Below are 72,089 nucleotides of genomic sequence, written 5' to 3'. Positions count from 1 at the left end.
TTAAAAATCAGCACGCATCTGTAAAATGAGAGCTGGGAGCTCGTATACTGTAATCTGATTCATAATTCATGGATGTAGTTCTCTCTATGCTCCGGAGATAGGAGACACCTGTAAACATATAAATATATTTTATGATTAGAATGAAATGTATATGAAATTATTTATGTCACTCTAATGCATGTTTTATTTTAACAGCAAGCTTGATTAAATCAGAACACTGACCTGGATATTAGTTTTTTACACATATATTGAATGTGATTGCTCCTTTGAACTATTCATTTATTCTTTAATTGCATATTTTAATTATAAAGTATATTTGTGATAAATCTTTCATTTTTCTGAGTTGATCATTGATCATGAAAATATTAGCAATTTGGGGTGAAATACACCCTGGGCATTTCTTTTTGAGATTTACCCAGATACTGTGTTAGGAAGCCCATTGTGTTGATATTGACAGGACGATCTATCCATATATGTTTTATCCGTAACAGTGCATCCTATTGACCGGAAAACAGTTAGAGTAAATTATTTTCCCCAGAAATCGATTTGTGTGTCATCGTATTGGTGCGATACACATCTGAAAGGTCAAAAAGTCCTTAAGTTCATTGGACAGAGGAAAACCATTAACTGTTAACTGATGCTCACAAAAACAGCAGATAATGAGATTGATTAACTTCACGGGAGAGCTCAGGTGCTCACAATTGCCTGAAACCAGAGTAGCAAGCAGAATTTATTAAATGAACACTTGAAAAGCACAAGCTATGTAAGAAATGACATGGAGAACAATAACAGCCGGGAATGTCAAGGTACTTTCTGTAACGGCTTTTCAAGGAAATAAAGCAGGTCAGAGGGTGACAGCCCAGACGAAGACCGCTGGAACACTGAGAAACTTTCAGCAAGATGCTTTTCATGATGAGAAAGGACAGGAGTGTGAGGTGAGGTTAAACAAAATCTGCGAAGGCATATCAAACGGATATCAAACGTCTCTACACACCTTTTTTTCAGTCTCGCCAAATGACAGAAAAGGGACCAGAACTGAAATGAACTATTACCTGCTCTGTTGGACTCAGTGTGGCTTTCAACAGCTCGCTGCTCCTGTAGGGGGGTCCCGTTTTTGCCTGTCAGGAACTCTGAATAATGGCTATTTTCACTCTTTCACATTCAGTCGGTTTTCCTGCTTACATTTCTAGAAACTCTTTTATTCTTTTCATTCATTTGTTTAATAAAAGAGTGATTCAAAAACTGGCTTCTTGTTGCATTAAAAGTTTGTGAAATTGTGCCTTCCATTATAGAAGTTATCTCGAGAGAGTTTAAAAAGGGCAAAATAACTGTTATTTTACAAGATGTGAATCGAAACCAAGTCAAAACGTATTTCAACAAATAAATGAGGATTGTGCACACAGACTCTAAGGCCTGAAAAACATGTACTGTAAAGGGCTTCACACATGCATGATTTCTCATGAGCACACACTATGAAGCCAGACGATAAAATTCTGTGTCCATTAATATGCTCATAGACAGCAGAGAAACAGCTATGTGGCTAAATAAACACTGCAATAAAGTATTGTCCCAGAAACAGTCTGAAATTGTGGGAACTGTTAAATGTAATAATTACGCAATCCTCTGTCCTTTACCTACAAGCAGTCATACCTGGGACACAATGAATGAGTCTATCAAACCGAGTGGCTATTATGAAGTGCAATATTGCTGAAAAGAGACGGCTAAGATTTTGTTTAATGCAAAAAAAAATATTATTAATAATATATAAAGAAAAAAGTATACACAAACACATACACACATAAAGAAAATCAATTCAAAAGCTGAATGGTTAAAAATGGCTGTAGAAAATTGCTGACTCTATTAGACAACATGCATCAAGGGTTAATAATTTGTATTAAAAAAAAATTAAGAAGTAAAAGTCTTGCCACAGGCAATGAATATGAAAATCTCACTAAAGATTGATTTATGTTTAAAACAAGACAAATCAATTTGTCAGTGGGAATAAATCTTGCATTAAGCAAGATGGACAAAAGCAGTATTTATGAAGTCTTAGTTTTTATCTTTCCATAAAGAGCTACTTTCTTTTCTTTCTGGGTTATCTATGGAGGATATATGTTGGTCAGACACAAACTGGGCCAAAACTTTGAAGGCAACATATTTACATTATGATGCATAAAAATGCTGTTCAAGTAGTGAGCTCACTAGAGTTTGGAAAAAGGCTGTAGAGACTTGTTAACATTATCACACACACATGAAAAGCAGACCTTGGAAGGACACAGCGAGAGAGCAAAGGAACCCAGGAGTGTTTTTTTTATGTGAAAGCTCTTTGGAATACTCCCAGATAACCGAAGCACTCACATACAAACCCAGAAAGAGATGTGTCTTCATCTTAAAGAGCTCATAATCTCTGGCTCACTGTGGCATCAGTGTGTACAAGTGCCAGAGATGCACAGCTTTAAGATTAAAAGTCTAAAGAAGCCAGTGGAAGATCTGTACGCTTTAGAGAGAGCATCTGAGATAGCACAGCATCTGTCAAAGCTTCAACATATCTCCAGGGTGCTACAAAAGATTATATATATATATATATATATATATATATATATATATTTTTAGCATATTGTGATAAAGTTCATTATTTGCCATAATGTAATGAAAAAAAATAAACTTTCATATATTTTAGATTCATTGCACACCAACTGAAATATTTCAGGTCTTTTATTGTTTTAATACTGATGATTTTGGCATACAGCTCATGAAAACCCCAAATTCCTATCTCAAAAAATTAGCATATCATGAAAAGGTTCTCTAAACGAGCTATTAACCTAATCATCTGAATCAACTAATTTACTCTAAACACCTGCAAAAGATTCCTGAGACTTTTAAAAAAAAGAGCCACCGTGCACAGGCGTGTGCAGGAAATGGGCTACAGAGAAGCAGCACTGGACTGTTGCTCATTGGTCCAAAGTACTTTTTTCGGATGAAAGCAAATTTTGCATGTCATTCGGAAATCAAGGTACCAGAGTCTGGAGGAAGACTGGGGAGAAGGAAATGCCAAAATGCCTGAAGTCCAGTGTCAAGTACCCACAGTCAGTGATGGTCTGGGGTGCCATGTCAGCTGCTGGTGTTGGTCCACTGTGTTTTATCAAGGAAAGGGTCAATGCAGCTAGCTATCAGGAGATTTTGGAGCACTTCATGCTTCCATCTGCTGAAAAGCTTTATGGAGATGAAGATTTCGTTTTTCAGCACGACCTGGCACCTGCTCACAGTGCCAAAACCACTGGTAAATGGTTTACTGACCATGGTATTACTGTGCTCAATTGGCCTGCCAACTCTCCTGACCTGAACCCCATAGAGAATCTGTGGGATATTGTGAAGAGAAAGTTGAGAGACGCAAGACCCAACACTCTGGATGAGTTTAAGGCCGCTATCGAAGCATCCTGGGCCTCCAGATCACCTCAGCAGTGCCACAGGCTGATTGCCTCCATGCCACGCCGCATTAAAGCAGTCATTTCTGCAAAAGGATTCCCGACCAAGTATTGAGTGCATAACTGAACATCATTATTTGAAGGTTGACTTTTTTTGTATTAAAAACACTTTTCTTTTATTGGTCAGATGAAATATGCTAATTTTTTGAGATAGGAATTTTGGGTTTTCATGAGCTGTATGCCAAAATCATCAGTATTAAAACAATAAAAGACCTGAAATATTTCAGTTGGTGTGCAATGAATCTAAAATATATGAAAGTTGAATTTTTATCATTACATTATGGAAAATAATGAACTTTTATATGCTAATTTTTTTAGAAGGACCTGTATATATTCAGAGACTGAATCTTTTATGGGCACAGTGCAATCTCCTCTTGCTGAGAGCAGTTCATGTGCTGGGCAGACTGGACCAAGGAGCAGACATGCTGTCCAGGGACAAATGATCTGGTCTGTCTTCCAGGAGGCATAGGTAGACCTCTTTGCCTAAGAAGACAACTTTCACTGCCCAATTTTCTTTTCAAAGCAGCGAGATGCCCTGGCCCAAAAATGACCCAGCGCCTGCTTGTATGCCTTTTTCCCGGTTGCCCTGCTCCCTCAAGTCAATAAAGTCAGATGCATGGAAGTCAGATGCTCCTTGTGGCGCCACTCTGGAGGAATCATATATGGTTGAATCAAGTTGATTCAGCTGCTATCGGCAGCCCCTAAGTCGATACCACTGAGGACGGACCTCCTCTCACAAGTGAGAGGAATGATTTGGCATCCCTGGCCTGAGATATGGAGCCTTCATGTTGGGCCACTTGATGGGAACCTTTACAGCTCTGATGGAAACTCAGAGACTGAATCCGGCTTGTCCTCATACTGTGCCGACCTGCGACCCTCCCTTTGAGCCGCTCCAGTTGGCCAACTTGCGGCACCTGTCGCTCACGTCCACCCTCCTTTTGGCATTAGCATCAGTCAAGTGAGTAGGTGACCTGCAAGTACTGTCAATCAGTGATTCATGCCTTAACTTTGGGCCTAACAACTGTAAAGTCATCCACAAACCAAGGTTTGCCTAAAGTACTCTCAACCCCATTTAGAGCACAGGTAGTTACCCCTTCTCACTCTTCCTAATTCAGAAGATGAGCAGGGTCCCAATCCATTCTGTCCAGTTTTGGCTCTTAGAGTGTACATTGAGCGTTCTGGCCCATTTTGGCACTCAGTGCAACTATTTCTATGCTTTGGAGTTCACTCTAAAGGACTGCCAGTTACAAAGCAAATAGTTGATGCCATAGCCCTGCCTTATGCCTCAGAAGGCTAACAGTGTCCTATCCAGGTGAGAGCCCACTCCACCAGAGCGATGGCCTCATCCTGGGCATGGTACAGTGGGATATCTGTTGGTGATATCTGTGTGGCCGGCGAGTCATTGTAATCAACCTTTACTAGGTTTTGCAACTTAGACATCCCTACCCTCCAGGCACAGTTTTTGTCTGAGATTCTGAGATTTTTCAGATTTTGTCTTAAATCACCTCTGTGAATGGAAAGGGTTCTGCTATGCAGTCCCCAGCTGGGTGGTTCAGGTCTCATAGTTAGCTCATGCTTTTTAAAAGCCACCATTACGGGCACTCTGGGGCTTGCATTTGCTTATAGCAGAGCTTTACTGGATGTATTCCCCAATGAATGTGCAACGGCTCTGGTTACTAACGTAAGTTCAATTCCCTGAGATAAGGGAATGAGCATTATGTAAGCTTCCATGCTATTAGACTGGTAGCAAATCGATGGCTATCACTGTCAGTCAGAAAATTCAAAAAGCATCACGTACACAGCAAGTATTTAGCTCCTCAGTGAGTCAATGTTTAAATGAATCAGTGCGTCCCTCATTAAAACAGTTACATGTTTGGTTACTGAATGAATCAGTGTGTTTGAATGAATCAGTTTATTGATCAGAATTATTGATTCAATGATCCACTCATAAAGGCTTGTTTCGGTACTAAATGATTCAAGGTTTTTGAAAGAATCGATCGAATTAATGATTCAATGTTTCATAAAGAAAGTCATTTATTGCCACCTGTAAAAATGAAAAATCCCACTTAACAATTAATCAAATTTGTACAACAACTGTTGTATAAAACAAAATAAACACACATTTCAATGTTTATGGACATTTTTGTTCACTCTTGTCCAACAAACAGTTGCCACTTGATGTTCAATATGAAATGTGTGTCCTGAAGCCAAACCAATTGAGAACCGCTGTCAGAGAGCACTCAACATCTGCCTTTGAAAACAACCCTCACTCTAAACAGTCAAAAAAAATAGTTTTGGTTTTGAGGATAAACCATCTGTGGATATTTATAATTGAATGAGAGGTGAAAATTGGTATGGAGGTGAGAAGGATCAAAGAGAGTTGTGTACCGCTGGTGCATGATTGCGTGCGTACTTTAGTCAATAGCACTTTACGAGTGAAAGTGATTCGATGAGGCACAGAGGTAATGCAATGCAAAGCCCTTTTCCTGAGAAGATGGACAGATGACTGAAAGAGTAAAGCATGCTGCTTTCATGCGGTAAGAGCTGTAGCGCAGAGGAAAAATGTATGCGCAATGGGGTGTATTTAATAGAGAAAGTGGTGCAGATGGATGATATTCAAGGGTTGACTTTGAGAGCGCTGTATGGACTCAATGCCAAAGTATAAGATGACAGGAAAAAAGCTCAGGCTGTACATTTTCTGTGTGCTATGTGTAAGAGCAGGAGTGTATTGAAATCAAGAATCTAAAAGCTTTCAAGTCATTTCAAATTGATGTTTGCTACCAATTTTAAGATACTTATGTAATGTCATCCATTGCTAAGAGGAATAGGATATTTGACGAGAAAAAAAATGTAAGGTGGGACTGAATTTTATCCACTGGGAATTGGATGGATTGTTAAACTGGATATGAAGTTCCAAAATTAGACAGACCAGAATGAAAGTTTGCTAAAAGCAATGGTTAAACAGCTCTTTGGCTCTTGGTCAAAGCTATAGCAAGGTCTTGGGACCAACTTACAAAACATATTTTATTTTGAGAAATTCAATAAATAAAGGGTTGGATTTAAATGGATTTTTTTTTTGTTGTTGTTGTTGAATTAATCATTTTGCCAATGCTTGCTAATCATTTATATTTAAAAATACTTACATGGTACCTCGCACTCTTTCATCTTTGACAAATATCAAATACTGAGGAGGTGGGGGGTGGTAATTTATAATATTAGATTAATTTCTAATTATTAGGGTGGTTACAGCCCTGCTATTGGTTAACTTTATCCAATGGCCTATGCAGGGTACATTTAAACAACAATGTACTACAAAAGGAAATTATTTATTTTTGTGTTTTTGAAAAGATTTCTATTAAGAATGACACTGTTGTCAGTCATTTCTCACAGATCTACGAAAGCATGCTGTATTATTCATGCCAGGCCAGTTGGCAATGTCCTTTTGTACAGAAACACTACATATATGCGCATAGACCGAACACATAATATGCATGAAGTCACCTTTTTCCCAAATGTAAATCTTTAAATGTTTACATGGTATAATTTTCAGAAACGTACAAACCCATTAAACACATGTAAAAAGGTTGAAAATAGTTCAAGTAAATGCTTTTAAATTACAGCAGCAGAAAGGTGGGATCTAGTTAATTAGGTTGATATTATTGAATTTGAACCAATAAATGTGCACAAAACTCTACATAAATAAATAAATAAATAAATAAATAAATAAATAAATAAATAAATAAATAAATATAACATGCTCATGCTCAACTAGTTTTCTGCAAAAAATGGGGGGCCTAAAATTCACTGCAATTCCTGTGAATTAATCCCAGTGCAGCATATGAGAGAAAGGGCCCCATTTAGAACAAGCACATTTTGAAGATTAGATGAGCACACAGTTGAACTTTCTCTCCAGTCAGAGCAAATGTTCCAGCTGTGACTTCGGGATTGTGCTTTGATCCGGGACATCCAGTATTAAGGAAGGATAATGTCTTTGGAGAGAAACTCTCTGCTTGTTACCACTGCTTTATTCTTTTGTTTGACCTCTTTGGACAAAAGAGTACAGGAAAAAGATTCATTTAACAGAAAAATGAAGAAAAGAAACAGACATTGTTTTTTAAAGCTATATAAATCCAAATTAACTTAACCAAATTAATTAACTTCCATTCAACATTACAAAAAACATGACAACTACTGTTTGCCCACCAGAGGGGTGTCTTAAAAATGAAATAAAAGGGTTGTTGCTTTTTCATCTCGGTGTTTACACTCAGTCCAGCAAGTCTTCCTCGTTGAAACGGTTTTACGTTGGTGAGTCTCTGGGGTCTGTCATTTCAAAAACACGGCTACTAATTAGTGGCTTCACAGACTTTGTAAGTCTTTATAACTCAACGTACTGAAAGCTAGGGTTGGGCGATATAGCTCAAAAGATTACACTTCAATAGTTGTCAGCTTTTTTGTATTTGGTACTATATATATTATTATATATTTATGTTTATTTATGCATTTGCTTCTTGCCAAGTATATTCAAAATGCTTCATATGTGATACTTAAATTAAAACTAGTATAAATCTAGTTTAAAATAAGGCATGTTGTTCTGAAGTGTAATAGTTTGGGGTCATAAGATTTTTTAATGTTGTCGAAAGAAGTCTCATATGCTTACCAAGGGTGCATTTATTTGATCAAGAATACAGTAAAAATAGTAATATTGTGAAATATTAATACCATTGGAATGTATTATTTTCTCTATTAATATATTCTAAAAAGCAATTTAGTATAGTATACTAAATTAGTTGTCCTTTTTTTAAATAGAAATAGCTAAGTGACGAGTTTTGTGTTACTAATGTAATTCCTGTAATTATGCTTATAAAATAGTTTTTAATTGTATTTTAATGTTTATTGTCAGACATCATGCATTGTTTATGCCCTTTTTAAATTATTTTTTGTGCTAATCAAGATTATACTGCTTTAAAAAAAATGTGTGAATTTAGCAAACACAGACTATATCCACATTGACTTTATCCATTAAAGGTAAATACAGTTTATACAGAAAGTTAAACACAATGACTCACAATAACTCCCTGTCTGTTTTTCTTTCTAGATTGAGACTCGCTTGCAGTTACAGAAGGGCAGCTTATCTTAACACGTTCCCAAGCTTTGGGAAAACTAACTGAAATTTTGATTGAGTTTTAATGTTGTGTTCATATCCAAAAGATGCAGGTGACAGTATTCCAGTCTGTCTCTCGCTTCTCTCTTATGTTTCCCTCTATCTGTTTACTCAGGGGGTAAAGCTAAAATAATAGAGAGGCTTTTGTAAATAAACTAGCCGTGTTTTCCTTTTGATATTCATTTCAGCTCTGATGGAAACTCTCTGTTGATGCGGCCAACAGAGGATTCACATTTTCACTCTGTGTTTGGATGAAAATGACTAGAAGCTGTGTGAACCTCAGTGTTCACCTGTCAGCAACATGACTGATGAGTCAAGTTGACAATGGTGTTTTGATTAGGTTTTTGATTTAGAGTGAAATTAATGAATGACAAAACACTGACTATATTGTGTAAAATTATTTTTTGTCAAAAGAGTCATAATAACATGCTGAATTCCATCTAAAACTATACTGTAAAGACAAGAAAATACCACTTCAGTCTTTCCAATTCAAAATTTCATGGTTAATTCAATGTGTTGTTTGGTGTTTGTTTGTAATTGCACTCGAAAAATGCTGGGTTGTTCAAACTAAACTTTGAGTCAAATATGGACTAACCCAAACGATGGGTTAAATTGTTTATAAATATTTTAACCCAAAAGTAGGGTTAGTCCATTTTTGACCCAAAGTTGGGATGAAACAACCAGGCATTTTTTGAAACTTTCTAGCAAGTTTTGAGTGAGAAAAAACAACAACAAAAAAGTACATTGAGAAAAAAAAAAAAAAAAAAAAAAAAAAGATTTAGAAACAATTTTTACTAAGAAAATAAATGTGGACCCACACTCAATTTAACATGAATTTTTGAAGACTGAAATATTATTGTCTTGTAATTGTAAGACTTAGTTCAGTAAATTATATTTTTTTGACAATTATTATTTTTATTTTATTAATTATTATTTTGTAGTGTATTGTAAACAAAACGAATGCTCATTTCAAATGTAAATTTTCATACACTGAAAAAAATTGGTGTAGAAATACTTCACAAATTAGAAATTACTGGTAAATTTCTCAAATAATTAAAAAGAAACAGTAAGTAAACATTGAGTTAAATGTAGAAAGACAGAAATTGTGTGTGTGTGTGTGTGTGTGTGTGTGTGTATATACAGTATATATATATATATATATATATATATATATGAATATTACTGAAATTTCATGTCAGCCTAAAATAATGTAACTTCTGATCGTTTGGACATAGCATTTTAGCATTTCAGCATATGATTGGGTCACTTGCAACAGCAGTAAACGTTTACAGCATTAACACTTTGTAACATTTGTAACAGTGTAATTTACTCACCCTCAGGTTCTTCCAAACCTGTATGAGTTTTTCTACCGCTAAACACAATTAAAGAATTTTGAAGAATATTGACAGCCAAACATTTGCTGGTAGCCATTGACTTTATACTAAATAAATAAAAATGTTTCCATATTATGGAAATCAGGGGTGAGCAGAAACTGTTTGGTTACCAACATTCTTCGAAATATTCTTCTTTTGTGTTCATACATTTATACAGGTTAGGAACTTGAAGGTGAGCAAATGATGACAGAATGTTCCATTTTTGGGTGAACTGTGCTCATCTGTGAGAAGGAAGAGTCAGGCTTAGTGCAGACAACACAACTGTATTATTTCAACCCTAGTTGAGGACATGATCTTCGCTTGACTCTGAGCTACAGTGTTTGCCCTTTGACTTTTCATCTTTTTCTCAGATACAGATCACACTGTGTTGCTTCTAATGAGACTCTGGAAACCCAAATTTTATTCCATCTCTCTCTGTTCTGCAAACTTATGTAAAACTTAGTGTTTGCACTTTTATTTTAAAGGACTGAACAGGTGAAGAAAAACTATAGGAGTTTTAAAGTGAATAGGTTTGAAAGAAACTGGAATTTACTAAAGGAGATAGAGAGATGCCTTGTGTTTTACTCTTCAAATCAGTCACACTTTGTTCTTTAAATAATTCCTTACCATCTATTTTATTTTATTTTTTTCCTTCATGTTAAAATCAATTATCTTTTGTCACTACCGCTGAGCTATTTTCAGAGTTGAGCTGAGCATGAAGTGAACTTTTAATGTACGCTGCTCATTAAACAAGTTTCTGCGTGATTGTCTTAAGCATGTCGCTATTATATCTTCTCAAATTGGGTTGGCTGACTCAAAATCTCTCCATCTGGAAGAGTGATAAAATAAGTCTTTTGAAGAATTTTGTCTTGATGTAGTGCATTCATCTTTCAGAGAATAATTCATTTATAATCAGTTTTTGCTGATAACTCTCTCAGTTTAATGATATTAACGATTGAGCGGGACTTTTTAAGTGAGATTTCAGCCACTATGGTTACATGTGGAGCCGATACAGACCGGCCCTTCTGCAGACGTCAGATCGATAAATCTCGATGTATTTCTTGATGTCGATCAATAGAGTTGCCCTCAGCAAAATACTGTCTCACATCTACCTCGAGTCACCTAAAGGTTGGGAGAAATCCATACTGCCTCGCTGTCAACAACACTGATGTTATTTTTATAATGGTTGAGAGCAGCTGAAAGCGTACGCGGTGAACGCTGCACTTTTACGTCAGCCATCAGCTCCTGTCTGAAAATGTGAAACTGTGTAATTGGATTCATGCCTCGTTTTAACCTTGTGCATGTGCTGTTTCCTCTTAATCAATAGTTTTAACCATTGCACCTTTGGACAGTGTTTTGCAGTGCAGCAAAAAAATCAATAAATCAATAAATTATCACAGGGCAGCAGTGTTTGAAGTTAACCATGGTAAAAAAAAAAAAAGATATTTGGCAATTTTAATCTCACAAATGTCCCAGATGTGCGGGCAAATAATGCCTCTGTTAGCTAACATTTGATGCACTTCATAATATTCTATTCTAGTCCTGTCTAAATGTTTAATGCATCTGTGGAGACCGCAGTGACCTGTAGCTGTCAGATATGTCTCAGAGCTGAGCGTTGTTGAACTTGTGGCTAATATGAAATGCTTTTTGATGAAAAAGATCTAAAATCAGCTCTGAAAACACTGGAACAATTCAAAATAACTGCTGAACCTTACATATGGACAATGTTGATTTAATTCTACAGATAACAGTGAGATTCCGGATCTTGACTTCTCGGGATGACCCTGCATGTGTCTTCATGTGTTTATATGCCTAAAAAGATCTGTGACCCAACTTCTTCCACAGCAAACTGGGTGTTAAAAGAGTTGACAGCGAGCCTTAACACACAGGCCTTGTTATTTTAGACACTGACCCTTATCTCTCCAGCACCCACGTTTCAACATGGCACTAAACACATATTACTCTTCACCTTTGATTAAATGTTATTTTACATCACCTGAGTGCAGTGCCCCAAGTAATGAGATATATCTGTTTCTCCTCTCACATAATGTACAGACCAGAATATCACAGAAACTTGAAAGTGGGCTCTTTGACTTGGACTAGTAAGGTAAAAGTGTTACATGTGCAACCACAACTCGCATTTTCTTTAAAAAATTTGGTTTGAAATACTTGAAAGTGTCCCATATTGGATGGTCTTCTCCAGTTTTTAATGCTCATGTAGCATTTCTGAACGGTCTGGTTATGTGTGGCTGTGACTGACAGTTTTGGAGATCGTAAGGCTCTTGACAGAACTCCCATCTGCCTCTTCCATCCAAAATCCATCAGAAAGAAGTTCACTATAAGAGGCCTTAAGGAGAGAGGAAACCTAATCAAAAACTCCAGGGGCATCAGGAGAAGGTTCTGTGGTAACAAAAAAGCCAAGTTTAATTCAGTCCAGTTAATTGAATCGACAAGCCCTCCGACACTTTTTGCTGCTCAGGCGTTGTGCGGCATTGGCTCTAAAGGACCCTTCTTTCTGCACACGTTTCCTTTCAAGTGCTTCTCAGGGATGAAATCAATTTCGTTCAGAGGTCACATTTGAGTGCCCTTCTGTAACATACACAGAGCTCTTTAGTAAAGGGTCACCATTGACATTTTTAGCGCATGTAATGCCAATGCTTGGTTAGGGATGACATGAACAGTGAAAATGAAAAGGTGTCATTAATCACGTTCACTTATGGGGCTGCCATGTGGCCTGCTGTGATGGATTCAGACCTGACAATGCAAAAATAAAAAAAAACTCTGCCACACCTGATTTATGTTTAAAAACAAACAGTGGCAATATATATATACATATTCATAACATTTTTGTTGTTGTATTATTGTAAATTATATATATATATATATATATATATATATATATATATATATATATATATAAGATATATATTTAGTACCTTTGGTTTAAGTTTTATGATTCACTAGTTTGATTAATCAAACACATATCATTCTTCTACTAAAGTTTAAATTAGAGATTAATCATCTGTCTAAACTCTGATTTACAAGACAAAGAATGGTCACAAAAAATAAAAAGTACATTTAAATGATTACAATGTTGCTAGAGTTCATGAATATTTGATATATTGCCCAGCAAGTCCATATTACAAATCCCTTCTCTTTGTTTCTATTAGCACGGAAGAATAAGACTATGATCTTATTCTGTCAATGTGAAGTGCTTTGCCTGCTTCCCCTTAATCTAAATTAACATACTTACTGCCCAATTGTACAGCTCGAAAACAAATGATGAAGCCAGACAGGAGGAGAAAGAAAGAGAGAAGGTAGCACTCAGAGAAATCGATATCTTGATATATTGTTCAGTGGCAGATAATGAGATTTTCATGACATGTTGGCGGAGTTATTGAATTTGGTGAGATGGCAACATGCTTTTGATGACTGTCGATCCATCCAGGATAACTTTAAAGATCAAACAAATTGTTGGCCATTTAACCTTCTCACCTTCCCAGTCGATGTTTCAAGAATGTCGCATCAAATTAGCTCGCAGAATTCACCCATTCGTCCACGTGACTCTTATTGACGCAGAAGATCAGACTGGTCGAGTCAAGAAGGTGCAGCAACAGTAGATTTTGATTATGGTGCTGGCGACTCAAGAGAGACCCAAGAGAGCGCATGCTCATTAGAGACTCTAACATTTGTAAATAACGTTACAAATTATATTTTACAGATCAGTCAGCAGATCTAATTAAATTTTAATAGGCCTACTAACCTAAATAGTAATCTGTCTAATTCCTGTGCCACTAGTGTTACCTTTTAATACCTCAAACAAGCACAGCGCGGGAACAAATGACTCTTATGAACCGGTCAAAAGGATTCGAAAACGAAATTTGCTCTCACTCGTCATAGTTTTGAAGCAGACTCACTCGGCTCACTTACTGATTCCCTTATTGAACCGCTGTCCGATTCGAAATGAATAGGGAACTGTTAGTAAGTGATACTGGTTCGATTTGTGTTGTAATACAGAGTATTTTAACAATAATAGAAATATTTCACAAAAAAAAATACTATTGTTCATTTGTAAGGTACATGTAATTCAAGCTGCTGGCAAAGAATCATCTGAATGAAACGATTCACTAAAATGAATCACAAATTTACTGATTCATTTCAGGCCCTGTAGATATGCCCAATGAGTCCATTTTTTATAAATTTATTATTATTATTCATTTTTTTTTTTTTTTTTTTGTAGAAAACTAGATAATTCTGATCATGAGTATGTTTTATTTATTTACTGTATATTTACTGGTTCAAGTTCTATATTATCATCCTAATTAAGGCCTATAAAATAAATGATAATCTAAATTATAAATAAATCACGAATAATATCTATTTATGAAAATGTGTATATTTTTAGAAATGCATTATATTTATATAATATAATTTTTATTGTTTTGTAGAATTAAGTCCAATTGAAATTTATGGATCGATTGCTTGAGATTAGTGAATGAAATATCTGGAATCAGAATCAATTCTATATTCGACACAAAATGTATTTATCTGTTCTTATTTATTTATTTATTTTGGCTGTTTTATCCAACAGTTCATTTTTTAAAAATAAACTGTAATAAGTATACTGTAAGTTCCTTTGGATAAAAGCATCAGCTAAAATGCTAAATTAGCAAATGGCACAACTCATTATGTCTTTACAACAGGAAGGTCTATCTTGTGTTAGGTCACCACTTCCCTTTTGCCATTCTAGTCACACAGTTTGCTAAAGCACATCACTTCAACTAAACGCAGCATTTTTAACTCACTTAATCTCAAAGGCTCGATGTCGAGTGAGGGCACACAGGTCAAAGCACACACTCGGCCACTCCATGAGCTTTAATTGACTGTCACTGGAGACAGCAGCCCACTATATAGAAACCCACTGCAGTCGTCATAGTGATCGTTCAGGACAAATTAGGAGGCTGTTTGAGAAGTCTCTTTACCTATTTCCCACAGAGAGAAACATCTTGAAGCGCTAGGATAAAAGACCTCAGCGACTCTCCACAGCTTCCACATCCCTCTGAGATGAATCAATACATCACTAAAATAGACTGCTGGCCTAATGTGTTTAACTGGCTCTGCCCCTCCCTCCGGCATTGGTGCAGTCCAGGTTACTGCACTGGCAGCAGCCAACTGAGGGAAATAGGGGAATACAAGATTAATAAGAAACCTATCTTTTTGGCACAGGATACATCCATCAGACTATTTAAAATCAGGTCAAATGAAATGATGGGAGCCTAATGTCATCCTGTGTATCGATGTGTATCATTTATCTGTGTGCACAAAGAGAGGGTTGTTTTTTGCTTCTAACAGCAAAATTTACTGCACAAAGATGGGTTTGAAGGAATTTAACAGACTAATTCTTATCAACTCTCAAGTAGGAAAAATAAACACTTTCAGCTTTTACTCTCAAAAGCAATTAAACTATTGTGACAAGAAAACAGACAGCAATAGAAGAATTCACGTCAAATTAGATAAATGCCTCAGGTGCATTAAAGAACAGTAATTTTTTAATCTTAATTACTCCAAAGTTTTGACCAGTAGGCTACTGTAATTATAACTGTAGACTTTTTTTATACTTATAATTTCATAAAATCCAGTTTTTATTCATAAAATACAGAATTCATGACATCTGTAAGTTTGATTATACTGTATTTAAAAACTGTAATAATTTAGTGAATGTTTAATGCCAACAAATGTATTTAAAATGGAGTGTAAAATGTTTTAAAACACGCACTGTTTAAAAAGTTGGGGTTGATAAGATATTTATTATTTTTATTATTATTGTATTTTTTTTATTTTTATTTTGGTTGTGAAATAAGTATCTTATGCTAACCAAGAGTGCATTTATTTGATCAAAAATATAGTAAAAATGTAATAATATTTTGGGTGCTTAGTATTTTTGTGGAAACTGTGATCTGTCACTACGATTTAAAGGTGTAGAGTAAGTAAAAGAAAGAAATTTATACTTTTAATTTAGAAATGATGCATTAAACTGATCAAAGGTGAGATTAAATATTTGTGATGATCATGGAAAAATAAAATTACAATTTTCACAAAAGATATGAAGCCGCACAAGGGCTTTCAACAATGAAAATAATAAATGTTTCTTGAGCAGCAAATCTTGATATTAGAATGATTTCTGACGGATCATGTGACACTGAAGACTGGAGGAATGATGCTGAAAATTCAGCTTTAATCAAAGGGGAAAAAATACATTTTAAATTATATTCAGAAAAGTTATTTTACATTCTAATAATATTTTACAATATTAATATTTTTGCTTTATTTTTAATCAAATAAATGCAGCCTTGTTGAGCATAAGAGACTCTTACACACCCCAACCTTTTGAACAGTAGTGTATTTTGTAAAACTCTCGCTCCGTTTTAAAGCTAATGCAACACGTTCAGTTGTGCTCGCTCGTTTGTTTTCTGGTATTCTTGTCTTCAGTAATGAGAAGCACCTGTTATCTGACCTCTGTCTTCAGTGCCCATTACGGTGGTCTGCTTCAGCTCTCCCACCCACTGAGAAAACAGCACACACCCTGTTCATTAGCTCATCCTTCCCAGCACAGCTGATTGGAGGACAATGAGACGTGAGAAATAAACAGCCTACGTGACCTTCCGGTACATGAAGCAACAGTCTAATGAAAGCACAGCGAGACCTCAATCAGCCCAGAGACTGTTTGTTCAGATAAGAGGTTATAAGAGGTGAAATGTTGACAGTAAAAATTTACTTATTTTATGGATCTGAATATAAATTTCTGGTCAAAACAAAGGTTTCAGCATATATCAATTAAATTCTAACTTCGTCAATGTTCATTTATCTTGCAGTTCCTTTTGAAGGATGTTGACTCATTCTTTCCACACCTTATGTTCTTCTTCTTCTTCTTTCTTTTTCTTTTCTTCTTTCCCTATTTTAAAGAGGATTTGATGTTCAGACCACAATTGACATCTCAGACAGACCTAGTTCTTCTAACACTGATGATATTAAAGAATTCATATCTATGAGAAGAGAGAAAAAAATATCATTATGAATTGCAACTTTTCATCTTGCAGTGTAACATATTTCACTCATATAAAATTTATTTCAACATCTTATTTTTTATTTTATCCTATATATATATATATATATATATATATATATATATATATATATATATATATATATATATATATATATATATATATATATATATATATATATAGCTTTATATTACTCAAAGAATCTTGAGGGAAAAAAATTATTGATGATTCCACAAAAATATTAAGCAGCAAAAGCACAGATAATAATAAGAATTTAATTAATAAATGCATTGTGGTTTAAGCAAATTAATAAATTTATTGTATTTTAATTTGATTTTTGTTGTTTTCCTGCTGCACAATTAATAAACTGCTCTTGCATGCTATCGCTGTGTCTGGTGCTTATCAGTTTCTAACCACACAGTTTTTCCATATTTGACCACTGCTTACGTCTGATTCTGGATTTGCGGATGGGATTACAGAAATAAACACTTCACTGCATGCTGTGTTCAATGCATAACATTTAGACTCTTTCAAACATGCTCATATACATGCAAACATGAGTGAATGAAGACATAAACATGTAGCTAAGTGTAAACATATACATCAACAAACTCCTCGTGACATGTAATGGCATGAGTGGGTTCATGAGTAATACCTGCTGCTGTTCTCCAGTGCCTGGTTTATGGACAGGGTGGAAAAATCTGTGTGGTTCCAACTGGAGACCTGTCATCGGAATGACAGATCAGCTCTGGAGCGACAAAGCACACGGAAAATGTATTCATAAACACATGCATTTGGACAGCAAATAAGTCATTTCCGCTGACCAGTTTGCAAATAAATGCACATTTCAGCTGACAAATGCCTTGTTTTTATTCTAGACACTCTTCTGCTGCTGCTGTCTGTCAGAAATCACATTTTGTTTTCAAACATCATATGCATTAATTGATTACAGCACCATGCATCATATTTGCCAAATAAAATCCAATACTTTTATCTAAAAATCCAAAAATGTTTTGTTCTAGCACGCCACATTTTCTCATAAAAAATATGATGCATTTCATGGCATTTTGTCTTTCGATATCGATTTCTAAGAAGAAGAAGTCTTGTATTATCCCATAATCAGTATAAAACTGATTTCTGATTCCAGGTTAGAACTATTCTAAGGTTAGAATTATGGCCAGTGACAGTGCTTATTTTGCAAAGTTATTTGACATTAAATACTTGGCAGATTGTAAGTTGAATTGAATTGCCTCTCTCAAACACATTGTTTTCTACAAAGTCCCTCCTTCTGACAAGCACAGTCTGCTCTGATTGGCCAACTGACCCAGTGCAGTAGCTTATTCAGAAGCACCAGATTGTTGTACCAAAGTCAGAATTACATCCTCTCCTATAGGTTCATGAAACGGCCAAATAAAGTGCTTTTGCTTTCACCTAGAAACACACAGCATCTTCCTGACATGACTTCAACACTAACTGTGTTACTGAAACCATGCCTTCTTTCTTTGCGTGAACATTTGGGTGGCATTACACAAATATTTCCAGTGACGTAAATATATGGGGGCGTGTTTGAACGAGTCATTTTACGGGGCTCTTGGAGTCTTAACTTTGATAAAGAATATCTCTTTGGATTGAGACTAGTCTTTGCAACTGTACAGATCTTTTTCATGCACCAAGAGCTTGTAACACTCCAAAGAAAAAACATTTATTAATGCCTGTGATAAAGTTCGTATGGCAGAGAAGGAAGGAGACCAGGGTCGGCGTACTGAGGCTCGTGGGAACTTTATTACGCTAAATCAAAATGAACGAAACACACAGTCGCGCCACATGCGCATAAATCATAACATTGATACTTTCAGGCTCTCGCTTTCTGTCGGTCGTTTCTCCCACGAGTCCTCAGGTCTCTCACTTTCCTCTGGTTCCCAGCCGGCTTAAATACTGCTTCCCCACGCCAATCACTGCAATGAGAAGCAGGTGTCACTTGTTTCTCACTTAACTCACTTACCACCGCTGATCTCCTCACTCTCTCTCCCGTCGCAGACCTCGCTGAACCACACCTCCCCTGCCACATACCCCCACCGCCCGACTCAGGCCGGGGAGCCATCCGGCCTGCAGCCCCCCCCCCCCCCCCATTCCTGGAGAGGAAGTCGGCCACAGCCATCTGCGCCCCCGGCCTGTGAATCACCTTGAACTTAAATGGCTGTAAAGCTAGATACCAACGGGTGATTCGCGCGTTGGTATCCTTCATGCGGTGGAGCCACTGGAGGGGCGCGTGGTCCGAGCAGAGGGTGAACTCCCGGCCCAGGAGGTAGTAACGAAGGGTGAGGACCGCCCACCTGATGGCCAAACACTCCTTTTCTATGGTGCTGTACTTAGCCTCTCTCTTAGAGAGCTTCCGGCTAATGTACAGCACCGGGCGATCCTCCCCCCCCACCTCCTGGGACAGGACCGCGCCCAGCCCCCTGTCCGACGCGTCAGTCTGCAACAAAAAGGGGAGAGAAAAGTTAGGAGAGTGCAGGAGCGGTCCACCACACAGGGCAGCCTTGACTCGGGTAAAGGCCTGTTGGCACCGCTCCGTCCATTGGACCGTATCTGGTACCTCCTTTTTAGTGAGGTCAGTCAGGGGGGTAGTGAGGTCCGAATAACCAGGAATAAATCTCCTATAATATCCCGCCAGCCCCAGGAACTGCCTCACCTCCTTTTTGGTCTTGGGTCTGGGGCAAGTCGCAATTGCTGCCGTCTTGTCAATTTGGGGACGCACTTGCCCGTGACCCAAGTGGAAGCCCAGATACCTTACCTCCACCCGCCCAACCGCGCACTTCTTCGGGTTGGCCGTTAGCCCCGCCCGTCTCAGCGCCTCGAGGACAGCCCTCACATGCTCCATATGCCGCCGCCAGTCGCCACTATAAATGATAATATCATCCAGGTAGGCGGCGGCATATGCAGCATGCGGGCGCAGCACCCGATCCATGAGACGCTGGAACGTAGCGGGGGCCCCGAACAAGCCGAACGGAAGCGTCACAAATTGGTGTAAACCAAACGGCGTGGTGAAGGCTGTTTTTTCTCTAGACATGGGAGATAAGGGGATCTGCCAATATCCTTTTGTCAAGTCCAATGTCGAATAAAAGCGAGCCGTACCTAACCGATCGAGCAACTCGTCAATCCGTGGCATTGGATAAGCATCAAATTTTGACACTGCGTTCACCCTGCGATAGTCCACACAAAATCGCACCGAGCCGTCCGTTTTGGGGACCAAAACAATCGGGCTCGCCCAATCACTGTGGGACTCCTCGATTACTCCTAACCCCAGCATCGCCTCTAATTCTGTCTGAACCACCTTTTTCTTGTGTTCAGGTAATCTATATGGCCGGCTGCGAACCACCACGCCCGGCTCCGTCTCAATATGGTGCTGAATCAGATTAGTACGACCAGGTAGAGGCGAAAACACGTCTGCAAATTCGGACTGTAACTGTCCAATGTCAGTGAGCTGCGAGGGCGAGAGGTGATCCCCTCCCGGGGCCAGGGCGAGGGATTTTTCTTTAATGATCGCCTCTGGCCCGAGATCCTCCTCTCCGCTCACTGCCGTCGCTAGCAACACTGACTCCTCTTCGCTCCATTTTTTAAGGAGGTTGAGGTGATAAATTTGCCTGCAGTCGCCTCTATCTGTTCGTACTACTTCATAATTGAGATCGCCTATTCGCTGTGTGACCTCAAAGGGCCCTTGCCACTTTGATAATAATTTGGAGCTGGAGGTTGGCAGTAATACGAGCACTCTATCTCCCGGTGCAAATTCTCGGAGCTTAGCTCCCCTGTTATACAGCTGGCTTTGTCTGCCCTGGGCCTGAAGCAAATTCTCCATTGAGAGCCGCCCCAGTGTATGGAGTTTTGCTCTCAGGTCCATGACATACTGAATTTCATTTTTGCTATCCGAATGTCCGTCCTCCCAAGTTTCTTTTAGGACGTCCAGCACCCCGCGGGGCTGGCGTCCGTAAAGAAGCTCAAAGGGGGAAAACCCCGTGGAGGCTTGGGGGACCTCGCGCACAGCGAATAAGAGGGGCTCTAGCCATCTATCCCAATTTTTCGCGTCTTCTTGTACGAATTTACGAATCATCGTTTTCAAAGTGCGATTAAATCGTTCGACCAGTCCGTCTGTTTGTGGGTGATAGACGCTGGTCCGTACCGCTTTAATGCCCAATAATTCGTATAATTTGCGTAACGTGCGTGACATAAACGGGGTGCCTTGGTCCGTGAGAATCTCTTTTGGGATTCCCATGCGGGAGATTAAACGAAACAGGGCGTCCGCCACACTCTTCGCCGAGATATTGCGGAGCGCCACTGCTTCGGGATATCGTGTTGCATAATCCACTATGACTAACGCAAAACGATGTCCCCGTGCGGATCGTTCTAATGGCCCGATGAGGTCCATACCAATTCGTTCGAAGGGGACCTGCACTAGAGGTAGAGGGCGCAACGGCGCTTTTGGGGTGGCCGGTGGGTTCACCAACTGACATTCCCGACACGACGCGCACCATCTGCGGACGTTCTCGTGAATGCCCGGCCAAAAAAATCGGGTCATTAGACGATTTAGCGTGGCTGTCATACCCAAATGCCCCGCCATTGGATTGCAATGTGCCGCCTGGAAAAGCATTTCCCGACGGCTCTTAGGTACTAATAATTGGGCCGTATCTTCCTTTGTCTGAGCGTCATGGGTCACTCGATACAACCGGTCCTTAATAACGGCAAAATACGGATAAGAGAGCGCGCGGTCAGGAAGGAGGACCTGCCCATCGATGGAACGGACCTGCTCGAACGCATGTTTAAGGGTTTCATCCTGGGACTGCTCCAGGGGAAAGTCATCGCGGCTGGAAAGGTTTAGCCTCACCAACTCGCTCGGTTCCCCTGAAGCTTCCCCACTGGGTCCGGGTACAGACTCTCCCACCTGGGCGCACGCCCCGCTAACCGGGCCTCTCTTTTCCCCAGAGGCATCCACTGTTAAACACCCCAATAATTGTTCAAAAGCTGGCCAATTGGTACCCAAGATTAGTGGATGCCGGAGGCGCGGACTAACGGCCACCTCCACATAATGCTTTTGTCCCCTAAATTTGATGCCTATGGTTTTTATGGGGTATTCCACTATATCCCCGTGCACACACCTCACCTTAACCACGCGGCCCGTATCCAATGCCCCGGATTGTATCAGGCTTTGATGGATGGAGGTCTGGTTACAACCTGAATCCACCAAAGCCTGATAGGTACCCCCTTTAATACTCACGGGTATTTGGTACAACCCGGCTTGATCGGGGGCAGCCTGCGGGTCGTCCGGGATCCGGACCCACGTCCCCACTTCCATAACCGGGCACCGGTCCACAAAATGGCCCGGATCCCCGCAACGCCAGCAGGCCGGCCCAGGCCCCCCCGCCACCCTAGTGGTTGGAAGTGGGTCAGGTGATTGACGTGGGGAAGCAGCTGGTCGCTCAGCCAGACCCTCCCCGTGCGGCGGCCCCATTCCCCTGGCCGGACCCCGTGACATGGCGGCCGGCTCCGTCCCTGCTCTCCAACGGGGGGCGGCCCTCGGTGGCCCCGTGTACCGAGACCTGGGTAAAGGGACAGGCTTTGGAGGAAGAGGAGAGAGAGAGGGGGGGGAAGAGAGAGAGAGAGAGACAGATGGAAGGGGTTCGCCGACCCCGGAACACGCCGCCAGCTGATCCTCCGCCAGTTGGATGGCCAGATCCAGCGACGCCGGCCGGTGGCACTGGACCCACTGAGCAGTCCTCTTCGGGAGTCGTGAGATGAACTGCTCCAGCACCACGGTGTTGATAATGGTCTCGGCGTCGCTTCCTCCGGCCAACAGCCATTTGCGGCAGGAGTCCCGGAGCTGCTGGGCTAAGACAAAGGGCCGGCCCACTTCGGTCAGTTCTAGCGACCGGAAGCGTTGACGGTGCTGCTCGGGGCTGAGGCCGACCCTTTGGAGCACTGCTCTTTTTAAGTCTGCGTATACCAGGAGGTTCTGGACGGGCAGTTGTTGAGCAGCCTTCTGGGCCTCCCCTGACAGCAGCGGAATTATCCGGACCGGCCAGCTGTCCTCCGGCCACCCACACGCCTCGGCCGTCCTCTCAAACAGATCGAGGAACGCTTCCGGATCATCTGTTGGCCCCATCTTCGTAAGAGGCATGTGGGCAGCAGGGCTGGAACTGGGGGAGGCCGACCTCGTCCGAACCTCCCGGTCCAGCATGCTCTGGAACAGCTCGCGGTCCTCCCGCTGGACCTGCATCATTGCCTGAAACCGATGTTCGTGGTCGGCTCGCAGCTCCAGCAGGGCTTGATGTTGTTCCCGATGCAGGCCCGCGAGCGATGTAATGAGCTCCGCAAACGGCGTTCCCGATGTTCCTGACGGGGTTTGCATGGCGGCGTCGTTCTCCTTCCTTCCCGGGTTTTCGGCACCAGTGTGATAATAAAACCTTCATATTCATCCGGAAGAAGGAGGCGGGAACCGGCGGACAATCAAAAACATTTTAATAACAAAATAAACACAAAACAGCGCACCAGCCCCTCACGGACGACTGGTGCGCATAAAATAAAAACCAAAACACAACTAAAAGCCCAGGCCTGGTCCTCTCTCGTCCTTCACTGTCGTCGCTCCAGTTTTATATCCTTCCATCTCCTCCATGGGCCTCGAGACCGGTGGGACGAACAGGTGTAGTTCATCTCCAATCACTCCCCCGGCCTCGCTCCCATGTCCCTCGGCCCCGCCCCACTCGTCACAATGCCTTATCTAAGTTTTATCTAGTTACTTTTATCTTTCATGTTACACAAGACATGGGTTTGACTGTATTTGAGTCCAAAATGTCAGAATCCGTGTCTAGTTCAAGTACAAGTCCACCAGAGTCCAAATACTCCAACCGTATTTTGTATAAGTATATATTGGAGGTATAAGGCAGGACAAAAAATGTGGAGTAAAAATATTCTATGGTGTGTGTGTGTGTGTGTGTCCCCTAGGCAAAATCTTGCATTTACATTTGGCAGACACTTTTATTCAAAGCAGCTTGCAGTGCATTCAGGCTATACACATTTTTATTTTTTTATCAGTATGTGTGTTCCCTGGGAATTGAACCTACAACCTTATGTACTGCTAACACAATACTCTACCACTGAGCCACAGGAACACATGAGTATGAGTGTTAAAACCCCAGCAGCTATTTCCCACAGTGCATTGAGAGTGAAAAGTGAGAGTGTGGTAAAAAAGACAACAGTGTGTTTTAAAAATGTAATAGCTTGTATCCGTCACAACGGGCACTTTCATACACTGCCTCTGCAAGCCCGTCTCTGATAGGAATCAATGAAGCGGGTCACGGGCCGCATCTCTTGTGTCTGCTCTGAGAAAACAGACCCAGTGAAGGGTGAGAACTATAAAAGGCATTATTTTCAGAGAGCAAGGGTCCATGGCTGCAGGAACTAGCTGTCCTGGGAGAACGATGACCGAGTTAATTCGCACTTTCTCCGGTTATGAAGGCATCAGGATGGGAGACAAAGAAACGTCTAATCATTTTGAACCTCCAGATCTGTTATTGTTGTGATTGTAGTGTATTTCTGGTATTTTTATATTATCATAAGTGCTTCAGAAAACATCAGCAGGGTTCCCAATCTAAAAATTCCATTCAAAATCCCCACAGAGAGATTGATTTGTAATGATAATGTATGAACCTTTCAAGACAAACTCACCATGACTTCTAAAGAAAAAAAAATGGCAGTGTTCTGAAACCATACGACTTCAGACAAAAAAATAAATAATAATAAAATCAATTAATTGTTGAAATTGACAGGGAACCGAGATCCACAAGTTTTTGAAGTGTCAATTTGACCATCAGAGAACCATGAACATGCAACAGTGTTGTAAAATATTCATATTTTAAAATCCCAGTGGGAATTTTCAGTAAATATTGTACATCTAATTGGCTCAGGTGACAAAAAAATGTTTGGGAAGCCCTGGCTTGAATGATATAATAAATAGGCAAAATATTAACACATTTGATTTTAAAGACATTTTATATTGAATATACCCATTGCAAATAACGCCCTACTGAATTCAAACCTATCTGCACAGTACTGACTCTGTTCTGCTCGCCTGATGTCCCTTAAAATGAGGATGTCCGGCGGGTGCACTCAAGTCAGCGCTAATGGTTTCCTGTCTGCGCTCAGTGACCACGTGTGGATTCTCTTTCTTTCTGTAGGGGAAATTCCTCTGCTTTCCATGCCTTCATTTGCATGCTGCCGCTTCATGCAGTCTTCAGTGCTTTCATCTTCCCTTCCTCCAGAACCCTCATGAACCCTGTCAAGCTATAAGCAGCTAATTAGAAAAGCTAAAATGGCAATTGCATTCTTGTCATTTAGCGGATACTTTACCAGTAACCAAAGCAAATCTTTCAAAACAGTTTCCATGAAAACAAACTGAATATTGTTGCAATTTACAACCAAAACTATAACAACATAGGATAGCATTGGGGGACTGCAGGGTTTGGACTTTGATTGGCTGGATTTCAGGAGCATAGTGAGAGTGCTGTAATCAGGGCCTGGAAATCAGTCTCAGGTCATCAGACACCCCATAGCATTTTTGATGAAGATCTCCTCCTCTTCATCTGTGTGACCCTGTCAATACTCCTGCCGCATCAAAGACAGAGACAAGGATTGAGCCGCCGGGTGCCTGGAAACAACTAAAAACCTGCACACGCATATACTGTATACACAAAGAAATGTCTAGAAAGAAATGCCTTTTGTCACTGATAATTTGCCATTTGGCATTGATATATTAATAGTTTTTTAAAAACGTAAACCAAATGAGAAATTTAGAAGTTAGAAACTGAAATATAACAAACTGAAATTTAAGTACTAAAATTACTAAAACAAACCAACATAACAGAAACATATGTAAATCCTAACATAACACAACATTTAAGTACTAACTTATGTCTCTCTGTGTTAATCGTGTGTAAAAACTAAAAACTAATTTTTTTTTTTTTTAAATTCACTGTTCGGTAAATAAAAACTGACAAAAAATATTATGTTTCTTCTCTGAATCAAATAATTATTGAAACTGAACACATGACTCTATATAGACACTCAAAATTATCTTTGGATCATCTCAAATCATGCTGGAGGACATGATTATTGGGATTTGATCATGTAATCATCTCATGTCATTTTTTAATTCTTCACAAAAAAAACTAAACATAAAATTCATCCTAATTTTTCAGCTTAGAAATGTTGTTCTTTATGCAAACTGTAATTTCTCCTTGATTTTGGCGTGAAATAACCAGGACATTTCTCTACAGTTTTCATGAGATTCAGCCACACACACATGCTCTCGCTGTCTGACATGAATGAAACTGTCTGTCAAAGTGTGACAGATATGAATGTTCTTGTTTGAGAGTAATTTTACAGAAAGTGAGAGAGAACATATAAGAGTAAAGATGTGTTTTGTGTGAGCTCAGCTCTGGGCCAGTCTGAGAATATGTGTTGATACTCACACACACACACACACACACAGAGCATGTTCAGTAGGCCTTATAATCCAGTTTCAGCTCCACACAGCACACTAGACTCCAAAAGCAAAGCAGCAGTCAGCCTCCAGCGGAGATTTGTCTGTCTAATCATGCACAAACACGTACACAAAGCACACAAATACACTTAAACACAACCGGGGCTCACAGATAACGCCATTTTGCAGGCAACTCTTGAGCCACGCCGGAAACACAAAACACTTTCCCAAACCATGCCACAGACTTTAGACATGCTAATATTTCATTACACGCATAATGTTGTCAGGAAAGGTAAAGCAACACTGCTAGAGAAGAAATCTGTATCATACACCATCATTACAGCAACAAACACACATGTATAATAACTCTTACATTATTGCTCAAAGCAAGCTGTCATGGTTAAAGGTTTACAACTAATGCTTTAACAAACGCTTGTAGCAATCTTGAATTTTAAGAACATAGCTGACGGCAACAGAGGCGGAAGGAGTTTGGTGAATCTGGTGCTATTTAAATTACTGACCTCTTTATAATTTGATTAAAAGAATTTGGAATTTATATGTATGTATTTCTAATTAGAATTTTGAAAAATCTGCATATTAGAATGATTTCTGAAGGATCTTGTGACACTGAAGCGTAATGATGCTGGAAATTCAGCTTTGCATCACAGGAATAAATTTCTTACAAAATATTTTAAATAAAAATAAATGCTGCCTTGGTGAGCATAAAAACAACAACAACTTATTTTAAAAACAACAACAAAACATTTCATTATACTGTACCGAATACCAGTATTGATAAAGTAATGAATCAAATACTAAATCTGTTCACTCTAATTAAAAATGAAAAACTTTAACATTAAGCATGTTCATGTTTTAAATTTTGCTACCAACTTTTCAGCTCCCACAAATATGAAAATTTAACCTTTCTAAAAAAAAATAATAATTCTGGTTATAAAAATCTCTTTGAAGACATGTTATGAAAAATATGCAGATATTTCCACTGGATTTCTTACTTGCTGTATGTCATTACTAAATTACTGAATCACTTAGGGTTAGGGTTAGAAAGTGAATGAGAACCATAAATCATAGATATCTGGCTAGATTTAGCTGGATTTACGCGCGTGTGTGTGTGTGTGTGTGTGTGTGTCTGAGAGAGAGTGCTGAACCTCTCCGGTTGGCCTCACCAGTTGTATTTGTGTGTAAGTGTATAAGTGTGTCTTTTCACCTGATGTGAATGAATACTGAAATAAGCAAATGAATCAAGGCTGAACGCGTGTGCTGGGCTAGAGAGGCTGTTTTAATGAGTGTGCAGACTGAACACTAATGAGCTGACTCTAATGAGGGGATCTAATGAGCGAGTTGCCGCTGTAGCAGGTACCCGGCGTGTGGTGTGTGCTGTTTTGCAGGACACGTGCCTCTCTGAACTAGACGGGCGATCAGGAACATAAGTCTGTGCTTACTATGCTAGGGAAAAATTACACTTTAAAATATATAAATATATAGATAGCAGTTATTTGAAATTGTAATAATGTTTCAAAATATACGTTTTTACTGTATTTTATTTCAAACTATTCTGAAATAAATGTTTCAAAAATATTCCAAATATTTGATCAAATAAATCTATCTAATAATGAAATGAATGTATAAATATATAATATAAATTAATTTTATTATTATTAATTTGTGTTTATTATATAATGTTTAAAAATATAACGGTGCTACGATATTAAAATAGAATTTTGTTGCAGCTCGTATGATTTGGACATGACTAGGTATAAAAAAATTAATTTGGTTCTTATTCAATTAGAAATAAAAGTGTCAGAATTCCCTCTTTAATATATATTTTAATTTTTGCATAATGCAACATTAATAGCTCCTAATTATTAGTAAAACGTTTCAATACAATGTAAAAAGAAAGAAAAATAAATGCTATGAAAGCCATTTTATACTATATAGCTGTTTAATAGACTAACAACAACTGTAGAGCTAACTTTTAGTTCTTCTTGTCCTTTATTTACACACTTTTTTATCAATTATCACTAATCTTAATGTGTGTAACTGCAGTCCAGACAAATCTAATCCACTGGAATGGGTCCATCCTCACCCTCATCTAACTGTGTAGTGCTCATATTTCTGAATTCTTCCTCAAGGCAGGCCAGAGCCAGGAAATCCTCCTCATCCTCATCAGAGTCCTGGAGGTCGAGCTGCTCCACCGACTGGACCTCCATGATCTCCTGAGCGGCACGAGACAGCGGCCGGTTTGAGGGGTCTGGACGATGAGTAGAGAGGGGAGAACATCTGCTTATGGTGCCTAAAAAAGAATAATAATAGCTGCATGAGGTAATGAGAGAAACATGAAGAAAACAGCTGCTAACACACCCTCTGATTTGATGGTCAGCAAAGTTTAATGATTACGGTTAGAGGTTTGTTCAAATCTCTAATGCCAGGTATGAGCAGCAGTTATAGTGATGGTTGCCTACATTTATACTACTAGTGACTGTGACATAGAAATGATGGGAAAAGGAAACACAGAAAGACAGCTGGGATTGGCGGCTTGAAAGCTTGAAGCTTTAAATGCTCTCTGATCCAGCAAATCACAATAATACACTCACACACGTCCCTCTCTTCTATGTGACCTTTTCATTAAATTCCCTAGTGTCTTCTTGTCTTGTGGGATTCTTCTCTTGCTCATAGTGAAATTAACTCTATGTTCACCAAACAGCATTCAGCTAACATTACAGTTGTAGTGAGGATACTGATTCACCAAAATACTGCTTCAGATTTATTTAGTAACATCACACCTCACACCAGTGAGTTTTTATGCATAAACTGGGGTGTCAATCAAATCATTTACTCATCAGATTCATTCAAAAACAGTGTTTAATTATCATAAGCATTTTCTCCATTAATTATATCACCAGATCTATTATTTTGTCCAATTCTGGGATATATCAAGCTATAAAAAAGAGAGATGAAATAAATTGATTATGAGTCATTTATTAAGTTGATAGAACATACACTACTGTTCAAAAGGTTGTGTCTGATTTTTGAAAGAAATCTCTTGTGCTCACTAAGGCTGCATTTATTGGATCAAATATACAGTAAAAACAGTAATATTGTGAAATATTATTACAATTAAAAAAAACTGGTTTCTATTGTAATATACTTTAAAATCTAATTTATTCCTGTGATGCAATGCTGAATTTTGAAATCATTCTTTTATGCTGATTTGCTGCTCAAGAAACATTTCTGATTATCACCAATGTTCTAAATAGCTTAATATTATTGTGTGGCTTAATATTGAAACCATGATATATTTTTTCAGGAGTCTACAGCACTTACTGGAAACAGAAACATTTTGTAACAATATAAAACCCTTTTATGTCACTTTTGATCAATTTATTGCATCCTTGCACAGTTGCATTATTATTTCAAACATTTGAAAAATACTGTAGAAGCTAATCAGAATGATTCCTTCACTGAAAAGATATATTTAAAAACCGAGTAGCTCATAACTGAAATGCCCAGGTGACACAGCAGGAGTGATCATGTTTTAGCTGATATTGCCTCCCATGATTTGGACTCGGGAGGCCGACTGCTTTGAGTATCCTCTGATGCAAAAGGCTCAATCTAGCGTGTCTAACCTGACACAAGTATATGAGATATACAGAGAATGAACGAGAGAGAGAGAAAGAAAGAAATGCATGGACAGATATCTGACGCTTTGATTTGCACCAGCTGAAATCACAGCTGTCATGCTGTTAAACAGATTATTTCTCCCTCCTCTGCAGACCTGCAAGTGATGAGCCGAGAGACAGAGAGGAAGATGTGTCGTGAGGTAGAGAAAGCGAGACTGATAAACCGAGCTAGCTAGCTGAGCCGAGAGATTGAGGAGCATGTTGTTGGCCGCATTCCCTGCACTCCTGCACGCTGCAACACACAATAATCTCTTTATGAAACCTCAGTCGCGTGTGCTGGCGCAGGAAGCTCAGGAATCAGCTCGGCTTTAATTACGGGTACAAGCCAATAAATCACGCCACGGCTGAGCGTCAGCGCGACTCTTCTACAGCCATGTTATTGATGTCCCGTTGTCCGAAGGCTCTCTGTAAATGATCGTTTAGTCACGGCAAAGATATAACATCAGACAGGCTCAACATTTTAAACACAGATTTAGCCGCATAAGTCTGGATTAAGTCTGCACACAGAAAGGAAATTAAGAAGAGAGACGAAGGTTTTATTTTACTCAGACTGTTTTCTAAGGGCCTAGATTTGGGAAAGAGACCAGAGGACGCAATTAATAGAATTGATCATTTCGATTAAAAGGACAGTTCAACCAAAAAATGAAAAATCTGTCATTTTTTACTACCTTGGAACACTCAAAAATTGACATTTTCTTGTCCATTCAATAAATACAGACCGTGACCAGATGCTTTCAAACGCAAAAAGCACCATACAAGTAGTTCACACGTCTTGTGTGTTATATCATTATATATTTTCTTGAAAGGAATTAATTTTTATTTAGCTAGTATAAATGCATTGAAATTTATCAAAAGTGACAGTTAAGACATTTATAAAGTTACAAAAGATTATATTTCCAATTGTTTTTTTTTTGTTTGTTTGTTTGTTTACTTTTATGTTCATTAAAGAATCCTGAAAAAAATGTATAATTCGTTTTAATATATATCAACACAACTGTTTTGAACATTAATAATGATCAGAAATGTTTCTTGAGCAGCAAATCAGCATATTAGAATGATTTCTGAAGGATCATGTGACACTGAAGTCTGGAGTAATGATGCTGAAAGTACAGCTTTGATCACAGGAATAAATTACATTTTAGAATATATTAAGACAGAAAACAACTATTTTGAACTGTAATAATATTTCACAATATTGCTGCATATTGCTGCATTTTGATCAAATAAATGCAGCCTTGGTTAGCATAAGAGACTTTTTTCAAAATATTTTAAAAAATCATACTGATTGTTTTCCAGAATTTCTCTGAGCATTTTGTTTTCAATAAGTTTATTTTTGGCCTTTTTTGACAGACAGTCTGAGAGCATGATGAACATGTCAACGGGAAAGATATTTTCAATGTTTTCTTTTCTGAAAGATTGATACACCGGTATGACATAAAGAACAGAAGAAGTTATAATCTTCACAGCCACTTTTTCATTCAGATTGAATCTGGTGTCTACACCCATGTCTGTTGTTGCACAAGAAATGAAAGCAAATGACCTTTGAAACACAGCCTCTGTGATGATATTCTGCCACGGCATGGTGTGAACGTACGAGGAGTGCTACTGACGGGCCGAGCGTTCATCAGCGCAGCGACCAGCTCTTCCTCTGCGTGATGCTGAAGACTGCTGCTGGAGCTCCAGGACTCCTGCCCTACACCTACAGATCAAACAAACAATGAGATCTCCACACAGCAAGACACCATCATGATGTGTTCTTGAAGATCAGAGCTAACATAGTTTACACAAGTTACTGTACATCACAGCTCTAAATATCCATACTGAACGTGTAAACGCAGACTTAGATAAAACATATTCAGCATCGGAAGGCTACAGGACAACATTCAAACAAAAGAATTTCTCAAGGACAGAATAGCAGTTTACTGCTCACTCATTTTTGGTTTCATACCAGCAGCCTACTGTTAACAAACCCCAAACCTATGCTGGAAAACCATGCGCCTGTGATAGCCTGACTTGACATGCAGACAGTGAGCGGTTGAAGGTTAAACATGTGTGCATGTGTGCCATCTTAAACGCCTGCTGTAATAAGCCTTTTTCCAGTCGACTGGCCGCTGCTCCTGTCAGTGCACGTCAGGGATTGCAAATGCGCAGACAGGCCGATAAAAACGGCTGGACTGTGACAGAGACAAAAAAGATGGGAACAGGAAAAGACTGCAGAAAATTGACGGAGAGACACAGCAGCCAATAAAAACAGAGATGACAGAGATGGAACTGAATCAGGGACTTATCTGTCCTCTGTTTTCATCAACCTTGAAGCTCAATGAACCAAACACATGCTTCATTTTTTACGGTATATTAGATTAAAAAAAGTGCCTTTGCATATTTCGATTCTGCATACTCAAACAACGGCTTTAAATAGAGCTGTTTAAAAAGAAATATTAGTGTTTACAGTCAAGCTAATGGCCTCGCCAAGGTAGCACATTAGGAGCCAAAGGATAATGCCAGGAAATGACTGAATGTATAAGAGAGAGGCATAATTTATACTCCTCTTTAAGCTAGCAGCTCTCTTCAATGGCCAATCTATCTAAGTATGCAATAATTAGGTATCTAAATAACACGAGCAGAACAAAATGCACTGTTTAGGAGAGATGTCAATGGTTCTCAAGCGTGGTCATATATTAGTGTTGGAAAAAAACGCTGCATTCCAAATGTCTTATCTCTATTAGCATAAAGGATGTATTAATGTTGGGAAAGATGTAAATAGCACACACTGAATGTTTTAACTAACACCTAGAATTGCTTTTGTGGTAAGTAAGGTTTAATGGGCATGATTAGTGAGGTGTGTGTACACTACTGTAGTTTTTACTGTAATGTTTTTGTTTTTTTTATATATTATTTTATTCAGCAGGGCTGCATTAAAATGATTAGTAATAATATTATAAATGCTACATAATGATTCTATTTCAAATAAATGCTGTTTTCTATTCATCAAAGAATCAAAACTACATCATGGTTTTCACAAAAATATTAAAGCTCCGTTGAGAATGTGCGTAGTTTGCATATTGCTTGTTTTCAATGTGACAATGACAATATTAAGAAATGTTTCTTGAGCTGCAAATCAGCATATCAGAATGATTTCTGAAGAATCTCTTGTGATGCTCAAGACTGGAGTCACAGGAATAAATGACTAATATGAGATAATAATTATTTTTAATTATAAAATTATTTCACAATATTGCTGTTTTTATTGTATGTTTTATCCAATAAATGCAGAGCATAAGAGACTCCTTTTATTTTAACACTGAAAAATCTTAACCAACCCCAAACTTTTGAAAGGTGGAGTATATGTTTTTAAAATTGCTTCTTATTAGGGCTCAGACTTGATTTCTTGTTGGTTTCGAGAGGTTCCATGGCAGTCTTCTTTCTGAAATTGTTAACCTCTGGTCTCTGTCAGATCATGCGGTATTATACAGTATAATGGATGCGGATCTTAACTCAACAGAGCTCTGTCATTTCTAATAAAATACATATTAAGTGTACTTGTGCTCCTGTGAAAAGGAGATAATCTGCTGCAAGGTCAATTCTTACAGAATAATCTGCTGTTTGTACAGTAACACTTGACTATTATGAACTTTACTAAGGTCTAGACAATGTTTCATTTCTGTACGAATGTCATTAAGGCATCTTGACCCAAACATCTCAGGTGAACTGCACACCGAAATGTCAAGAGCTTGCTCATAATGGCAGGCTCTGCTGACTGAGTGATTTTATAGAATTTCCACTTGTTTTAATATCTGAATTTTGCCCTTTAATCCTCAGCAGTCTTTATCCTGTTTTTATATATATATATATATATATATATATATATATATATATATATATATATATATATACATACATACATATATATATATATATATACAGGTCCTTCTCAAAAAAATAGCATATTGTGATAAAAGTTTATTATTTTCCATAATGTAATGATAAAAATTAAACTTTCATATATTTAAGATTCATTGCACACCAGCTGAAATATTTCAGGTCTTTTATTGTTTTAATACTGATGATTTTGGCATACAGCTCATGAAAACCCAAAATTCCTATCTCAAAAAATTAGCATATTTCATCCGACCAATAAAAGAAAAGTGTTTTTAATACAAAAAAGTCAACCTTCAAATAATGATGTTCAGTTATGCACTCAATACTTGGTCGGGAATCCTTTTGCAGAAATGACTGCTTTAATGCGGCGTGGCATGGAGGCAATCAGCCTGTGGCACTGCTCAGGTGTTCTGGAGGCCCAGGATGCTTCGATAGCGGCCTTAAACTCATCCAGAGTGTTGGGTCTTGCGTCTCTCAACTTTCTCTTCACAATATCCCACAGATTCTCTATGGGCTTCAGGTCAGGAGAGTTGGCAGGCCAATTGAGCACAGTAATACCATGGTCAGTAAACCATTTACCAGTGGTTTTGGCACTGTGAGCAGGTGCCAGGTCGTGCTGAAAAACGAAATCTTCATCTCCATAAAGCTTTTCAGCAGTATTAAAACAATAAAAGACCTGAAATATTTCAGTTGGAGTGCAATGAATCTAAAATATATGAAAGTTTAATTTTTATCATTACATTATGGAAAATAATGAACTTTTATCACAATATGCTAAATTTTTTGAGAAGGACCTGTATATATATATGTATGTATGTATGTATGTATATATATATATATATATATACTGTATATATATACCTAGCAAACTTCCTGTGTGGCTCTGCTCTTCTCTAAAGGTTTGAGCTGGAGCTGGGCTAGGCTGCAGGACTCCAGGGTCCACTCCCAAAGTCAGGATCCCCTCTAGGTCTTGGTACTGCCCCGACTGGATGTCCTGTCGCTGGGCTACAGAATGAACAGCCTGTGGGAGAGAAGAAAAACAGAAAGAACATTAGTCATTAGTAGGTCAATGACATGGCGCTTATGTTTTCAAAATGATATAAAAATGCAATTTATTCAGACAACGACTTGAATACTTCTCTTATATTTGTTGAAAATATTTTCAATTTCTGCATTAAAATTAATTTAACATTTCTGTCAGGCTTAAAGTAAATAAATAAATAAGAAAAATAAATTGTAATCAAAAGGCTACTATTGTTTTTTTTTGGTTGTTTTTTTTTAAGTTATCTGTTATCATTCACGTTTATCTCAGTACCATATATATAACCTTTAAATGTTTAAGGTCAGAAAGACGTTTCAGAAAAAATTATAAACTAGACTGCAGATTTTGTATTTGTTGTTTTATGCAGGAAATTAAGTTTTAGTGTTTATTTTTCTTTCTTTTTTACATTATATTGGTAAGTTACCAATTCTAAAAATATAAAACTGGTAAAATACCAATTTAGGGTTATTAATCTTGCATTTTGCAAATATAAAAATATATATTTACAAAAGTGAATTCTGAAACTACTGTTTGTTACTGAATAATAACCAAATTAATTATATATATATATATATATATATATATATATATATATATACTCCTATCCATATCATATATCCATGTCATATGGTTTCATATGGGTCTGCAATGTAATTCTATTTTAGTATCACTTTCACCAAGTAACACACTCACCAAGGCTGCATCTATTTGAAATAAAATACAGTAAAATCAGTATATTGTGAAACATTATTACACTTTAAAACAACTGCTTTCTATTTCTATACATTTTTAAATGTAATTTATTCTTGTGATGTAAAGCTGAATTATTAGCATCGTTACTTCAGTTTTCAGCTTCACATGATCCTTCAAAAATCATTCTAATATGCTGTACTCTTTGTGCACAATAAACATTTAATATAGTTATCAATATTAAAAACAGTTGTGCTGCTTAATATGCAGGATACATTTTTTCAAGATTCTTTAATGAATAGAAAGTTTAAAAGAACAGTATTTCTTTTAAATTTTGTCACAATGTAAAATAAAAACTTTTCTTTTAATAGAAAAACAAAATTGTGTACCCTGCCTGTTTGTGGTAATGTTTTGCTCATTTTGGGGCATTTAAGCACGTTTTTATCTCTTATGCAGGTTAAATTAGGCCGAATTTAATTTGTCAATTTCAGATGAAACGCATGGACAGACAGATCTTTTTAAAAGAAAAAAAAAAAGTTGTAAACTGAAAGGAAATAAGAAACAATTATGTTTTGATTGAGTCCCAGTCAGTGTCCTTTAAATGGAAAATGAGGTAGGGGAAAAAGAATCGGCAGGTGGTAATTAAGGACACAAATCTTCTGATCGCCAGACAAAAGAGCAGAGATAAGGCCGCTTTCTGATCAGACATTTAATTTCAGGTGTTTAATGTAATTCATTCTCTTTTCTATCTCTTTCTGTTATGGTATTAAACGCTGATGGTCCATTTGCTGCTGACTTGACGGCTCTGTTTCCTCTTGCCCCTCATCAGCAGAGTGGATCTGTGAGTAGTCTTTGCTTTTTCCAGCTATCACCTTTTTTTTTATATTATATTTGTAGCAGAGAGTCTATGAAAGCTCATGTTTTTCATGATATCATTGTGGCTGCATTTCCATCTTCATACAATCAATAGACTAACAAAAGTTTGGGGACAGAAAGATTTTTCTTTTTTTTAAGAAATCAATATTTTTAAATGATCAATGATGCATTAATTTTATCACAACATTTATGTTACAAAATATGTATATTTCACAGAAATACAGTTCTTTCAAACATTCTTTCTATAAAAATAATAATAATGAAATTTGAAACCTGGATATTTTAACATTGATAATAATAATAATAAGGAAATCAGCATTTATATAATAATATTTCACAGTTTTTATTCTATTTTTGTTTAAATGGATGCAGAGTCAGTGTAGACCAGGGGTTGGCAACCTACGGCATGCGTGCCAACAGTGGCACGCAGAGGGATAATCGCTGGCACGCAAGCAATAAGGAAAACTGTATAATGACGTACAGTTTGATGTAATAACTTCTCATAGTCACACAGCCTGTTAGGAGCTACAAATACTATTAAAGTGTGAGAATTAACTTGCATGGATGCACGTGCAAACACTACACATACTAGGTGCTTCAGATCAAAGCCTCGGTCTAACAGCACTCGTCAATGTCAAAATGACTGAGATGGCCAATCAGATCAAAGTAGGCGGGGTTTACTGTTCACAGAAGCAGGGCGCGAAGCGTCAGTTTAACGTTAAAGAGAGTGAGGTAAGATGAAGCTGCAAATCAATTAACATTAGTCAACTTTGAATAATACGTTTTACCATAGAAATGTTAAATGACCTAAAGCTATATCCAGTGATGAAAAATTTTCTGAAATATGGCCATTTTGAGAGAAAGAAAGTGGGGGGGGGGGGGGTAAATTGTCTCTCTCTGCAGACAATGAAGCGATTTTGCCCCTATGTTGTTGAGAAATATAATGTAGCGATTCAGTATCGATTAATAAAAGTAGCGTGACAACACTCATAGGTTTATGAGCTTCTGAATGCTACTTTTTGCACAGCACGATCTCAGATCTCTGTGTGCGAGTGGTGTGTGTTGTGTGTGTGTGCACGTTCATCAATTAAAGCAGTGCATTAACGTTGATTAAACGTTAAAAAACGTTTTTTTTTTTATCGTATAATAAAAAATTCTGTATATACCGTTTAAATACAGAATTATATCGGGGTGTGGGGGGGGGGGGGGGCTGTGTTGGCACAGTGGTTAACCATAAAAATAAAAAATGGCACGTCATGCCGAAAAGGTTGCTGATCCCTGGTGTAGACTCTTGGGTTCTGGGGAACCTGTTACAAGTAACTGAGGTTGAGGAAGCGACAGGTCTCTGATCACCTGGGAAGATCCTGTAAACAGGTCCGGTCCTGTGTTGTCATGTTCTGACTTTGAGAGGTTTGTGAAAGTGAAATGAGGGTCTGCCAGAGGCGTTGTGGTTGAGGGAAAGCCATTCTTTTGCTCTTCTGCATCTGTGATTTGTCTCAGTTCTTCATCAGATGAGTCTTCATCACTGGGCACCAGGCAAGGATCTTCACCTGTCATTTCTTCTTCTGAATCTGAGCAGTGACAAATAGTGAGAGAAGAGAAACCATGAGGACAGGAGGAGAGAAAACACTGAGATGTTTCAGCAAACACACACACTTATCTAATGCTCGCAGCGAGCCGCCTGGACATGGTCTAGCAGAGCTTGTGTGTTTCTCTTCCCTTCTTACCGACTGCTGCCTCCTGCATTATTAATGCTTATCCTACACAGCTTGAAGTTTCCATCACTCTGCTAGTCAGCAAATACTGAAGAAACAACTGCTGTGTGAATGAAGCCTGATGTCTACACTGGTGTTTTCTCATCATCTCTATGTGCTGGACCTCAAGGGATTGGTTCTAAATCAGGTTATTTTCTCATTTATTAAGTATTTTTTAATGTTTATCAAACAGCTCTTTGGAATACTTGATTTGGATTGGTCATTCATGCATATATTGTTGTATAATTGTCCGACACATCCTTCATATCTGTACTAGTTTCATTTCTCTCGTCACTCCTCAAATTCATATTTCATGCCATACCCAAACATGACCCTGAACTTGTGAACGGTAGTGTATATGTTACTTATTTTTTATTTATTTTACCATATTGGTGTTGCCACCATTTTATAAAATCCACAAGTCACTTGTATGTTACAGTGATTTTGCATTGGTTAAATGTTAAAGGCTAAATAACACCGCTTAAGCATAGTAAAATCTGTAATGCACAGCCAGCTTCGAGTGGTATATATTGGTTTTAAATATATTTCAACTGCTATTAATTACAAAGGAAACAGTTCACTCACAATCATTTTCAAAGAATAATTATAAACATGGTGGCTCAAGCACATCATGGAAGACAAACAAAACTGCAATTAGATACTGCCAACTAACATTTTCAATGTTCAGACAACTTCAATAAAAATGTACCTATATAAATCTTACTGACCTGACATGCTCAGCTGTAAGGACAGCACTGTAGCTTTGGGTGACCTTCGCGGGGCCTTTAACCATTTGGAGGCCGGAGGTGAACGGTGCCTGTAAGTATGAGAGGATTCAACTCTCGGCGTAGAGGACCTGATGGAGTCATAGATAGGCCTAGCAGACGTACTTCTGTCTGAGACTAATGCAGACTGTGATGATTCTCTAGGTGACCGATTTAATGAAGGAACTGCAGTGCTTGGGGAAGTGATAGCAAATTCTGAAGACAGTTGAGATAATTTTGGTTCAGAAACAGGTGTTGAATGAGTAGGTATGGACTGGATTGGGTTGACTGGAGAGGAAGCTGATCTAGACCCTGGGGATGGAGAATCTGGAGGTTTAGGACTTTGTTTAGAGACGAGAAAAGCAGGAGGATGACATTGAGAAGCCCTAACAGATGGCACTCTACCAGGAGAGGGGGTGACAGTGGAAATATGGTCCTCAAAGCCTGGGAGAGTTTGTTTTAATTTGGGTGTTAGGAGTGAAGGAGATGATGTTGGCAGAAGCGCTGAGGGTTTATCCCATTGTGCTGCAGAAGATCTCGCCCGTGGGCTTGGTTTTGGAGAGTCACTGAGTTCTACTTTCTGGCTTCCTGTTTGTGAATTCAACAGAAATGGCTCTGAGGTAGTCGACAGGTGCTGTGACTTCTGAAGCCTCGTTTGAAGTGGAGAAAAGCTTTCTGATCTTGGCAATGATGGCGAAGATTTGTCAGTCTCTTGAGACTGGGGCCACATCTCAGAAGAAGAGCTGATCTTTGTGTCAGAATTACATTCACTGAAGGATCTTTTGGTCATCTCAGAGAAAGACGGTGTGGAAGGCAAGACCGAATATCCAAAATCTCCTCCTTCAGATAAATCTTCATTTCCTACAGATGCAAACCTTAAGGAAGAAAAACAGACATGCATATATAACATCTAACAACTTACTCCCACAGTTTTATTTTAAGTCTAGTTGTGGCTGATATAAATGTAAATGTCAACACGACACTGTATTTGTGTCAGTTCTGAAATAAGAAAAACACAGCAACTTCAATAATATTGTTGCTTCAAGACGACACTCCTACTGTGAACTTTTCTGTCACTTTCTTTCAAAACATCTCATTTTTGCCTTGATCTTGAGTTGCTTACATTTTGCTCTCATTTCTCTGCTTGACTCCAAAGGATCTGTAAAATGTAGCATCCCCAACCATCTTCTGGAGAAATGAAAGTGACAAAAACAGTGTTTGTCAGAAGAAGACAGAATGATAAGTGTAAAGAAACATTACTGAGGAATTATTCTTTGGCCCCCACCCAGCAGTCCATTAGAGAAACTGGGGCGCTGCGGTTCAGAATTACCTCATCTAACTCTATGATGCTTAAACAGGATTCTGCAGGGCTGTCCGCTTTCCCAGCATCCTCAGCGGGAGGGATCGTGAAGAGAGAGGTAATGTATTTATGCAACTCCATCCGCTCTGCTGCAAATCAGAGATGCAGTAAAACAGATTTATGTTTAGAGTTAAACACTGAAATTAAATCAGCTAAATGTTCAGTTTGTACACACTTATTCATAACACAGAGTGACAGATCTTATTTCAGTCCATGCCCTGTTATTTTTTAAGACATTAATTTATTTTCTGAATAAATACCCCATCCGTGCACAATTCATTCATGCATATTACTTAAAGAAAAAATGTTTTCATAATATTTCAAAATACACTACTGTTTAAAGATTTGGGATTAGATTTGATTTTAATATTTTTAACAGTAAATACATAATGTTAATAAATGGAATACATTTTTAATATTTATTCCATTTAAATAACAATGTTTTTCAGTTACTGGGGTCTTGAAAAAAAATCTGAATACACAGGATGCGTTTGAAAAAGTGACTAAAAATGTTTTGGGTGTGAGCATCATGGAGGGCTTAAGAAAAGATGCGACAGGCTTGGGCTGGTGCTGACGAAGAGAGACGCCACTCATCGTGGGGCTGTTTGGGAAAAGCTGAATGTGATCAGTTCCTTGACAGCTGTGATCAACCGGCCTCCCAGCAGCACCTAGAAACTTCTCTCAAACAGTTGTCGGAGTGCTCTGTCAGACCATCGCCCTCCCTCCAGTGTAATAAGAGCTCTGTGATTACCCTTCAGGGACGGAGTGATAGATCCGAGTTGCTGGCAGTGAGAGGAAAGCTGCCCTCTGCAGTGACTCTTACAGCTCATTTCTCCAACTTTTTGGTGAGAGTGCACTTGTACGGGTCTATGTGAATCGCAGCATGTACACGTCCAGTCACCCACCATTCGTTGTCATCCATTTTCTAACCCAGGTATGATGATAAGACAAGTTTACAGTGACAAATATATATATATACATATATATATATATATATATATATATATATATATATATATATATACACAGTGTACATATATATATATATATATATATACAACCCGAATTCCGGAAAAGTTGGGACGTTTTTAAATTTTAATAAAATGAAAACTAAAAGACTTTCAAATCACATGAGCCAATATTTTATTCACAATAGAACATAGATAACATAGAAAATGTTTAAACTGAGAAAGTTTACAATTTTATGCACAAAATGAGCTCATTTCAATTTTGATTTCTGCTACAGGTCTCAAAATAGTTGGGACGGGGCATGTTTACCATGGTGTAGCATCTCCTTTTCTTTTCAAAACAGTTTGAAGACGTCTGGGCATTGAGGCTATGAGTTGCTGGAGTTTTGCTGTTGGAATTTGGTCCCATTCTTGCCTTATATAGATTTCCAGCTGCTGAAGAGTTTGTGGTCGTCTTTGACGTATTTTTCGTTTAATGATGCGCCAAATGTTCTCTATAGGTGAAAGATCTGGACTGCAGGCAGGCCAGGTTAGCACCCGGACTCTTCTACGACGAAGCCATGCTGTTGTTATAGCTGCAGTATGTGGTTTTGCCTTGTCCTGCTGAAATAAACAAGGCCTTCCCTGAAATAGACGTTGTTTGGAGGGAAGCATATGTTGCTCTAAAACCTTTATATACCTTTCAGCATTCACAGAGCCTTCCAAAACATGCAAGCTGCCCATACCGTATGCACTTATGCACCTCCATACCATCAGAGATGCTGGCTTTTGAACTGAACGCTGATAACATGCTGGAAGGTCTCCCTCCTCTTTAGCCCGGAGGACACGACGTCCGTGATTTCCAACAAGAATGTCAAATTTGGACTCGTCTGACCATAAAACACTATTCCACTTTGAAATAGTCCATTTTAAATGAGCCTTGGCCCACAGGACACGACGGCGCTTCTGGACCATGTTCACATATGGCTTCCTTTTTGCATGATAGAGCTTTAGTTGGCATCTGCTGATGGCACGGCGGATTGTGTTTACCGACAGTGGTTTCTGAAAGTATTCCTGGGCCCATTTAGTAATGTCATTGACACAATCATGCCGATGAGTGATGCAGTGTCGTCTGAGAGCCCGAAGACCACGGGCATCCAATAAAGGTCTCCGGCCTTGTCCCTTACGCACAGAGATTTCTCCAGTTTCTCTGAATCTTTTGGTGATGTTATGCACTGTAGATGATGAGATTTGCAAAGCCTTTGCAATTTGACGTTGAGGAACATTGTTTTTAAAGTTTTCCACAATTTTTTTACGCAGTCTTTCACAGATTGGAGAGCCTCTGCCCATCTTTACTTCTGAGAGACTCTGCTTCTCTAAGACAAAGCTTTTATAGCTAATCATGTTACAGACCTGATATCAATTAACTAGATGTTCTCCCAGCTGAATCTTTTCAAAACTGCTTGCTTTTTTAGCCATTTGTTGCCCCCGTGCCAACTTTTTTGAGACCTGTAGCAGGCATTAAATTTTAAATGAGCTAATTAAGTGGATAATAGTGTAAAATTTCTCAGTTTAAACATTTGCTACATTATCTATGTTCTATTGTGAATAAAATATTGGCTCATGTGATTTGAAATTCCTTTAGTTTTCATTTTATTAAAATTTAAAAAACGTCCCAACTTTTCCGGAATTCGGGTTGTATTAGGGGTGTAACGATTCACTCGTTTTCTCGATGCATCGATTACAAACCCTGTCGATTCATATGCATCGATCTTGAAACATGATTTTTGAATCGTGAATCACTTCTTGGACAGTAATCGATTCAAAATGCTAAGAATCAAATGAATCGCGATTTCTATAGCGATTCAATGCTTTCAAAATGTATACACATTAAATTACTACACGCACGAATTAATGCAGACCTTGAAGAGTGTTCGTGAATCGTGCCTCTTGTCTGTCCTTCACGCGCTCCACTGTTTACCGACTGAGACTGTCACAGGATTGCGCTCGCGCTCCGTTCGTCTCTGACGCAGCTGACGTGTGATCTATAGGACTCGTGGCCAGTAATGCTAACGTGAAGTAGTTTTACTTTTCTGTAGTTTGTCAATGGCTCTCTGCATCTTACCGACGGAGTTACCGGAGCCGTCGACAGCTGTATTTATTGCATGGACGGAGCAGAAATGTAAGTGTCTAAATCATACGCACAGATCCATTGAATGATAAATGTTTTTAAACAATGCGGATGAACCGAATATACGAAGGAAACGTTTAAAATTAACCACAGCATTAACAACGACCTTGAAATAAGAGCGCGAGATTTATCTGATAATCAGATGCATGAAAGTAGCGTTTGTTTCATTAGCAAACAGACATCTGGCACGTTTTCTCTCAGAATCATTCGTTGATGGAGAGGAAAAGTTAAATAGAGATGAAGACGTTTTCACACTGAAAGAGAAGCGATCTCGCTCTCATAGATGTGCCAGGCTATATCTGCAGCTAAACTGAATAAAAGCAGAATGAACTGATGAAACTAAAAAAAACCCACAAACAATTTATGAATGATGCAGTGCTAATTGACATTTATTACAGTACAGAAACTATAAAGTATATTTTCTACCTTATTCTGTGCAGAAAATTTAAATAATTGCTAATTAAATGTAGCCCAGTATATAAAACAATCATAAAATTGTCATTAGGAAAAAAATATCGATTACAAATGATTGATTATTGTCCAGCAGTGTATTTGATTTATTACAGCTAATTAAAAGTAATTTAAAAAGAAGATAATTCCTTGTAAAAAAAAATATAATAATTATTATTATTATTATATAGGCTACATACATAAAATGATTGTATTTGACATTTCTGTCACTTCTGAAATTATGGCTACACCCCTGGTGTGACAAAATGTTAGCTTATACATAATACTCTTTAAGCTCTTTTTTAAAAACTTGGCTTACATACATTTTAACATATGCCATGTCGCATCATTAAACTAGCATTTAACAATGGACAAAAGGTTTTTTTTTTTTTTCTAACCTATGGTTCTCTAACCATAAATGCTACTGTAATTTGCCCCGTGATTAAGCATTTCAAGAATTTAGTAGAAGCATTTAAATAATCCTGTGAATGCACTTAAAGAATGCAGAATCGAATCGTTATAATCGAATCGAATCGAATTTAATTGTGAATTGAATCGAATTGAATCGTTCTAAATTTGCAAAAATCGTTCTTGAATCGAATACCTATGAATCGTAATCGAATCCAATCGCTGCCTTGCCAAAGATTCACAGCCCTAATATATATATATATATATATATATATATATATATATATATATATATATATATATATATATATTTGCAACCGTATTTTTTATATATTTTTCTGGTCCTATTTTGTACAATAAATTCACATCAACAAACAGTTGACGGTAGCCATTGACTTCCACTATTTTTTCCAATGGCTACAATTAACTGTTTGCTTACCAACATTTTTCAGAACTTCTTATTTTGTGCTTAGCAGAAGAAAGAAACTCATACAGATTTGGAACAACTTGAGGCTGAGTAAATAATGACAGAGTTTTGGAGAGGATTATCCCTTTAAATGTTTGCAAGAAGAAGAAAAAAGGTAAATATGAGCAAAGAAGAACAAAAATCTAACCTTTCACTGAAGTAAAACAGTTGAAATTGGGGGGGATATAGACCGTTTCAACGGCAACAACATAAACAAACGTTACTTTGCATGCGCGCTTTTGTGGACCTAACTTAACTTCCGGTAGACTTCCAAATAGTAACAACTCAATAACAACAGCCAAGTCCCCTAGAGTAGATATTTTCTGATAAACAAACAAAATATGTTTGCCGCGTGGATCAGGCGGACTTAATGAAAATGCAAATTCATTCTTTGCCAGCAGGAGATGTTTTAAAGCATAGACATAAAGGGCGAGAAATAGAGGTTTCCCCAGTGACAGCTGTAAACAAAGCAGAGCTGGTACGCTCACACGCTGCTTTATCAGGCATATAACACGCAAGTCTTCCTTCAGAAATACAGCGATATAAAAGCACCTGTGCCTCGTTTTGATATTTAAACATATAAATGTAAGGAATTATTATTATTAAACGTGCAGTACATTACTCATGTTTATTCAACGAAGCCTTTTTGAAAATCGATCAGTTTTAAAATTGTGGCGAGTCTCCAAAAATAAATAAATGTATGGGAAACACATCCCGCAGCACAACCACCTGAGCCCAACTTCAGTCTACTCATCACCTTGACTTTAACTGCGTTTGTAGAAGGCACTGCAGCCAGACCGATATACACAACACAGACCGGAAGTTAACTTAGGTCCAGGCGCGTGCGCCCGATGAAACCGTCTATACAGGTGCTTCTCGATAAATTAGAATGTTGAGAAAAATGTAATTTATTTCAGTAATTCAACTCAAATTGTGAAACTCATGTATTAAATAAATTCAGTGCACACAGACTGAAGTCTTTGGTTTTTTTAATTGTGATGATTTTGGCTCACATTTAACAAAAACCCACCAATTCACGATCTCAACAAATTAGAATATGATGACATTTCAATCAGCTAATCAACTCAAAACACCTGCAAAGGTTTCTTGAGCCTTCAAAAGGAGTGTAAGTCACAAAAATTAATTGCCAATAAGCTGGCTGTTCACAGAGTGCTGTATCCAAACATGTTAACAGAAAGTTGAGTGGAACGAAAAAGTGTGGAAGAAAAAGATGCACAACCAACTAGAGGTGGGCGATATCTCGATATTAAAATTATATTGAGATATTTTTTAAACACGATATGGATTTTGACATATCGTATATATCGATATATTGTTTAGATTTAATTCTAATTCCGCCACTTTGCTTGTTTGCCTTCTCTGTGCTGTGCTCGCCCCCGCTCGCTCACCCCCCGCCTTCTTGCTTTTGTTCCCTCTCCACTCGCGTGTTGTCTCATTGAACATGGCGGCATCCGCAACAAGCCCGGAGGCTACAGAACTTGTCTCAAAAAAAAGGACAACCGGCTCCATTATATGGAGATACTTCGGTTTTAAGATGTCGGACGAACAGCAGACAGATGTCTACTGCTGTGAATGCATTAAGTTGGTGCCAACCAAAGCTTCTAGCACCACAAACCTTTTCCTCCATTTACAGACAAGGCACAAGCTCACATACGAGGAGTGCACCACACACTACAAACACTACACAGATAACACTCCACAAATCTTTAACGCGGAGCGTAGAATATGAAAGAAAGAGCGCAAGGTGGTGTAGCATCACCAAGTCCGTGGCATTTCATATAGCGGTGGACATGGCACCCATTTCCGCCGTTGAACAACGTGGCTTTATACGCATGCTAAAAACACTTGATCCAAGATACAGTTTACCTAGTCGGCATTACTTTGTGAGACAAGATCTCCTGCGACTGTACACTACAGAGAGAGAGCGGCTTGCTTACAGATTTTTTTTTTATCTTAAATGCAGCAGAAGAACTTTGTTCCTATATGCACTGCCTACCTTGAGTTGAGTTGTTTTATTTGTGAATGAAAAGAAGGCAATATGTATTATTTCTTCCTTAATTTTACAGTTAAATTATAATTTTTTGTATACAGGGATTTATTTATTTTTTTTATGTCGCCGAAGCACTTTGTTCCTACATGAACTGCCTACCTCTTTGCACTTCAATAAAAAAAAGACTTTGTGGTATTTGGCATATTTGTTTTTGCAGTAGATTTTGGGGGGTCATTTTTCCTGTAAAGATATCGAGATATATATCATATATCGAGATATAGCAAAATATATCGAGATAGATTTTTTGTTCCATATCGCCCACCCCTTACAACCAACCGAGAGAATTGCAGCCTTATGAGGACTGTCAAGCAAACTGGATTCAAGAATTGTAGAGAACTTCACAAGGAATGCATTGAGGCTGGGGTCAAGGCATCAAGAGCCATCACACACAGAAGTGTCAAGGAATTTGGCTACAGTTGTCGTATTCCTCTTATTAAGCCACTTGAGGCATCTTACCTGAGCTAAGGAGAAGAAGAAATGGACTGTTGCCATTGATCCAAAGTCCTTTTTTCAGATGATTATAAGTTTTATATTTCATTTGGAAACCAAGGTCCTAAAGTCTGGAGGAAGGGTGAAGAAGCCCAAGTTGCTTGAAGTCCAGTGTTAAGTTTCCACAGTCTATGATGATTTGGGGTGAAATAACATCTGCTAGTGTTGGTCCATTGTGTTTTTTGAAAACCAAAGTCACTGCACCCATTTACCAAGAAATCTTGGAACAATTCATGCTTCCTTCTGCTGACCAGCTTTTTGAAGATGCTGATTTCATTTTCCAGCAGGATTTGTCACCTGCCCACACTGCCAAAAACACCAAAAATTGGTTAAATGACCATGGTGTTGATGTGCTTGACTGGCCAGCAAACTCCCCAGACCTGAACCCCAGAGAGAATCTATGGGGTATTGTCAAGAGGAAAATGAGAAACAAGAGACCAAACAATGCAGATGAGCTGAAGGCCACTGTCAAAGAAACCAGGGCTTCCATACCACCTCAGCAACTGATCAGCTCCATGTCACGCCAAATTGAGGCAGCAGTTAAAGCAAAAGCAGCCCCTACCAAATATTGAGTACATGTACAGTAAATTAACATATTTTCCAGAAGGCCAACAATTCACTAAATGTTTTTTTTAAATTGGTTTTATGAAGTATTCTAATTTGTTGAGATAGTAAATTGGTGGTTTTTCTCCAATACACGTTGGCCACAATTATTAGTACCCCTAGAGATTCTTCTAATTTGTATATTTACATTCATATTTACGTTTTCGTGACCTTTTTACAAAGGGGGCTAATAATTCTGACCACAACTGTATGCAAATATGCATATATACAAACACACATAAATATTGTCAAAAGTAATTTCATGTTTTAAAGTGTGTGTGTGTGTGTGTGTGTGTGTGTGTGTGTGTGTGTGTGTGTGTGTGTGTGTGTGTGTGTGTGTGTGTGTGTGAGATGAAACGGGCCACACCTGTCAGTTTTCGGCTCAATTCATCTGTCTCTTCAGGTGGAGGTGTGGGTGGTTCTGGTCGGCGTTGGACAACAGACCGGGGCTGAAATTCTTCAATTTGTCCTCTGAGGGAGAGAAAATAATGCTGCTCCCAGTAAATCACACTCAGAAATTTGAGGATAATTAATCAGGCTCCCTTTCCTCAATGGTACAACTATAAATAAACGACATTTCAGCACAGCACAGCACTTTAGTAATAGCTTTATCCTCCTCTGAAAAATATTTCCACAGTAGTAAAAAATAACATTAACCAATAATACAATAGCCTGACATGTTTTACGTCTTTTCAGCATTTTTCTAATCGATTCCTGAAGCATAAAATCAAGCCTTGCCTTATATTATTTTGGAGATGTGTACAACTACACATTTTCAAAAACAGTTGGCTGGTGGGCTGTCTGACTGAGTAGTTAATTTGCCAATGTTAAAGAAGGTCTGTAAAATTAGGCCACTTTTGGTACAAATAGAATTGAGCATCATTGAAGTATAGAGTAGCTGAGTGACATACCATGATTTAAGAATGTGACAAATACGTAATCATTGTCTTAATATTTTTTCTTGTTTTCTAGTATAAACATCTTAACTTCTTTGAAACAAAATGTACTCTAAGAAGCAAAATTAGATTTTTCAGTTTTTGAGGTTTAAGCTGAAAGGAAAAACCTGTTTACAGTATATATAAGCTGTTTATATATAAATACTTACAGCAAAAAAATGGTGTTCTTGCAGCATATACTGTACTAATAATTATTGTAATAATAATGATAACAATTATATATATATATTTCTTTCTTTCTTTTTTTAGAAGTCTCATTTTGCTTAACAAGGCTACATTTATTTGATTAAAAAAATTTAACTGTAATATTGTGAAAATTATAAACATTTAAAAGAACTATTTCCTATTTGAAAACATTTTAAAATGTATTTTATTCCTTTAATCAAATTGTCTAATCATTCCTCGAGTCTTCAGTGTCTCATGATCTTCAGAAATCATTCTAATATGCTGACTGGCTTCTCAAGCATTTCTTATTATAATCAATGTTTAAAACTTGTTCTGCTTAAGTTGTTCTGCTTAATATTTTAAGGGTTATTTGATAAATACAGCATTTGTTTGATACAGAAATCTTTTATAACATTATAAATGTATGTATTATCACTTTTGATCAATTTAATACCTCCTTGCTTAATAAAAATATTTCTTTCTTTAAAAAAATATTACTGGCCCCAAACTTGTCACAATATGAAAGTTACATTTAAATGCTGTTTCAACAGAGCATGCAAAGAGATTATTCTCTCTTCAGTTAATACAAAAAAAGCAACATAATTTCAATCCAAAACAAATGAAAGCGGCTGAAGGAAGTTGATGACCCAGACTTCCTGGGTCCGAGAGTGAATCTCAGTCAACCAGATTTTCCTAACCCACAGGTTTAGTCCTTTAAACCTTACAACCATACAAACGTCTCTCTTTTTTTATTCGTTGTGCTCTCATCTCCCTTCCTGAAGCCAACTCTTGCTGCCTTCTTTCCTCATTGCATGTGTGTGTGTTTGTGAGTGTATGAAGGGATTAGACACCCCTATCACACACTCTATTCCTCCAGAGTGTGAGCTGCAGCCCTGGGCCACGCGTCTGCCCTCCTCCCACAGAACCTAAACACACAAACGCACATGCTGGAAAAATCCAGCTTCCTGTTCCGTGATTCTTCACAGAAAGAAGGCAATTTAACGGATTCACAATTAGACCCTTCTTAAATAGCCAACCTAAATACCATAGCTGCCACAGATACCATAACGCTCAAGAAGCGGTTCAAAGCACTTAGGAGGGTTTACAGATACTGTGTTTGTGTGTTTTGCTTGCTTTTATCAGGCTTTCTCATTTCGTAGGCGAGCATCGCAATCTTTTGGGGGGGGGGGGGGGCAGAACAACCTTTCACTGGCTCTTTATCAAAACTTAGTGTGCTGCCTACATAGGTGGCTGTCTTCAAAAGCAACACCCTAACTGAAATGGAAGACCTAGAATGTACTACAAAGGGTTTATTTTAGTATTATTCATACACTGTTACATTTTTTAGTGAATTTCCAGGTTAATATTTGCATTACTTTCACAGTGGGCCTTGAACAGCATCACACTGTGTATCTACAGTGCATATGTACTCTGAAGGCACCCAGCAGGCAACACATCATGAATAGATCATGCTGTAGATTTTTCTAATTCATGTTGGTTTTATTTGTGCTACTGAACTTGTTTTTGGTTCACTTTTAGCAATTTGTGCTGTTTGTTTATTTTGTAATGTTGATTTATGTTGTAAGTGTTGTTTTTATGGTGTTATTGTTTAGTTTTGTATGTCGAGTAATACAATTTTATGCATTTAGCAGACGCTTTTATCCAAAGCGACTTACAGTGCATTCAGACTTACATTTTTTGCCTAACATGTGTTCCCTGGGAATCGAACCCACAACCTTTTACACTGCTAACACAATGCTCTAACCTGAGTTTTTACTTCTGGAGCCCAAATGCTGCACTCTATGCTGCCTTTAGAATTTACTATTTGGAACATTAATCGAAAATCACAATTTCAGCTGTTGCGATTTGCTAATTTGCTAATTATGGCGTCTACAGGGTCAGACCAATAGTTAGGCAAATTATAACTAAAGAAAATCGATAGGTAAATTAAGATTCGAAAAGACAGACAACAAACAAAAAAATAATTTGCAAGAGCTGCGCCACAATGCATATCAAGAGCATTCCTTATTGCATGTTCGCTATTCCCAATTCAGAAGACCGCACACACAGCCTGTGTCTCTGAATGCTTCTCATAATCGCTCCTCTCTTCCCCACGCGGAGCGAATCCCGCGTCATAGACGAGTCGTTCACACTTGCCGCACTCACGAAGCCTTTTTCGTAACGCTCGGTTATATTCTCGAGCGGCCCTGTACCGCAAACCTCCACGAGCGCATTTGGCAGTATGGATGGCTGGATGCACGCACGCAACCTGCGTCTACTCTCACTTACCTCTGCGTTTAAAACGAATGTAAATTCAGTCTAACTGCTTGCTAATTTCACTTGGATGAAATGAAACATTCAGCACATTTTCCACTTGTTCTTAAAATCCCAAATACAATGTAACATGTAATACTTTAATAATTGACTAAAGAAATAAGTTCTTTATTTATATAAAAATATAAATCTTTCCAGTGAAATGCAGTAATTAAGTTAATTCTGTAAAAGTAGTTATACCATTATAATATTGTTATGGCAATAATGCCTAAAACAAAAAGGAATTTTGTAATGGTTTAATGGAAACTGTAATTTCTGCTTTTTTTCAGCAGGGTAATGATACTCATACTATGCTGCACATTATTGATAAGCTTGGCTTTGCAAATTTAAAATCGCACATCAAATCGCTATCGCAATATCTGTCAAAAAAATCGCAATCCAATATTTTCCCCATATCGCACAGCCCTAGTTAGGAGTGTGCCTATGATGTATTAAAATGGTCCCTACATAGGCAGCTTGCTAGGTTTGTGTGCCAGTGTGTTTATTTAAGGAAGATTTTACAAAGTTAAAGCTATACCATGGGGCTTGGGTGCTGATTAGCTCAATAAATTCCAGTGACTAGGCAGTGGCACAACTTAAGGGTAAGGCTGTGTAATTAGCAGCCATAAGTCATTAATTGATCTTAAATGGACCTTAATTTGGGCCTGGGAAGGTAAATGAAGCTTGTAATGCTCTTATTCAATGGGTGCCTGTTCGGTTATAAAGTGTGAGGTGACAAGCACTAACCTGCGGTGCTTTTTCAAGAGGAGTTTCTCCATGTAGCACAAAGTGTCCTCCTTGAACTCCACATAAATTAACGGCTGGGATCCTTTCTCTGTTTGTGTTTCCATCACAGACACTAGAGAGAAAACCACACCAATCAAGCCTTCAGTCCAAACTCTGTGTGTACAGAACAGGAAAATAACCGTATTTACGTGAAGTGTGCATGTAGCCTAGAAGTCGTTCAAACACTCTTTTTTAGCAAACCCTTTCCTTTTTAGCTTCATGCAAACCACTAAAGAATTTATATTAAACAAATACTGGCTGTCGAGTGCAGTAGGCCTATTTGTTTTTTAAAGTTATTTTGCTGTATTGTGAGAATATAAAGGGCGGTTAGACTTCAGTGCATCTGAAACGCCCTTAACACAACAGTCATTATCACAGTGAGCACAAGCCAAGCAGCATTGCAGCAAGAGAGAGAGGGACAAACACAAGGAGTCTGATGCATGATAAAGACTAACTTTACTTTGCTGCAGTGTGATTCAATCGAGTGTAAGAACGGCTGTCCTATTCAGCTTTAAACCCAACTATACATAAACAATGTTTGAAATAACAGGCAAGCATACTACTTTTACTATATTCGCAGCATGAAATATGTAAAATATGCATATATATAAATAAATAATCAAATTTCACGTAACACCATGTCTACACTGGATGTGAAATATGTATCACCATGGATCAAAATAAATTGCTCCTCTGTTAATTCTGACCGTTACATCAAAGCCAGCTCATGACATTTCTTGTCTCTGGTTTACTAATTTAAATAACAGTTTGCTTCAAATTATGATCGTAAGCAGTTGAAGCAATACTATATACTATAAATAATAAAATCATTGCCTTTGCATTAATGTAAAGTAGGGTATTAAGTTAATCACCCATTTTACTTTTGATAAAGTCGAGCATCAAGATCAAAGCTGGTTAATCTTCTAAGCTTTATTATTATGAATCTGCCACTAATAAACTGCAAGATAACCTGATGACATCATTGTGATGAGGTTGTGATGTTGATCATTGCATAAAGTACACTACTCCTAAAACATAGTAAGTTTAGAATTACCAGTATGCACAAGACCTCACGTCTGCTCTCATTTAGCAACAAATATCCTGCTGTTCTTGACTAATAGCCCTAACAGATTGAATTTCTTGTGAACTGGCATCATCATTCAAGTTTCTGAGAATAGTTTTTTAAACTCATTGAATCATATGTTGTCAAATAATGGAGGCATTTCAGCAAACCGCACGCAGCGCCTGAAAACACACACACGTTATCATCGAGAACATGTTTGTCATGCATATACTGAATGTAGTTACCTGGCAACCAATCAGCAGCCCTGACGCACCTGCAGCGTGCGTTATATCAGTCAATGCCACACATGAGTGTGCTTTATGAGAGACTGTTTGTGTGTGTTCAGACAGCCTGCAAGGGAATATATGTGGCAGCTCACACGAACCTGACAGCATGTCACTTTATTACTGTGGTTTGACTGTAGCACCTCCACACACACTCAGATGCATAAATGTGTGTGTTACCTGGTCTCTGTCTTCCCTCTCTCCACTCTTTCAGAGCCTCCTGGAAGGACCTGGCTGACTCTTCTTCATCAAAGCCTCCTCTCTGCAGAGAGCTGTCCTCTTCCTCACCAGCCTCCTCATCTTCCAAGTCAACACCGTCATTCATGAACAACACCTGAGGCGAGACACAGAGAACACAATAAGAGTGACAGAGACAGTGAGAGATGGAGATTCAATTAAATGGAGCACATAGCCAAGTCTCCACACTCTACAGAAAGTTGAGAGAGGTTTTGTGTTCAAATGTTGACTTCATTCCTGCCAACAAGAACACAAGATGTATGCATTGAATTGATCAGATGTTGCAGTACTATACATTTATATGTTGCATCGATTAAAAAAACAAAGCAAAAAAAAAACTGCTGTTCTTTTGAACTTTCTATTCATCAAATTATATAAACAAATGTTCTTATTTCCAAAAAAATTATTTGTAACATTGAAAATGTTACTTGCGCATCAAATCAGCATATTAGAATGATTTCTGAAGGATCATGTGACACTGAAGACTGGAGTAATGATGCTGAAAATACAGCTTTGCATCCCAGGAATAAACTACATTTAAAAAAAAAAATGTAAATTATAATTATATTGTACAATATGGTTACACTTTAGTAGAAATCTTCATATATAATGCATCATAAAAGTATATTTAATGCATTAATTCTGACTTGTAATGCCCCTTGTAATGCATTGTGTGATCTCATCTATCTATTCATTGTTACACAGAAAAAGTAATGCATTAAAGTAACACCACACTTTTTTTGAAAATTGGCTAATATTCCATCTCCCCTACAGTTAAACAGTTGAGTTTTACTGTTTTCGAATCCATTCAGCCGATCTCCGGGTCTGGTTGTAGAACTTTTAGCTTAGCTTAGCATAGATCATAGAATCTGATTAGACCGTTAGCATCTCACTCAAAAATGACCAAAGAGTTTTGATATTTTTTCCCATTTAAACTTGACTCTTCTGTAGTTACACTGTGTACTAAGACCGATGGAAAATGAAAAGTTGTGAATTTCTAGGCTGATATGGCTAGGAACTATACTCTCATTCTTGCGTAATAATCAAGGAACTTTTGCTGCCGTATCATGGGTGCAGCAGGCGCAGTGATATTACGCAGCACCTGAAGATAGTGCCCAGCTAGTTTGTGTTGTTGCTGCAATAGCAGAGTTGCTGGGGACGATTTTCAGGCCTTGCGTTATAAAGTGAGACTATTTTCAAAAATAATGGAGTGTTCCTTTAAAACACATTTTTAAAAGATCCATTTAAGATGAACCAAATCTGCAAATATAATGTATTTTAACTTTGGTTACAATTATTTATGAAAACATACTGTATAATGCATTGCATGTACATCATAAATAGCTTTATAATGCACTGTGCAGAAAAATAAACTTCTTTCAAAACTCCTTAACTCATGCTTGTAATGTCTTGTTTTTTGTGGACATGTGCTGCTAAAAAGTTTGTTAAAAAATAGTTTGCAATAGCTTAGTTAACAATGAAATGTGAAATAGGCAAACTGCTTGACGGAACATTCACATACAGGTAACATTTTATATACAGTACAATGCATTATAAACATTTTTTTAATGCCTTAATTATGTTTTTCAATGCACCTTATAATGCACAATATGATATCTGCAAATATTATACTGCAGTTTAAATTTGGTTACAATTATTTATGAACAGAAATAAAAAATTACAATGTACATAATAAATCCGTCTTTTATGCATTATCCATTTGTAACTGGATTTTACCTAAAGAAGCTAAATGTATGATTCAATTAATAAGCAGTTTGATGTACCACCCCAAACAATCAGTGGCTCACCTGTGTGTGGTGTATATTGTAATCAGAAGTGGGCCAAAGGCTCCTAGGAGTTGATCTTTTCTCTGTAGCTTCACTTTCATCAGCAGTTTTAGGGGATGCACCTTGTTGATTCTCCTCGCTGCTTACCTGCTGCTGGAGGCGGCCCAACACATCCCGAGTGCTGACAGGGGTCTGGAGCTCTGCCTGGATGAAGAAGCATAGATTTCAGTCAGACTTTCAGTTCAAAGTGTACAAATGCATCCTGTTAATGATTCGGCTAATGTACTGATGCAACCGAATGAATGCACACTCCTTATAGGTAAAGCATTCATCCAAATCATTAATTGGGATGTCCTGTGTTCAAAACACATCATCTGTGACATGCTGTTGCCTCCAATAAAAAACTAATCTGTCAGTTGTAGAAACAAGAAACAATAATGTAGTCTAGTCTATGGGGCAGCAGGGTTAAAACTAAAAAGAAAACTTGAAACTTGAACTTAATCTTTTTTATTTCAGCTCATTTTTATTTAGATTAATATATATTTATATATATATATATACACACACACACACACACACACACACAAACACACACACACACACACATAGACATTTAAAGAATAATAAAAAAATATAATAGTGTCTTATATAATGAAATGACACTAAAATAACACCGTTGGGCAGGACATTGTACACACTGGAGGAAAAATGGTGTAGAAGCAATTTTCACTCAGAAATTGCTAACAAATTTCACAAACAATTGCTAAGAAATGGCAAGTTACACACTGAATTAAACGTGAAATTTTGAAGTAGAAAACCTGAAACAGTATTTTCTTGTATGACATCCAATAATATTTGCTTTATGTACAACTTTGAAAACAAATGTTATACAAATGTTAAACAAATAGTGCACTTTTCATTTTAAAAGTAGTAACCATGAAATATGTCATACAATACACAGCGAAACCTAAAACCCAGAGAACACTTACATGTAGCATGGTAGGGTTCCTTTAATTTGATCATATTTACACCAGGTAATTGCTCCTTTTATTACTGATTACTGCAAACATTATCAAATCTCGCCATAAAAAGTGCAAATGAATAATAGTCATGAAATCATATAATACACCCAATAACTGGTACCCAGACAACAAATTCCTCTTTATGACATTATGTCCTTAAGATAACATTGTTAGTGGCCATTACGGTGGTCGTGGCTGCTGAATAATGCTTTCTCTTACCTCACCAGATAAAACCTTGACTGTCTCGTGAATAGATTTTTATTATGCACTCAAATTACAGTAAACAATAGCAAATGAATTAGTTTATCTCTGCATAGTGATTTTCAGACAATAGAAAGCAATAGGAAACTATTAAAGGGAGAATAAATGTGTGCAGTTTGAGATAAAAGAGACTGCATCAAAAGCAAATGGGCAAATGCCTCTCTATCAAAAACAGACGTAGATAAACCAAGCTTGCAAAGAACAAACCCTAGGGACAAAAATATTAATATTTGTTCCCTTTTCCCCAATGGAAGCAAATTCAACAGGATTAGGATGCATAAAGCTGCATCAGAGCCCAGTGTAGTTAAATACAATCCTTAGTTTCTTGCCAAGACTGCACACTCCCTTCAAGCAGCACCCAGAAAGGATAATTTTGTCATAATTTACTTATAATTTATGTTTTTTTTCCAATCCTGTATAAGCTTCTTTTCTTCTGTTGAATACGAAAGAAGATATTTGAAAGAATGTTGGTAACCAAACAGTTGCTGGTAGCCATTGACTTCCATAGCGTGGAAAAACATTACTATGGAAGTCAATGGGGACCTTTGCTATTCTTCAAAATATATTTTGTGTTCAACAGAAGCAAGAAACTTACACAGATTTTTTATTTTTGGCCAAAAAAATAATACATGTAATACCTTTAATACATTTTATAATGGTATATTATACTAAAATAACACTGATGTAGACAGTAGACAGCGAGGAAGCTCACTAGAAGAGAGCCTATGGGTTCTTCTGTTTCTCCTCCATCTGGACTTGTTTGCTTGTGTTTGTGTAACTACAGCTTTCAGTATGCGGCAGTGCAGGGTGAGCGTCACACAGGGCAGAAGTAAGTTTGGAGATGCACATTTGCTGCCTAATGCTGCATGATGGGATATAAACATGAAGACAGATGCCAAGGGTTTATGTGGGCCGCTCAGTGTCATCTTCTCAGAAGAAGAGCTGATCTCCACACCATTCCAGCATACCTATAGTATGCAATAATTGGAGCACCTCAAATGCTACGATCAACACTGACACACACATGATGATGCCTAAACATATTTTTATGCCTATGTGTAGTGCTTTAGGACATTGGGTCATGGTGAAGTATGTTCCCTGCATGCTCTGGGGTCAGCGCTTATAGAAACCATAATGAGCTGACTTTTCCAAATTGACTCAACAGTCTGAATGACTGAAATACTGTAAAAACAGGAATTTTATGAAATATAAGTAGAATTCGAAATTATTTTCTATTTTAAAATGTAGTTTATTCCTCTGATGCAAAGCTGAATTTTCAGCATTATAACTCCAGTCTTCAGTGTCACATGATCCTTCAGAAATCATTCTAATATGATGATTTGCTACTTAATATTTTTGTGGAAACTGTGATACACTACCATGCAAAATGTTAAGGTCAGTAAGAACACTTTTATTCAGCAATGGTGCATTGAATTGTTTAAAAATGACAGTAAAGATAATTATGTTGCAGAAGATTTAAAAAAAAAAAAAAAAGAATTTCATTATATTGTAATAATAATACATAATAATTCTGTTTTTTACTGTTTTGATCAAATATATGCAGCTTTAATGAGTTTAATTGAGAGTTCAAAAAAACTAAATAACCTTAATGATTCCAAACTTTTGAACGTTATTGTAAATGGTTGTATTAATTATGGTTGTACATAGTTAGGTACACATAAGTGTAAATAGTGTCAACCTTCATTAGTCATTTAAGTAAGTGTAGATCAGAGTGATACTATAATAGTAAAATCACATAGCTAAAAGGTAATTTAATGAGCACAGTTAATTTTACATAAAGTTAATTTAATGGGAACAAAAAGAAATGAAGAAAAAAAACAAAATCATTATGCTGCTTATTTGTTGCATTGGCTAAGGCAACCTTCCTGAACGAAAGTGCAGGTACTTTTCTAAGTGGTCAGACTTAAGAGTTTTCACCTTATAAAACCATAGGGCCACTCAAGTCTCTAAAACAAACTCAAGCTGACGGAAGCGAGTGTGTGTGAACACACATCAGCTGTTTGTGTTTGTGTGGCTGTTCTCTAACCTGGCAAAAGGTGTGTGTAATTAGAGTTGGGTTAGAGTGAGCAGATTTACCACTAATGGTCAACAGCATTCTGCGTTTCTAAGAAATGGCATGGAGGAGGAAGACTGAATCTGGAGGTCTGTGCCTGGCACTGCTGAGGGTGTGTGTGTGTGTGTGGGATGGAGGGTGGTTGTCAGAACACCTCCTCACCTGTACGGGAACCATACGATGGCGCTTCAGTGCCCCCTTCTGGTGGAATCTGACGAAGCAGCCCACACAATAATCCTCTCCGCATTCTGCACACATCTGAAACAACAATTAAATAAGCCCAGGATTTGTACAGCAAGGTACATTCACCCCAAAAAACTTTAATATCAGCAATATATATTTAAATATCTTGCACTTTTTGCTTAACACGATACATATTAAAATGGAGAGAAGGGAGCTGCACATATCTTAAGGGAGCTCATTATTTTGTTACAGATTGTAAATGGATGCGGAGGATGATAGGATAGGCCGTTTGATGGACCGATGGACAGATAGAAAGACAGACTGCATAGCAGCACAAGAATTTAAAGGAAGGTCTATCAAACCCACAGCTGAAGAGCCACTTGTAAATGAATCCAGCCTGCTGTCTTGATTTATTCGGTCTGAACATCTGTATGATGATGCAGCACTCCAGCTTGAGAGATGCATGATGCTTGGAAGAGTTTGAATTCCATTTGGACAGACTTTGGATATGTTTGGAATAATATATCTGCAGTCTACTAAATGAACATTTTTGCACATAGTATGTTTGTATCGAATATCTATTTTACATATTACATTTGCCAAAATGTGGAGGCAAAGCACAGTGCATGAAATAATGTATCCCACAATGCAGTGTGCTCTACTTGACCTTCTGTGACCAGCATGACAAATTAATAACACTGACTATAGTCTGATAAATAGTTTTGCAACTTAAAATAGGTGGAAACATATACAGCATACAACTCACAATATTTCTGTCAGATAAAGTAAAGGTAGTATGCTCTTCTGTGTGCAGCCATAGTTTCACACTCTCCACTTCATTAGGATAAAGGTCAAGTGACCGGTCACAATTTGGTTTGTTTTACATGCTGTTTAAGGAAGAGCTTATCTAAAGTAGTAAACACCAACTCATTCAAATAAGTGGAAATGTGTAGACTTCGCAATGTCTGTCCAAATTTTTCCTATTTCAAAGCTGAAGTTCTGCATCTTCATACTGTACATAGCAGACATTTACAGATAATTTCACAAAGCTGAATATACAGTTCTGCTCATGGATTTCTAGTTTCTAGTTTACTTTCAACTAACTACTGGATGTGCCATACAAGCCAGTCAATCATGAGAAATTGGAGATATCAGCCATTTTTCTATGTACAGTAAGCATCTTATTTAAAAGCATGATGTCTGAGAAGTATATTTCACATATTGAAAAATTAAGAAGGCAGGCAGTATCCAGTGTTACATGCATTTTAGAGTAAATAGTATAGTACATTCTATTCTGAACAAAACAACAGCTTTCAGCTCAACTTTAGATCCTCTAGGGTTGTTTGAGTGAGCAAGGAGGAAACCCTTAGGAAGCCTTGGCTCTACAAATCCATAAATACATAGAGACAGACATACACACACACCCCGAACATTCGCTTTAACACACTTGCTGTCTTTGACAGCCAAATGCCTGTGTGCAAATTCCACAGGTACATTTCCCCTCGAGACTGTCTGTCTCAAAGCACTCAAGCAGAGCATGAAAGTCCCAAATCTCCCAAGGGTGACAGGGTCCCCTTTAATTCGGCCACACAAACACGCACACACACTCACGGTGAATAAAGAAAAGGGTAAATACAGTGCAGCTCTGTGAATCTACAGCTGTGCCCATTACCGGCTCCTTTAATGGCCACATAAAAAAGGTCTAATTTCAGCATGACACCACTGAAATAAATTACAGCAGTGGCATTCTCCCCAAACCGATTTTTAAGAGGGCTTCCGGACAACAGAATCTGCACTTCATGTCTTCGTTGCTGAGAAATCCTGTTGGAAGAGTAGCAATATATTTGCAGCTCTGTATTTATCAGCAGTTCAATCTAATGCTGCCAAAGTAAAAAGTGGAATCTTACTGTTAGGAGCCAAGGAAGCTCTTTTATTTGAAATGATGAAGGATAACACACCCTTATATCATGCACTTTAGTCTTGAAGAGACAGACTCTGACTATCTGTACCTTAGTCTGGTTGAAAAAGCTGCTTAACCGATATGTCTGACTAGGCATGGGTTTATTTGAAGTTCATGGTACCACTATAACAGCGTGGGAAAACAATAATACATGAAGTGGCATGGCAGGCTTCATTAAAGATCTGTGTAAATGTCTGCATGTGCAGAAATAATTTTATAGAAAAAATTTTGTTTCTCAAGGATATTTAGATTAGCTTGCCCAGAAACACTCATAGCAAAAAAGTTCAAAAGGTCAGTGATATGTTTTTGGAAAACAGTTAATGCTTTTATTCAGTAAGGATGCATAAATTGATCTAAAGTGACAGTAAAATGAGCAAACTGTAAATTTTAAATACTGTAAAATATTTTACAGTTTCCACAAAAATATTAAGCACCTTTGTGTCACAGGAATACATTTCATTTTAAATGGTAATAATATTTCACAATCTTACAGTTTTTACAGTTTTTTTGATCAAATAAATGTAAAATTTAGCAAAAATAATGCTTACTTTAGAGCAGCAGTGTATACCGGAGACATGATGCATGATGAATGAAAGGGATGGATAGTTTGGAATTAAGAATAGTTCTGTTCACATAACATAACGGATGAAAACTCACCAGTCCGGCCAGCTGAACTTCACACTGTCCACAGACTTTTCCCCTCAGGTTGAGCTTCCTGTTAGTGCCATGTACCTTGGCAACTCGTTCCGCTATTACCTGCTTCTGTACTGCTTAAGTAACACAAACACACACACACACACACACACACACAATTCAGAACTCTGCACATGAAATCTGCCTACATAGGATGGTATCTTCTGAGAGAATCATGCCATCTGACTGATTTGGAATGTTCCACAACGGCATCGACTCTCTTAACAGTTCAGCAAGTGCATCACACATGTGAGACTCGACAGTAGATTAAAACAGAGCTGGTGCATAGCATGTTACTAAGTTAATGATTCAATATGGAAGTATATCCAAACTACTGTTCCAAAAAGTTTAACCCAGGGAACAAAGGATCCTTTGTAATGTGTTCATTATGTGCCATATAAACTAACCTGCATGAATGCTCTTAAAAAACAAAACTTTTGGATAAAATAGTCAATTAATTAATAAGATGGAGCCATTTTCATCAAGACTGTGTGAATGGGTGGACTCTTTGTGTAAGCTATTGAATGTGATCAGCATAAAGAGAGGAATCCGATAAACTCAATTAAAATTTTGTTATGTGCAAAAGTTATAACGATTTGAAAAGGGAATTTTTGAACTGGTGGTGTCACTATAGAGTTGGTCCTAGGGACCCCACAGTTGGTCAGATCACTACAAAGGTGCTAAATTTGATAATTTTCCTATGTTCCACTCATAGGGCTGCCATAGACTCACACTGCATTAGACAGCTATAGACAGATGGCCCCTAACTACAGCCCCTTCAGGGCTTGGTCCCTAATAATTCAATAACAAATCTTATCCTACTCAGTGTGTTGCTTCTCCAGTATATGTAAGGACATTTACTGGAAAATAAGTCAAAAATAATGACCAAGAAAATAACTTTTTGCAGTGCAATGTCTGCAACAGATACAGTACATGTGATGACTTAATAATTACCCTATTGTTTGGAACAAGTTTTGTTTCAGTTACTAGACTTTTGACTTGTAACATTTGGAAATTCCTACAAAAAAAGAAGGGATTTGTAGTTAAGACTTCACTATGCTTGTATCCAAGTGATAAATGAAAATGAGGAAATGGGAAAATGAGTTCAAAACAAGCCAGGCAAAACACATGTCAGATTCCAGTCCACCCACCTACAGGCTCGTCCTTCAGCACTCTAATCTTCATCTTGCCTGGAGAGAACTGTCCGAAACAACAAATTTCAAACACCACATTATCACCAAAGCCATCGCTGAACTGTTCATGCAGTTAATTCTAGAAAGGCTATCCCTGGCATGAATGAAGGTGAAGTCAGCCTGATTGAGACTATTTTAAACAGATACACAGGCTGACAGATGTTTATTTTATGTATCCACATGAAAACTCTTACTCTGTGAGGTGCGTTCTCCTTGTTTGTCTTGACGGTCTGAACCCCGGCTTGTGCTGAACGCCAGTGAGAAGCTCCCTTCTTCCTGTGTGGAAATATCATAGAAAGTTGCTCAGTTTATCATAGAACTGCAACTAGTTGTAATAGCTAATGGTGTGTCTCATAAAGCAAGAATCATTTGGAGGACTTATTATTACTTTTCGAAACCCCCCTAAGTAATAAAATATTGTGCGTAACTCATGGTAAACTTTTAATTAAGCACATATCAAATAGTGGAAAACAAACACAAACAGTACATGAAAGCATTTGCCCTACATAATTCAGACCGATACACAGACGGAGGGTCGACTTCATTTGTTTTCTGATTTGTTGTTTTGGTTGCCACATCAAATAAACAGTCTAAATAATTCACAGTGTGATTGCGGGGGAAGCCATTTGTTTAGAGTGGGCTGTCATACTGGCGTCGAGCCCCAAGCCCGAGTGTGTTCAAAGGATGGAAATGAATGTTATGTGTGTCTGGCTGTATGATATAATTTTGCAAGTAAAGAGGTAACCGTGCTTTTGAAATGTCTCTTTATCTCATATGGGTAGTGAAAATTCTGAAAACAATAAATCAGGAATGAGACTGTTTAAATATAAAAATCTCAGAGGTATGTGTTGTTGGTGACAGGGCATGTGACTTTGTCTACTTGTCTACTTTTACTTTACTGACTTTACTGAATGAGATCTTCCGCCAGGCAAAAATAATAAATCTAATCGCTCAGTAAAGTAATACTTTAAAACTTAGGAGTTTGTTTAAATAACTAACCCCAAAAGCAATAAGAAAAGTCATGAATAGATCAAACTAAAAATACACAGCTCAGCAGCTCCACTAAAATCCATCTCATTTTATAAAAGAGTGAGATAGTCAGAGACTTTGGAAGGGGCCAGCAGGGAGAGGGGACACTTCCTCTGCATGCTGTCCACTCTCATTAAGGGCTGTTTATGTGCTGGCCTTTATCAGTCTGATGGAGACGGGCGTTTGGGACGGGGATTAACTGCGCTCAAGCCTGCCTGTCAGCATTATGGAGAAATGCATAGGCAACGTGGCAGTTGTGCTAACAACTGGCGGATTACCATCACATGCACACTGAGTGCCAACCAGCAAGACAAACACTTATCTCCAGTCAGGGTCACAGACATCAGACCTCTCTGCTACTTGAGTTCATTGTGTGGCAGCAGTGGGACAGGTGAAGGGTTATTATACTGCACATTTAACCTGGTGTTAAATAAAATTTCAAGAGTGATAAAAAATGACCTCTGAAAGTGCTAGTCTTCTCAATAAATGAACTTAAACTTCATTTAATAAAACAGTTTAAAATATTCCCATTTTAATCATCTTGTACTATTTATGGATATATATATATATATATATATATATATATATATATATATATAGCTAATTGTGACTTTTTAGCTCCCGAAACTATAACTTTTTTTATCATAATTTCTTCTCAGAATTCCAAAACATAAACTCAGAACTGCAAGATATAGATGCAGAATGGCAAGTTATAAACCCACAATTCTGAGAAAAAAAAAGTCATAACTGAGATAAAATGTAAACAGAAAACAGATTTGCGAGAAGCTGAAAATTCAGAGAAAAGGTTTGCAATTGGGATATGTAAACTAAATTCTACGTTTATCTCGCAATTCTGATTTTTTTATTTTTTTGAAGAATTGCAAGTTTATATTTCTCAATTCTAAGATTACGTTTCTGAGACATTTCTGAGATAAAACATCTAAATTATGAGATATAAACTTGCAATTACAGAGTTCGAAAAAACAGCTTTAAAAACCAAATAAAATCCATTATAAAAGTGTTTAATCTCACTTTTGACCAATGTAATGCATCCTTATTGAATTAAAGTATTAATTTCTTAACATCCTTACTGACCCCAAACTTTTGAACTGTAGTATATACTGATTTCCAGGTCTGAAGAGAGAAGCAACAACAAAGTTTTTAAAAAGAAACTACAAGTTTGCTTCAGCGGTCCACTTTGTGAGTACAGTTTATTCACCCATTGAGCATAAGGCCAGAGCCCATCGGCTCTCATCTGCTCTTATGAATTCAACTGTGGCCCTTTAGTCCTCTGCCTTCGCTACAATGAACAGCAAACAGGTTGAGCATGGAGGAAGATAACATCAACCATTCCCAGCACGGCACCGGCAACAGAAGTTCTGCTTTGATTAATGGCTGCTGATAAGAGCTAATCTGAAAGAGTTTTATTAAATAACATCCATATGGAGGCAATCGTAATTGAGATATGTTACCACTTACATCCACTGATATATCTGCTTTCCAGGCACAAATATTTAAAATTTCAGATAAATTCATTTTTCATGCTGTCTCAACATAATTCATCCAGAACGACTCCATATATATGTTTGCATTTGTTCGGTAGCATATATGAGAATATGATGTATTCACTGTATCTACCCCATTACTGTAGTGTTTCCCTCCCCTGCTGCATTATGAGCTTATATGAATGACTAAAACAGCCACCCTTTAAAATTCATGAAGTCACATTTTAGTGTTATTAATGAAGAGCTGAAGGAAAGGGGCTGGGTTGAGAAGAGGGATAGTGAAAGTGACGTGACGTGACATTCAGCCAAGTATGGTGACCCATACTCAGAATTCGTGCTCTGCATTTAACCCATCCAAAGTGCACACACACAGAGCAGTGAACACACACACACACTGTGAACACACACCCGGAGCAGTGGGCAACCATTTTTTATGCTGCGGCGCCCGGGGAACAGTTTGGGGTTCGATGCCTTGCTCAAGGGCACCTAAGTCGTGGTATTGAAGGTGGAGAGAGCACTGTACATGCACTCCCCCCACCCACAATTCCTGCCGGCCCGAGACTCAAACTCACAACCCTTCGATTGCGAGTCCGACTCTCTAACCATTAGGCCACGACTTCCCCTCGAGAGAGAGAGAGAGAGAGAGACATCAAATTAATAACTAATGATGTTATTTTTTCCTATTCTTTTATTTTGACAGAAAACTAATTTCCTGTCTTCCTCGTTTTGGCACAGGGTTTCACTTAATCTTAATTTGTTTGGGAGAAATGGGAAGACAAGCATAGCGATGCAGTGAGAGCAGAGCTGCTGAAGCCGAGATGACTCAATTTCCTTCCACTCGATGGTTAAGCTGATTCCATCACACCAGATCGCTCTGAAGTCAAACCATGACCCAAGATTACCTGCAGGAGCTGCATACTCCATTTGACGATCAGATTTCAAAGCTAATGGCATCCCTGTCACTCCATTTCCAATGCTTTTCTACCTTGACTACATATACTTGCATGCTTTTTCCTCTAACGTTATCCAAAGTAATGAATGTCAAGTTAGATTTATATATATTTGCAAAGTCAAATAAAAGTATAAAAAGTATATACAAAGTATAAAAGTGACTCAGACAGGTAAGGAAAATATCAGATCTTATGTGTATAACTTTAACATAACATCACATAAAGGAGGGCCTTCAATGCAACACTAATAACTTTAGGAAAAAGTCTGCCAAATAAATGAATGTAAATGTATGGCTTTAGAGGAATTGTATGATATGCACTACTTTTAGGAAGATTTTATTGTTGTTGTTTTTAAGTTTGACAGCCGTAGTCACTTTAAACTGTCATTGTATAGGGGAAAAAAATATTTGCATACAGGTTTTGGAAAGGTTAAAAAACCCTAACAGAATATTTATTTAAAGAGGGACGTCGTGGCCTTGTGGTTAGAGTGTATGACTCTTAACTCTAAGGTTGTGGGTTTGAGTCTCGGGCCAGCAAAACCTTGACTTAGGTGCCCTTGAGCAAGGCAGCGAACCCCCAACTGCTCTGGTTGTGTGCGTGCGCGGGATTAAATGGAGAGCATGAATTCTGAGTATGGGTCACCATACTTGGCTGTATGTCACTTAATTTTAGGTGAAGTATTTGTTGAAGTCCCTCTGTCTTTGCCATCACACTTACCCTCACAGTCTTTCTCTTGCTGTTTCTTCCTACGTTTTTCATTTTATTCATTGTCATTTCATTGTTTACATTTCCTCTTTTATCTCAGCGCTCTCTGTCACAGTCATTGTTTGGCCCGTTAATTTATTCATCTACTCACTCATTCATTAATTCAACAAGCTGTCCCACCCCTCCCTGTTTCACTCACTCCCTCTCCTCTTTCTCCTGGTTCATACGCTGTCTGAGCTCCTCCAGTCTGCTCTCCATCTCCTTGGCATGTTGATCCAGCTGCACTGTTTCCATACGCAGTTCCCGGAGATTCCTTGGGGGGAGAATAGACACACACACACACATATATATATTTTTTTACATGCTATATATAAACTTGTACAAACCAGTGTGACTGACTTTTTCCTGTTTTATTACCACCACTCTGCTTAACACAATAATTCAACTAAATACACAAAATCATGGTATTCTGCTAAAATTTTGGAACGCCACCATTTACAACCGTGACGTGTAACGTGCTAATTTTGTGAAAAATCTGAAGCGTGAAAAGAAACTCAAGGGAACCGACTGTTCAAACCTGACATTTAACTTCATTGACTTGGGCTTGCTGGGAAGTACCACAAAGTTGTTTAAATTCATGGTGCTCTCTGATCAGACGGCAAGCTTCACAGGCTGTAATTTCCACTGAAGTGTCCTGAGAAATATTAGAGATCTGAGTGAGAAATGCACAGTGCACAATAAGACAAATTTCACTGAATTAACCTACAAAGAGGCCAGTGAAATGAATAATAGCAGCTAAGCTTTACAAAAAAATTTAAAATAAAAGACATGGAGCAGTGATGGTATAAAATCATGGTACTGAATGGTTTGCATATTTACTGGTATTTGCATGGTGTTCAAAGATATCTAAATGAATACCAGGGTACCACAATGTTTCATGGCCAAAGAACCATGGTAACAATGTAATGTTTACGTTACATTTGACATAAAATATACTATTATTATGTATTTGTAAGCTCAAACGTACCTACTTCAAATAATATGGTACTATCATCTATAAACATTTCATAATTCCTTACTTTTTATGAACTTCAATCGTTTAAGATTAAAGAAAAGGCAGATTATAGAGATAAATTGTCATATATATACTCTTTAGAATTAGTTTCCTGCGCATTTGGGCGTTAACGTTACTCTAAATAGAGCTTTCTAAAAAGGCGATGGCTGTTAAAAGGAACTAATATATTTGTTTTGTTTGTTTGCTTTTCAGAGATAAAATATTCTGTATCAACAATACTTTATCAGAATTTCTCAGGCTTTTAAAACTACTTACATCAACAGCGTCCTTGTCCCCGTCCAAACTACCGCTTGTGGAAACTGTGTACTTGTGTCGTTATAGCAACGCGTCGCGTATTAGCGGGCATGCGCACGTGCTCGTGCATTGAACTACTGATTGCAACAACAAAGAAAAACAGAAACAGCGATAATAATATTGTATTATTATTATTATTATTATTTATTTAATTTATTATTTTTTGAACCCGTCGTTTACCTTTGGTGGGATATAGCCTTAAAAGACATATTAGCCTATATAATATATATGATAAATGATAGCAACCTTAACCGGATGTACAGAAATGCCCTAATTCTTTCAACTGGCCTGAATTCAGGTAAGTATCTTAAGAAAACAACTTAAGTAAGTATTTCAGGTAAGTGATACATGAGTAAACTTTTCTATGACATACTTTAAGTGTCTTAAAATTATTAATAAAATAAATAATAACAAATTGCAGCTGAACTACACAGTGCAAACTCATCATATATTTAAGTAATTAAAATAAAACTATATATACATATTAAAATATATATACATACATGTGAATAGAAAGTAATGTGTAAAAATAAAAATGAAATATGTATAAATAATTTAATTTGTGACCCAAACTATATGTAGGGTGGTCACACATATATATATATATATATATATATATATATATATATATATATATATATATATATATATATATATATATATATATATATATATATATATATATATATATTCGTATGAAATGCTGAATTATAATTGAACAATAATTCAATCCATAAACATAAACCCTTAAATGAAAATGTTACAACGGCGAAATTACTGGAGCTCAGGAGGGTTGTTGAGGTGTTTTCGGCTGAGTTTAGAACGTGTGAGGGGTTGTTAAAAAGTTTCTTGGGAAAAAAATAAATACAGAGATCTAGGCTACTGTTTTCTTTGTGCTAATGAAGTCCTGACGTACATCAAGCGTGCTGTGTCTTTCTGACACAGAGGAGAGAGACCTCTGTTGCTCCTATAATTATGGACAGCTTGATCTCTCTAATTAAAATCATTTCAGCACTAAAATCAAATTTCATGTGGATGTTTTGATTGCAGTCATAAGAACTCTCATTAAAGCGTCAGCATCTTATGTCTCAATTAGTCTACAAAAATTAGTCTACTGTTTTGTTTTCACTAGTTTTCAGAGTTATGCATTTATTTCCCTTCATCAAATTCAAATACAATTTTCAAATGTATTCATCTTTTCAAACACACTTTCATTTAATCAATGTAAACTTGCAAGTCACATTTATTTAAAAATCTCTGGCCATTATTTGTATATCTCTGCCCACTGGCCAAATTATCCAGATGTAATTAAATAAACTGATTGACAGAATAAACACTCGGAGCCACATACAGATATTTTAAACCTGGTGTTTATTTAAAATCATTTTCATTTCAAAATACGTTTTGCATGTTTTGATCCTAAACTGTATGATTGAGCATCATCCCAGCAAAATGATTTTCAGCACAGCTGTGATAGTTTCAAGTTTCTCGTACCACTCTGCGCTTTCTTTCTGCTCACTTAATAAACTAATTTAAAATCCAATCAATATTTCATGTCCAGTTATTTATTTATATGCAGCCGTGTAATAATCACTCGTTATTGAAAACGAAACCCCAACATTAATGTGATCAAGACCCTGACGTGAAGTGTGTGTGTGCTCATGGACAGAAACTTCACAACACAGCCAGTCCTCATTTGTATTCAGCTGGAGTTGAAACTTTCAGATCTGCTATTGCAAAGGTATTCTTCCAGATCTGGTCTTGCCTCTCCGTTCCTCTTTCCTTGCTGCTTCCCTGCCTCTCTCTGTACCACGACGAAAGAGAGAGGGAAGCAGGCATTTCCCTCCCTTTCTCAAGGCTACACTCCATCTCACCTTTCAGCATGACACTGACCAAAGAGTTTGTGACCCACAGATGGATCCCGTAATATGTGTGATAATTTATACAAAAGTTACAGATACAACAGTTTTTATCTATCTATCTTATTATTTATATTAAAAAGAAACCTTGCTACATGTACTGCATTAAGCAAACTGTGATTTGTGTGTGTGTGTGTGTGTCTGATAGAGAGAGAGAGAGAGAGAGAGAGAGAGAGAGAGAGAGAGTATTGATTATATTTACTACTGGTCATATTTACTACTCACTACTGGTCCTACTTTATATTACACATCTTCAAGGTGGTATTAATATTCTTGACATTATTTGCATGAGGTGAAATAAGTAATTTCGGTGCAACAAATTGAATAGCAAAAATAATGATTTGTTATCAGAAAGAAATGAACAAGAAAAGAAAATTCCCAAGCATCCTCCAGTCTTCCGTAATGAGATTTATTTATTTATTTATTTCGAAATGAATTAGAATTGGGGGAAATGTGCTTTACTGTGATGTAATAATGTCACAGTGCAAAACTAAAATCGTCATGGTCTTAAAAATAGGCTTTGTTTTCTTTAAACAAAATATAATCTCTTATGATACAGTATAAGATCCAGGTGTGGTCTTGACAGTTTTGTGAGATTCAGTCTAATATCTATTCAAATCTATCCTATATGCCACAACTTTGGCTCCAGCCACCTACAAGATATACGGACTAGGACAGCATACAAATGAGCTGGACATCGCAATCAGAGAGAGAGAGAGGGAGATTAAAAGCACAGAGGTCATTGGGTGTAACAGTGACAGATGAGAGGTAAAATGTGGCGCATGTGCTGAAATGTCAAGGCTATTTAATCCATTATGGTACTCGATCACAGAGGCTTATTCAAATGTCATTTGTTAACGCTGGCTTTCATTCGAGACGACCGATTTTAAAATCTTGTGAAATCCACTGAGCTATGACCAGAGGGCGGTTAACAATTTAAAATCATTAGTCTGACTACAGATGGCAATGTCCCATATTAATAAGATGTTCTCTTTCTCAGCATTTACATACATATTGAGCTGCACATATCTTACACATTCCTGAAAATGGCAACTCAAGATAGTGGATATGACAGGAAAAATGATGAAAAGAGTATTGATAAAATAAAAAACTGATTATTTGAACCAATATGTTTGCATACTATTTATTTATTATTATACTTAAATATGCCTATTTTAATTATGAACTATTTATTTTAAGGTATTTGAAAGTTCACTGAAAAAAACATTAAAAAAAATAAATTACTAATATTTGTGCACAATATTTATTTAAAAGTGATTTTAAAAACTAACTCAAATTAGTCAAGAAAACATTTTAAATGTACACTGAAAACTT

The 72,089-nt window shown here is 37.6% G+C and overlaps 1 protein-coding gene across 2 annotated transcripts; it reads right to left on the bottom strand.

The window, feature by feature from the left end:
* Positions 1-28,341: 28,341 nt before the first annotated feature.
* On the bottom strand, positions 28,342-68,147 carry zbbx (zinc finger, B-box domain containing). 2 transcript variants are annotated; one of them, XM_059565340.1, is made up of 17 exons: positions 68,044-68,147; positions 67,666-67,779; positions 63,472-63,553; positions 63,236-63,284; positions 62,049-62,161; positions 59,411-59,506; positions 55,913-56,095; positions 54,048-54,201; positions 52,482-52,593; positions 48,668-48,771; positions 40,646-40,761; positions 40,439-40,503; positions 39,280-40,190; positions 38,151-38,368; positions 35,051-35,210; positions 31,851-32,009; positions 28,342-28,923 (listed from the first exon to the last, which is right to left on the bottom strand). In XM_059565340.1, the coding sequence occupies exons 1-17, from the start codon at positions 68,103-68,105 to the stop codon at positions 28,688-28,690; spliced, it is 2,934 nt and encodes a 977-aa protein (XP_059421323.1). In that variant the 5' UTR covers positions 68,106-68,147; the 3' UTR covers positions 28,342-28,687. The 2 variants fall into 2 exon arrangements, with proteins under 2 accessions (XP_059421323.1, XP_059421322.1); XM_059565339.1 differs by having other exon boundaries at positions 28,343-28,923; positions 40,646-40,764.
* Positions 68,148-72,089: the final 3,942 nt, after the last annotated feature.

This window comes from Carassius carassius, chromosome 13 (genome assembly GCF_963082965.1).
Source record: "Carassius carassius chromosome 13, fCarCar2.1, whole genome shotgun sequence".
NCBI classification, from domain to species: domain Eukaryota; kingdom Metazoa; phylum Chordata; class Actinopteri; order Cypriniformes; family Cyprinidae; genus Carassius; species Carassius carassius.
Note: the sequence above shows the minus strand (reverse complement) of the source record. Positions and strands in the feature narration are given on the sequence as shown.

Coding starts and splice junctions, on each gene's coding strand:
- zbbx (XM_059565339.1), bottom strand. CDS start 68,105: ATGAATTTAAACAACTTTGTGGTACTTCCCAGCAAGCCCAAGTCAATG. Junction 62,162..63,235: donor GCTGAAGGACGAGCCTGTAG/GTGGGTGGACTG, acceptor GTGTTACTTAAG/CAGTACAGAAGCAGGTAATA. Junction 56,096..59,410: donor ATCGTATGGTTCCCGTACAG/GTGAGGAGGTGT, acceptor TTCTTCATCCAG/GCAGAGCTCCAGACCCCTGT.